General features: G+C 40.3%; 4 protein-coding genes across 4 annotated transcripts in view; 3 read left to right on the forward strand and 1 right to left on the reverse strand.

Moving 5' to 3' along the window:
- Positions 1-12,256: 12,256 nt before the first annotated feature.
- On the forward strand, positions 12,257-20,945 carry LOC149297946 (G protein-coupled receptor 157-like). Its single transcript, XM_089487826.1, has 5 exons — positions 12,257-12,289; positions 14,818-15,173; positions 18,844-19,057; positions 20,175-20,366; positions 20,724-20,945. The coding sequence occupies exons 1-5, from the start codon at positions 12,257-12,259 to the stop codon at positions 20,943-20,945; spliced, it is 1,017 nt and encodes a 338-aa protein (XP_089343952.1).
- A 7,405-nt stretch (positions 20,946-28,350) lies between these two features.
- LOC149297947 (solute carrier family 2, facilitated glucose transporter member 5-like) lies at positions 28,351-36,324 on the forward strand. Its single transcript, XM_089487827.1, has 12 exons — positions 28,351-28,395; positions 29,900-29,998; positions 30,942-31,102; positions 31,264-31,388; positions 31,462-31,614; positions 32,305-32,430; positions 32,794-32,981; positions 33,382-33,492; positions 34,311-34,412; positions 34,792-34,867; positions 35,290-35,417; positions 36,085-36,324. Exons 1-12 carry the CDS (start codon positions 28,351-28,353, stop codon positions 36,322-36,324), a joined length of 1,554 nt encoding a protein of 517 aa, XP_089343953.1.
- A 1,577-nt stretch (positions 36,325-37,901) lies between these two features.
- Positions 37,902-45,098, reverse strand: LOC149297948 (carbonic anhydrase 6-like). Its single transcript, XM_089487992.1, has 9 exons — positions 45,008-45,098; positions 42,589-42,771; positions 42,236-42,384; positions 42,066-42,161; positions 41,207-41,273; positions 40,450-40,607; positions 40,193-40,316; positions 39,273-39,380; positions 37,902-38,518 (listed from the first exon to the last, which is right to left on the reverse strand). Exons 1-9 carry the CDS (start codon positions 45,096-45,098, stop codon positions 37,902-37,904), a joined length of 1,593 nt encoding a protein of 530 aa, XP_089344118.1.
- Positions 45,099-64,404: 19,306 nt separating this feature from the next.
- The window catches only part of LOC149297949 (alpha-enolase-like), a 9,024-nt gene continuing 1,339 nt past the window's right edge, over positions 64,405-72,089 (forward strand). Inside the window, exons 1-8 of the mRNA XM_089487815.1 lie at positions 64,405-64,489; positions 65,348-65,443; positions 66,363-66,421; positions 67,350-67,419; positions 67,820-67,953; positions 68,048-68,270; positions 71,298-71,495; positions 71,858-72,059. Coding sequence (XP_089343941.1) covers positions 64,405-64,489; positions 65,348-65,443; positions 66,363-66,421; positions 67,350-67,419; positions 67,820-67,953; positions 68,048-68,270; positions 71,298-71,495; positions 71,858-72,059 — 1,067 coding nt within the window. The remainder of the gene's footprint in view (positions 64,490-65,347; positions 65,444-66,362; positions 66,422-67,349; positions 67,420-67,819; positions 67,954-68,047; positions 68,271-71,297; positions 71,496-71,857; positions 72,060-72,089) is intronic.

Consider the following 72,089-nt stretch of genomic DNA (forward strand, 5'->3'; position numbering starts at 1 on the left):
ATTTTATTTTCCCGTTTTAGGATCAGCTCATTGGAAGAAGAGGACTGGAAAAGGAAAGCATTCCGGATGCATATGGTGTCTGTGAGTGTTTCTTTGGCAGTGTCTTAGCTGGTTGTTGTGACACATCATTTAAGTAGCAATCAGCAAATATACTGCCCTAGAAGTTCTGCACATTGTTAGGCTCAGAAATACACCACGGAGCCGTGATTCCGGGAAACACAAGCGGAATATCACGCCACGATCTGCCTTCTGGTATTTTATTTCCTTTAATTAAACGAATATATTTAAGAGCTAACATACTGGACGAAGCTCTCTGCAATGGTCCTTGTAATGTTGTGATATTTTGGAGTTGTCATTATCATCTTTGAGTAAATCATCAATAACACACATTTTCATGAAGTTTGAGTAAAATGGCAAATTAAGTATTATGCCCCTGTAATCCAGATCTTGTATCGCTGTCTTGCTAATACCAACCATGGTCATCTTTAACAAGGACCAAAAATCGAAGCTACCCCAGGGGTAGATGTCTGTGCTGGTGGCTGCACCGCATTACGCCACCAAAAGCTTCTGGGAGACTGGCACTGCTTGCCCTGTACCCTACTATGGTTAAAGATGGCTCTGGTGCCAACGTCTCTTAGTGGAACTTTCTAAACTTGTGACTAAAGGCAAACTAGTTTTTTATTGTAATGTTGGGTGACCAAACCTCATGTTAACACGGGACACATACAACATGTCGTCATACTGCAGGGCGACCGTTATTTCATGTTCACTGCAACGTATCATTTCCCAAAGCTTACCCATTTAACGTGAACAGATCACCAAAAAGCATTGTCACCATCTTAAAATGGTGGGTTTAGAAAAAAGAATCAAAAGGTGATTCTGTCGCAAAGATTTATAAGTGATAATGGCAAGCAACCAAGTTATCCGGTCGTCATCAGCATTCCATTGGATGCTATTGCAATAAAACCAGTTTTCAAGCATTGCACCATAATCCCTTTTTAATCCTAACATTCTAGTCCTCTTTTATGGCAGTATATTAATGTTCCATGCTGCTCATGTGACGAATGCTTTAATGAAGAGATCTAATTGCTATGTTAACACCCTGCAATGAGTGATGTTTTTATAGGTGTTAAAATATTTATCTCAGAGAAGATGGAAGTTAGAGTCAGTGATACATAAAACAAAGCAAGAATTCAGCGACTACCAAAAAACCTATCTAAGGCATAAATATTGGGGATTCCGGCACACTATATGGCCGTATATTGCTTCGCCCGCCAAGTACCCTAAATTTGCCGAGTCCTGCCTTATTTTTTATGGATATATTGCTTACCAAGGAGCTGAATCAGTGGGACTGCACCGCATTTAAAGCCTTCTCTGGATTAATGGGTCGGTGGCGCTTAAGTTAGTGATACCTTAATACCGTATTTGCTCGATTATAAGACGACCCTGATTATAAGACGACCCCCCAAAATCTGAATATTAACGTAGGAAAAAAAGAAAAAGCCTGAATATAAGACGACCCCAAAGGAAAAAAGTTTTACCAGTAAATGTTAATTCATGTAAACTATTTTTTTTAATAAAAGCTATGATTGAGAAAAATATTTTTTTTGTTTTTATTTCTTGTATTTTCCAACCTGTCCCCCAGTTACGCACATCTGCCCCCAGGCTTGCCACACCAATATGGCACTGTGGCCCATGATATGCCTTTTAACCCTCTATATGCCACTGTGCCCCATGGTATGCCTTTTGACCCCCTATGTGCCACTCTGCCTCCAGAAATGCCTTATACCCCTATATCCCATTCTGGCATTTAGGGGGTTAAAATGCATATTATGGGGCAGAGTGGCATATAGGGAGGTATAAGGCATTTCAGGAGGCAGAATGGCATTAAGGGAGTTAAAAGGCATTGTATAGAGCACTCTGCCTCCAGAAATGCCTTATACCCCTATATGCCACTCTGGCATTTAGGGGGTTAAAAGGCATATTATGGGGCAGAGTGGCATATAGGGAGGTATAAGGCATTTCAGGAGGCAGAGTGCTCTATTAAATGCCCCCTTAACGCCACTCCAGAAATGCCCTATGCCCCCATTTAACACACACACACACCCTATACCCCCATTTAACTAACACACACACACACACACTCTCTCCCCCCTCTCTCCCCTCAGCCCTCTCTTACCGGTGCTTCCAGCCGGGTCAGCGGGTTGACGTCGCCTTCCGCTGCAGCCGGAAGGAGGTGGAGTTGGCAGCGGGGGTTTTTCTGCGTCCGTCGCGGATACCTTCCCCGGCTGTCAGAGATCAGAGTTCCCTGCACCGGTGTGGCACTGATCTCTGACAGTCGGGGAAGGTCTACGCGACGGATGCAGACAACCCCCGCTGCTAGCCACACCTCCTTCCGGCTGCAGCGGACGTTGTCTACGCGGATCGCGTAGACGTCAACCCGCTGCCCCGGCAATACAGCAGGAAGCACCGGTAAGTGTGTATGATGGGGGGGGGTGAGACAGGAGGATCCAGGTCCCCTGCAGCGGTGCGGGGGATCTGGATCTTAGTCTCATAATCAGACCTCTATTTGAGGTCTGATTAGAAGACGACCCCGATTAGAAGACGAGGGGTATTTTTCAGAGCATTTGCTCTGAAAAAAACCTCGTCTTATAATCGAGCAAATACGGTAAGTTGATTCTAAGGACTGGGATATATGCAGTTGCTAAAAGCAATGTACTGTGATGATTACATGTAATGACATTTAATGCTATCCATAAGACATAAGAGTCTGTAATGACTGGCTATACTATGTATTAAGAATGTGCAAACCTTTGTGTGTCACAAAGCCTACTATTAGAAAGGTTAAAGGTGCTGTTCCACCTACTATGTTGAGTTTACCACTTTTGTAACTAAGCGCAGAGTTAGAAACATCAGTCCTATTCCTGCTGAATACCCAAACCCTTCCCCAAAATAATATTTCTTAATTATGTAAAAATTTTCTGGGAAACTGTAAAGACCTCTTAAAAGTCTAATTGTTGCTTAATTAACCTTTAAATCAAACAATCGATAGAACAGCTGTGATTTATTTGCGTAACGTAAAAGGGTGCAATTTGTTTTTAGTGGGACAGCATCTTTAAAGGGAGGCTACGGCGGCAAATGATCCAACAGATGGCCCTGAAACGTTTGTACTTTGTGTGTCACTGCTAATTATGCGTCAAACAATAAAACATCTTTTAACTCTAAATGAGTCACTTGTTTGCTGTTCACCTGAACTCCGCTTCATTGTTTCAAATAAAAACGCATTAATGGAACAGAGCATCTGTTAATATTTTGATTTCTTTTTCATTTTTCCTTAATCAACCATAAACTGTTTTTGTGTGTCCCCCTGTGCATCAGCAGCACCTGTTGAAGATCCCTCTATGTCTATGGTGAATGTTTTTTCTAGGGTGAAAAATATCAAGAAAGACTCAATATGTAGAACTGAGGAAAGAAGAGAGTGGGCAGATGTGATGCAAACATCACGATACATAAAGAGAGTAGGGGCAGGAGGGGACACGTGTCATTAGAAGAGAGGTCCGAACCTAAAACTAGAGGTTTAGATATACTGAAGCTTTACTTTGGAGAGAGGGTAGAAGATAAGTGGAAAAGCCACCCAGCAGAAGAAGTAGCTCTCCTATCATCACCCCAGTGGAGCGGGCTAGTGAGGAGCGATCTCTGCCCAGCCAGAACCTCTGGGGTGAGGGCCCGAATACTGGCTCCTGCTGACACCCTGCTTTTCCTCTACAATCTTGTGGAAAGCCTTCCCAGAAGAGTGGAAGCTCTTATAGCTGCCGGGGGGGGGGGGTGATGTCATCAAAGTCCTTGTTGATGTAATGGTCAGGTGTCTCAATACTTTTGTCCATGTAGTGTACATTCAGATGCCCATTTCTATTCACTTCTCTCCAGATAAAATAAATGTATCTCCCATGAAAGGTGTTAATATCAAAGCACTGAAAGTCTGAAATTTAACTTGGAGAGCGTATAACATTCTCCGCATAGAGATTCTGGGAACTCACATGTCTCATACTTTGAGTGTATTTATTTTGGGAAATGTTACAAAACCCTGAAGATTTGTTGTACCGGAATGCAGGTAAACCTTAAACGCAGTGATTGCTGCTGCCGCACCCGCCATCAGCGGACGGCTCTTTGTCATATTCACATTCCAGGAAACAGATAATCCGGGGTGTTACGAAACTCATCGTTCTGGGCGATTGAGGACTTCTAATACAAAGTCCCCAAAATGACATCCTTATTGTCCTGCAGACAGAACTATTTGCAGCCATCATTTCTTTAAAGGAACGGTCACCCCAAAAAAATGATTCATTGGAGTTTTGTATGAAGATTTTCGATACAAACATCTCATTGATGACCAACTTTTATATATTAAACAGCCATTATTTCCACAAACCACATGCAGTTCTTTTGACAATGCTGTATAGCCATTGGTAGGTTGGTTAACCAATGGGATCCCTTTTCTAAATCCAGATATTGAGTCCCTTTGCCAGCTCCTGATCTATATATATATATATATATATATATATATATATATAGGTACGTTTTTATTTTCTCAACGGGCCATATTGTGCCCCTTACAAGCTTCCACACTACTTTCAAATGTTATTCGTTTTAATAAAATAGAATCCAAACCGCATAACATAGAAAAATAGAATTTGATGGCTGATAACAACCGTTGGGCTCATCTAGTCTGCCCATTTTGGTGACAAAGTGATTCAGATCTTAATCAGTCCTTGATCTTGATTCTGGAGCCATACGCCCATCCCATGCATGTTTAAATCCCTTCACTGTGTTAGCCTCTACCACTTCTGCTGGGAGGCTGTTTCATTTATTTACCGGTAAAATAAAACCCATTTTTCGGTAAAGCAGAACTTCCTGACATTACATCTAAATCTCTGACCATCTCGTTTTAGATTATTCTGCAATGAAAGAAAAATGAAATACAAAAATGCTTTATAGACATATGAAGAATTTTATTTCAAGAACAGAACACCAAATCCATAGAATTACATCCACACCTGACCCAAAAATACTACCTTTGCCTTCATATAAAATAATTTAAAATTGTTAAATGATAAATCTTTAACTGTACCAGGTTACGGAGAACATATTTCTCAAATACGGAACTAATTCACATAACTGAGGCGGATATTCACTAAACTAGGAGTTTGCGGGGGGAGGGCGCGACATTTCAACTCACTGAATTCACTGAGCTTTGTGGACGGCCAACCCTGGGGAGCTTCTCATGCAAGAAAAAAATCATTTTCAACTCATCTTCAGGCACCCAACATAATGAACCAACCGAGGGCAAGCTGTGTTTATGTTAAAGAACATAAACCATGTAGCCATGGTCTATGGTTGGGTGCCCTCTGTATAGGTGCAGTAGGGAAAAAGTCTCCTTTCCAAAAAAAAAATGGTTACATAATGATATAGTTTCCAAATGAAGATAATCAACTCAACCATAACCTCATGGTCAAGTATAACTTAAATCTACCTGTCCACAGACATTGCAAGAGGTCTACCATGTCGTTAACCACGAGGTTTCTTCTTACTGAAGTCCTTTTTGGGAGCCTTCTTATAACCCTGGATACTAATTATTATAAAACACATACAAGAACCTGAAATGTCTTATGTCAGAATTACCCAACCCAATTACTTTACATCATTAATAGAAAATATCTTTCCTCTGGCATGTGATTTGTCTCCATAAGCAGAAAGATTTATTTTATTTATTTTTTACTTTCTATTCCCTTTCTAAGCCATTGGCTACTGGATGAAGCGACAGTAAAACATTGCTTGAAAGAAAAAACAAATGCAATTCCAAGTAAGTAGAATGTCAGAAACACTATTAAACCTTTTAGGTGCAGCAATGTACGTGTAAAAGCTTTACGCTTTAGACTTTCATAGTTACTCAGTGGTCATAGCTTTCTTAGAGGTTCTTGGAACATGATCTGGGCAACTTTACCCCCCCCAAAAAGTGCAGAACTGCAGATTGTTGTTCAGGGTACCCATAACCAGTCTCCACTGGCATGTAGTGGCATAATAGGCATGGACCTAGAGGCCCCCCCCCTGAGTGCCCGTGGCCCCAATGCCATTATGGATGATGCAGCTCTACTAGGTATCTGTGAGATTAGCAATGCTGCTTCTACCTCGTTCGGACGAAGTTAGAGCCAGGTGCTTGTTAGGTAAGCAGATTTAATATGTGTGTGTATGTATGTATGTGTATGTGTGTGTGTAAGCATGCGTTGATTAAGGGCCCTGGATGGTCTTAATCTGGCACTGTAAAGAATATAAGGAAACCATGCTTTCTTCTGGTGATAGCGTGTAAATTCATGTTCACAAGCCTGACTGGGTTTTATGAAAACATTAGTATTTTCTCATGAAAAAGGCGTTTACTTCATCTTAAAAAAAAGAAGTCAAGGCCAAGGCTTCTACAAAAGCAAACTAAATGATTGCATGAAAAGATGAAGAATTTTAGCATTTACAGCTCATGGGGGAACACGGACGAAACAACAAGCGGAGACAGTCATCACTATGCGTTAACCAAATATACAATTTTTATGGAATGAGCAGAAGTTTTTCAGGCTTACTCATTAAGCCACAATATTTAAACTTGAGCTGCATCATTTCCCTATTAACCGAGGTTAAAAAGGTCAACTTTGTTTTGTACATTTTTTACCATTAATCGTTTCAAGACTCAGTAATGCAGGATGAATGTCATTCACCGAAACAACTTCCAAGATGACCCAACCACACAAAAGCCAACCACAAACTTAGGTTTAGATCACTCCGCATGATGACATGATTTAAATTGTTAGATCGGCGTCTCTGACGAGTAGTGTTTGGAGTCAGTACAAGAAACTGAGGATACTCAATAAGGAAGGGCTGATCGTTCACTCGAAACCCCACACGTGAATTCATAATGTGTAGGAGGTCAATATAATCTTTGCAACTATGAGTAGATGTAGCAGGAACTCCACCATTCAGCCAGTGTCAATCCTACGGCGACTTCTCAAGCGTCCCCTCACCTTACATGGCAGAGGTTCCAGGATATGACAAAATGCAACAAAGCTGGAAAGAAAAGACTAAGATATGTGTTTTCTCGTACTTTTAAGAAATAATGAATTTAAAGTAATGATTACATTTTATTTAGAGAGAAACAACAGATTTCATTGTGCTTTTACAATAGGGCAGAGGGACAATTACCAACAATATTAAAATTGGCAATGAGACTTAGATGTGTGAAGTCATTGCGGATCTGAAGCAGAAGAGGGCCTCTTCCTTGTGAGCTTACAATCTATATTGTAGGAAAAACACTATAGCATATTTAAGAAAATGCACACCTACGATATGAATATTAACAATTATCTAAAAAACAGAACAAACTACATATGAGCATTTTGGTTTGAAACTGAAGGGTGCCCTTTTTGATGGTTTTACCATATTTTGTTATTTCTTTTTGATGGTTCATGGTTCGATTTACTATGTTAACGCTGCAAGCCAATTAAATAGTGGGACTGTCAGGTTGGAAAAAGCAAAAACGAACATGTGATCTAATTGATGCGATGTACGCGATGTAGCTGTGGGCAAGGCAACTATGCTCTTGGGTTGTATGCTATATGGCTATTATTTGATAACCATATTAAACAGATATACGGTATGTTCCAGGTACTACCTGACCTGTGATACTCATAATCTGTAACATTGTGTGTTTCATAAGATGCCTTGGACATTTGTAACTGACTTTTTAAATACACGTAAAAGGAATACAAAATGTTTAAACATATAATTGCAGGGCTAATTCATGTCAATGAAGGGAATAAATGTTGTAGAATCTACATGTAATTATTTCACTATTTTAAACTTTTAAACCGCCAGATTGATCAAATTTGAGAAGAATCCCTTAATGAGGAGGAATAATGCAACTCCAAAGAAAAGTGAAAGGATTGCTTCTCCCACTAGTACACCTATAACGTGGGCTTTTGATATGTACGTGTGCGTGCTATAAATGCCATGAGTTTGGTATACATGAACATACTTTAAGCTGTCCATATTTTAAGTAACATTGTCTACAACAATTCTCCTTTAAAGAGAAAAATAGTCTTTAAACAAAGCGAATTTGCCATAAACACGGTGAAGACTTTCAATACGAAAAAAGTTTTTAAAAATCAAGCATTAGCCATCTGCTGTTCATAAGTGGAATAGCCTATCATGTTGAACTTTCATAGTGTTGGAAATAGCTAAAATGTTAACCTGTATTAAATAACTATAAAACATAGCTTCCATTTAAAGAAGAGACCCATGAGGCCCCAAATGCATATGTGACTTTACACCCTTTTTTATGCTGGCTCAATAAAAGGTATCAACCTCAACTAAAGACAGCATTGTCTCTTGGGCTGGTATAGAAATATCCATATTTCTAGTGACACCTAGTGGTAACAGCAAGGTATTACACCTAAAGGCTATCCAGGTTTAATTTTCCAGCAATCTTTTATTATCATTAATTATTATTATAATTTTTTTACTTATATGGCATTAACAATTTACACTGCACTTCCTACAATATATATATATATATATATATATATATATATATATATGGGAAGGGGTATGACAAAACTAGAATTGACAAACACAACCCGAAACATTAAGGAAAGAGGTGCCTGCTCACAAGCTTACAATCTTTAAATGCTATATAGTGTTCCGTTACCCAGTTTTAGGTGCTGCCGTCCTAATTGTTTGAAATAAAAGGGATCAATGCCTACAACATCCTCTTATTCTACGGCTACGCTGTAGTCTTGTGTTGTGGATGGCACTCACACACAGCAAGTGACTCAACAGAACTTTAAACAATGTTTTCTAAATTCTAGCTAACTGCACAAATCACTGCAAGATAGTGTTATATCACAGAAGGTTTCAATGTTATACACAGAGTGGATCATACCATAGGCTAATACCAAGGGGATGACACCAATTAGTGATCTCTTAAATATACTTCTGACTATTTTGTGGCAGAAATAAAAGTTCAGACAGTGTTAGTGGGGATAGTAATGCAGCTTGGTCTAATTGCTACAATTGTACTGTTAATCCTACAGTTTCCAGAATATGGCTCCCTGATCTCCTGCACTGACATTTCTTCATCATGATACACTGCATTTCTCTCCTTGCTATCCCATACCTAACATGACTTCTATGCTCGTTAAACCAGTTTCGCCAGAGCGACTGGCTTTCGGCATGTATATTATACTGGAAAATACTGCGACAAGCCCAGTTTACAGTGACAATGGCTTTGATCGCTTCAGACGCTTGTCATCAGAATCTATTAAGGCGAGGTGAATATGTCAAGTTTCAAGCCACTAATGTTCCCTGTAAAGGCGTTGTAGATGGTGTGTGTGTGAAATGTGTTAGCTGTATTGATTCATGAATAGAGACATGGTCTGCGCATGTCTGCCCCATTCCTAATTGTCAACGTATTTTTACTCATATGGTTTTTGCAGACCTCAGTTAGCTAATTACATCTTACATTGGCCTCCCCTTCTCGCGTAGATTAATTCTTCCAAGTATTGTAGCAGCTTCTTTAAAAAGCATCTCCTTCCCCCCTGCCCAAAATGAGTATAACTTAATAAAGGTTCTATCTCAAAACCCCTTTTAAATCTTTTATTTTACTTACCTAAGTTATCTACTTACCTACCTATGACCCTCTGGCACTCTTATACCCCAGCCAGAGGCGTTACCAGAAACCACGGGGCCCTGATGCAACCTACCCCCCGCGCCCCCCAATTTCAACAGCTAGTCTGTGCCATCATTGCCCCCACACAACTGGTCTGTGCCTTCTTTGCCCCCCCTCCAACATATGTAAACACACAAAATATACACACTGATACTCACACTCTCACGTCTCACCCCACTGACACATCCATGCTCACACACACAATTACACATGCATACTCACACACAATTATGCAACCCCCAATACGTTCCTGTCTCCCCATGCCAGTTCAAGATAGTTCAGAAAGGTCCCTTCCGGCCTGGATCGTGCGGTCTGTAGTTACAGCAGTCACCCCAACCTTCACATCCTGGAAGCCTCCTGGAGCTTTACTGCAGCGATGACATCTCATGCAACATGCCATGTGATGTCATTGTGTAAATATGGATACCCAACCTACCATTCAGAAGCTGTTTATTGACAAAAATAACATCACACGAGGCACCTGACATCAGCAGAGGATTTATCCACCCCGCGTGGTCCGAAGCCCAGGTGGGATAGGCCACACTGGACTGCTGTGAAGAAACGGTATACAGCGCCCTGTCACAGCCAGGGGAAACCAAAAGAAGTAAGGACACCAATGGAAAACATCCTTTATGTTTCTAGCTCACTAAGTCACTCATCACCACACACATTACTAACTATACCACCATTTAAAAAGAAAACCAAGTTCAACCTCACACTAGGAGACAAGGCTTAGAATTGGTATCTAAAGCACCTACAGACAATGGGCTACAGCACCCCGCTTTAGGTTTGCCAACTCTTAGCTTGCACCCTATTACCTCTGCCGCTCTCTCCTTCTGTGTTCCCCAAGACCCTTGTGTGCTCCTCCACCGCCTCATTTATAGATCCATGCTATAATTCCATATATTGTATAGCTCCCCCCCCTTTCCTTAGATATCAGTTGTGTGGGTTTCTATACATTTTTAGACAATAGGATCTCTGCGTCAGGCGCGTCACTCTCAGTGACTGAAGGCGTCATCTTTTATTGATTAATGGGATCACTTTCATCCAGAAAACACCGGACATGCAACATTCATAAGCGTCCTCCATAAAGGCCACAGGAAATACAAATTGTCTGAATCATCCGCTTGGGACGCAAGCGAAATATCTAATGAATACACCAGGTCAGAATCTTATTACATTAGAAACACGTCAACAGTCAAATATTGTTAAAGAACTATTATGGTTAACACAGGACATTTTTGTGCACAGTTTGCAAAATTGTCGTCTCCATAGCAACCAATGAAATGATCTTGCTGATTGGACCATTTTGCATTTTGTTGCTATAGTGATAAGAGCACTTTTGAAACTTTTCATCAGACTCACTTTTTATTCATAATTCCCACAAACTGATCGGATGGAATGAAGGAGGCCGGGTTAGAAAGGAAAGCTGTCTACAGACATATAGAAAAGACTGAAGTGTATTTTTGGAACGTTTGGGTTCATGATCGGCGTCTTTACTTCCTCTCTCCACTTTCTGTAAAGGAACTGAAACTCTGATCACCAAAAAACAGGCAGAAAAAGAGGCGGCTCCCATCTGTTCAGATAGAGAATGTATCACTGATACATGGAGAGTAGATAATAGATGCATGATATAGATATATAATAATAGCCATATAACAGATACTAGGATACATATATGAGATATAGATAATAGAACAGATAGATTATATATAGATAGGAGATGTATGATATATATATAATTATTAGGTAAGAGATGATACCTATAACAGATATATAACAGACACATGATAGATAATAGGATGGATACATCATAGATAGATAATAGAACAGATATATTATATATAGATAGGAGATGTATGATATATATAATTATTAGGTAAGAGATGATATATATATAATAGATAATAGAATAAATATGATACATATAGAGACAGTAGATATATATATATATAGATGGGAGATGTATTTAATTATATGAGATATATAACAGACTGATGATATATAATAGGATGAATTTATGAGATATAGATAATAGAACAGATATATTTAGATAAATGATACATATATATAGATGTATATAATTATTATGTAATAGATGATACATATAATGGATATATAACAGACAGATGATAGATAATGGTATATGAGATATAGATGATAGAACAGATATATATTATATATAGATATATGATACATATAGATAGGGTAGATATAATAGGCAGGCATATATATGGCTCCTTAGCCGGATCCCGTGGCTCTGGTGAGTGACCCCCGAGCTGCCCCTGGGATATATGGCCCGTGCCAGCCGCCTCTCCCCGGGCAGTTTCCTGCTGCTCCCGGATGTCTCAGGCCCAGGCTCCTCCCGCTGACAGCCGGCTGGGAGCTGCACGGAGCGGAGACGGACTGCGGGGTGAGTGAGGGGCTCCGGGGTTGGTTACTGTCAGCTGTCCCTGCAGAGGGGATTCCCGGCCGGGTCTCGTTGGACTAATGCCCCGCTGTGTGAGCGCTTCTCCCCAGCCTGTCATACCCCCGGCAGGCGGTTACTTTATCCCGGCTCCCGGACAGTGTTTGCCGCTCTCTGGCTGGGGAGTTCTCGGTTGTTATTCGCGTGTTATTTACTGTTCGTTCCACGCAGGACCGTGACAACCACGCGAGTATAATCAAATCATCTCGGGTAAATAAGGGGTTAAAGCAGCACAATTTAACCTCCCCAAAAAGAAATACATTTTAACCCATTTACACCATTTCTGGCAGTCGGTATCTCTACTCCGCGCTGTCCGGGAGATGGTTAATTCGTGGCAGGACTCAATGAGTTAATATTATATTTCTAACAGATTAATAACCCCTTATGGCCCTAAATCCATTGACCCTTTGTGTTATTTAATAAGCACATAGAACTCGCCTATTTGGTACTGAAGGGGTTACTCCTTTCCAACTTTAGATGGCTTAACCGTTTAGGTGCCAGTGGCCAATCTAAAACTTTGTATTGTATTCCAGAGGGGAGTGAATGGGGCTTACATGGTGACAATAACTGTGAACTTGGGCTTTCTGGAATTATCATTATTTTTATTTTAATTATTACATTTCATTTATGACCCAAACTGCAGATTCTGTACCAGGGTGGATTTGTTTTAAATCAAGTCGATTTAAAACCCTGGTCAGTAAGACTCGATTTAAGTCATGATTTTTAAGTGTAAAGACTCATTCTTGCTGGTTGTTATAATCTTTAATATTTGCAAGCAGATAAAGACTTCCTATTTACAAAAATAACTTGTCGGGTTAGTAAAACATCTAGATCAGAACCGATTTTACTTTAATGGGTTAATCATTCATATTTAGAGAACTACTTAAATAGTTATATTTAACGGAAACAATAACATTATATAGCGTAAACATTCTTCTATTTGTTTATTAACTGAAGGGGTTAAACAAAATATTGTAAAAAAAACCCCAAAACAACAACAAAGCCTAAAGCATCAGCTGGATCCCTGTGAAAAACATAAAACTCGTCTTTTTCTTCTTCACTCTCTTGTTTGTCTGTAATCTGGATGTGATCTCAGTTTGGATAACTTGGATTAATCTAATTAGTTTACTAAAAATGTAAATATTACATAAATATAAAGCCTTATTACTAAGATCTTTTTTTTATACTGGATAACCTTTGAACTATAATGATGTATCTTAAATAGGAAACTACCTTTTGTATAGACTTTTTCCCCAAAGGCATTTCATTAAAATACATTTTAATTAAAAGTCAAAGAAATCCAATTTAAATGAAAAAAAAATCCTATCTTTTTTTTTTTATTATTATAAAAAAATCATCAATTTTTAATCCACCCTGTTTTGCACAAACGGACAGTAACGCAATGGAGTGTGAGATCTGCTGGTATGGAAGGAGGTGAGGGCTCTGCACTCATGATTTTAAAATCATTTCTTCTCTTTATAGAGACACCAAATGATTTAACTATTAAACTGCCAACGCGAAGATGCTTCTCACGCAGTGGATGTAAAATAAGTTCCACCTGGGCTGTTATTCCAACCTGAAATCTGAGCTTCTTCTTCCGTCCTGAGAATTCTCATCAGACCGGCTTCCTAAGGTGAGTATATTCTGCGTCCATAAAAGTAGCAGAGTCCGGCACAACCAATATTTCTGGTGTTTTCCCTCAAACTGACCAGATACTCCCCTAAAAACTTCAGAAATTGTGTTTATCTAGATTTTCGCTGAGATAAGTGAGTAATTTTGTGTGATTTTATTGAGCTGGTACATGAATAGAGCCATTCATTCAACTGGAGATAAAACTACACGGCAGATAATGGAATGCAGAGTGTAGCCGACTGTGAAGGCAGGCCTATGAGCACTTAGAAATCCGGCGTAGAAATTGGTTAGGAACCGTTTGCCCATCTAGTCTGCCAATTTTTACCCTTTACCACTTCTGCTGAGAGGCTGTTCCATTGATTGACCACACTCTTGTGCACTGTGAACAATGCAATGTAAGATAAAGACACGCTGGTTTCACAAGTCAGACAAATCAGTTTTAGTAATAAATAAATAAATGAATTCTGAAGTAAAGTGGTAAAAATTGAGAAATTGGCAAAAAGATTCCAATGGTCACTATGAAAACTGCATCACCTTTACAGCCAGAATCTGGCGAGTTAGTGTCGCTAATAAATTGTAGCTAATTGTGTGCATTTCTGCAAAAATAACTGCTCGTGCAAAGGGGGTTTATCTAAGTCCGTATCCCTGTGATGCTGACCGTTAGAAAACATACTTTTTGCTCCAGAAAGATAACATACAATTCCGCAGAAACCGGCATGTGTATAAACATTACACTTTCTGTACGTAATAGATGTTGAATCATACTGTATATATGTTGCTTTATAAAGTAGATATTTTCTTGTTCACGTTGAGATTGGCGGTAAGTGAGCGGATAAGCAGTCCATACAGGCCATAGCCTTCGTAGTCAGTAACAATGAGCAAATTCTATTCCGTGTCCTCCTCCCAGGGCTGTCTGCGAGGTTCCATGGCTTGGCTAGAAAACCCAAAGGAGAAGCTGGATGTATCTGAGCAGGCGATTGTGCTGCTGTCCTGCGCCTTGTCCTTCCTGGGCTCTGCGCTCATCATCTTCACCCACATCCGCTGGCCGGAGCTCAGAAGTCGGCCCCGTCAGCTGCTCCTCTACCTGTCTGTGGCGGACTTGCTGTCTGCCGCTTCTTACTTCTATGGAGTCCTACGGGATTTTAGCGGCCCCAGATGGGACTGCATTGCCCAAGGCGCTGTCTCCACTTTCTCCAACACCAGCTCTTTCTTCTGGACGGTGTCCGTGGCCATCTACCTCTATATCACCATCGTGCAGTCTCAGCAAGCCTTAGCGGATCACATGATATACTGGTTCCATTTAATCAGGTAAGTTCACGCGCAGTATGGATCTATTGGTGTATTAGTATATATTATAATGTATATTATATATATATATATTCCCATGTAAATATTAGCAGGTTTCTTCTTGTCTGTGATAAATTCCCTACTTTACAGGTAACCTACTTCTTTGAAAAGTTTTAAGAACTTCTCCCTAAAATATTTAGAACGTCATCATGTCATTGAGTAAATATTGTGTTACTATTTGCAGGGTCGGAAGTAGAAATAGTCAACATTTTGCACACAAAACAAAAATTAAAGAATGTCACTTCCAACCTTTTTTAGGTCATTTTGTGGATATTTTTTGTGTTTTTACTTCCCGCTTTGGCTTTTGTTTTAGAGAGTTTAGTTTTAGAGAAGTTTTTAGAGTTCCGCCAGAACGTGACAGCTGCGTAGAAATTCACCTTCTACTGTTACATAGGAATTTTCTAAGAAAACCAATTTCTAGAAGTTCCCTTTACTAGTCAGAAATTTTGCATCAATATTGGTTCCAATATTGGAACTCTTATGCTTTAAAAAAAAATAAATAAAAAAAAAAAATTCTAAACGCGTGTTCACAGCAACATAAAAAAACCAAATCCTTACATTTTATTTTAAGCCATTCAGCAGCTATCCCACACGCATTGCAAAACGTCCTTGCCTTTTTCTATATGTAATAATATACATCCAAAGATATATAAATTCTAACGGAATGGTGTCTAGAAATGGAATTCCACTTAATTCCAGGAGCCGCGGCTTGGTTACAATATGTGGAGACTGGAAGCGTTAATGTGGGAACACGCCAACCACAAAATGACTCCCCTTATTCATACATAACATTAATTACACGTTGTTAATCTTGTGATTTTAAGGTTAAGATCTGAGGATTCTTTTATTTCGGATAGTTGCCTGAGGCTTGTTTCAGAATTCAGCAGCAGTGTTTGAGTCACGAGAAACGAAAAAGGGGGTGCATTTAATATTGGGGGTGGGAGCTAATAGTCTGAATTTTCATTATATATGTGTGTGTGTGTGTCTGTAAATTGTCTGACTCCAGTTAACAAGATCCAGTGACAGAGAACCCAGACTACCTATCAGGCTAGTATTTATTATTATTATTTATTATTATTTATTGTTTTATATAGCACCATCAAATTCCGTAGCGCTGTACAATGGGTAGACAGGACATAACGAGTAGTATATAACATAACAAATTGACTTACAGAGACAGCAGGTGAGGAGGGCCCGGCTCAAACGAGCTTACAATCTATTGAATTTAAACAAGTATGGGATGTGGTTTTGTGATCAAATATTACGTAGATATAATTTTGCCTTTATAATTGCTATTGTGATTACATTATTGTATTTTTACATTTTTTTTTTAGGAATGTATGCCTATTTAAAAATCTTTGAAAAAGGCCATTGAATATTTAGCATACTAAAATTGCATTCTAGAAATTATCTAGCTAATCGAATATATATATTTTTTTAATTCTCAAAGTTTATTGGGGATACACAATAGCAAATTAAGTATGCCATAACTAATACAGTTGTAGGCAAGAGAGTTCCTTTAAATATTTTTTCTTTATATGTAAAAAAAAAAAGTAATCAAAGAAAGCTTGACTTAATTGCAGAATGCAGACTGATGCCAGATTTACTACAATAGTTCCATAGTATCGGGATACGGGCTGATTCTTTGTTGATTGACCCAGTTTTGTTTGGTAGGAAGGTTTGCAGCAAATAACAAAGTGTGCCTTCTACAGAAAAGCAAATTAATCAAGATTATTGTGCCGATTGTCAAATGTGTAGTTAAGTGCGCTGTCAACGTGTCAGTTTGTTCTAGGTAAACACTCCAGAATGATGTCATATTTCCAGAATACTTAGCGCAATACTGCCCCATCTGGCGAGTTTAGTCATTGCATGTAGGACTGGAAAAGTGAGTGACTCTAATGCCAAAAAAATTTCTTTTTAAAGGTGTTGCAACATTAAATGAAAACATAATTAAGAACTAGATCTTGGGTTTTCTCATGAAATTGCAGAGTACTGGAGAACTTTCCTGCAATAACAGTTGGAATGCGGTGGAATGTACAGATGGATCTGGGGTTCTGGGGTAGATCATTGATCTCTTAATGCTGGGTTCTGTCCCACTAACCCTGCCTCCCTCTCCCATCACGCACGTAGAGGAATAGTGGAGGTTTTTATGTAGTCCTTTGCTCTTCTACCGCAGGTGCTGATGCTTTTACAGTATGTTTTCATGCTGTTTGCATGGATATTTTTCATAAGGTTCATGGAGGAATAAACCAGTTACTACTCAACCTTCTCCATGTCAAACAGAGCGAGCGGGCTTGGCGCTCATTTCACTTTCTGCTTATTCGAGATGCTGTGTGCCACCAAGTTATGATGTCATATCCGTGTCTTCTTGTGCTGCGTGTTCTAATGGAGCTTCCAATGGTTTCTTGGTATAGCTTTGAGTGTAAATTTACTGGGGGGGGGGGGTTAGTGTTTATAGTTAAGAATTCCACAAAAGCAGCCATCGGGAACAAGACAGGTAGCAAGTCGTGTGTGTTTTAACGTGCCACAACAAAATAATGAAACAATTTACAGCTCATAAAAACCAGAATAAAATATTTTTGTATGCTCGTATACCAGTCCCTGTCGTTCTAACCCAGAGGATGCTGTAAATCCAGGAATTACTGGAAAAAAACCTGAATGGGTGTTGACAAGGAAGCAGTCCGAGTCCAAGGAATTGGACAGGAGCGAGAGAAGCGCCCCCCGCTACACCATGCCCAAGCAGGAAAGCATAGGTTGACGACCCCATGAAAATGGTGGATCTGGGGAAAAAGGAACTGATGACAAATTTATTTTTTTTTACCTTCTGACTGATGTAGGGTTGTGGAACTTGCTCCAATTCCTCACTTTAATTACTCTGTCTCATTTTTAAGGCAAAGTAAACAAACATACAAGTTAAGGAAAATTAAATAGAAAATAACCCAAAACAGCTGAAACAATTAATATATAAATGTAAATGCTTACGTTGTGAAACAATGGAACCGTCCTTAATTTTATCAACGCAGAAAAATAATGGCTGACGATCTTCATCCTACGGCATGAGCGCAATAGGTGGCAGTGCTCAGAAAAATGTGAAAATCCCCCCTATTCGCTTGTCTCATTTGTACGAGATAAATCGGTGTATAACATGCCTATTAGAATAAGCTTTTTTTATTATTTAATAAGAATGGTATACAAAATGATGAGTTTATGGTGATCAGTAGGAAACGTGTATGGTGAACAGGGTCCCGCAGCTTGTATTAACTCAAGATTTAACCCTTTAAGGACAATGGGCGATCCCTAAACCCATTGAAAACAAAGCATTTTGAGCCCGTACATGTACGGGCTTTGTCATTAAGGGGTTAAAGTAATATAAGCTTTCTGGACCTCAGACGACTCTTCAGATTTGCGGAACGTTTATGATTCTTGACGTATTTCTCTCTGTTGGCCCAACGAGAACTGTTGTTGCCTTTGACAAGAAGAAAGCCACAAATGAAGCTGATTTTGGGTGACGGCCCGTTCTATGTGCTGTGCGTAAAATTATTGCCCAATCTTAGAGAAACAAAGCCATCCCGTAGCATTGTGGGTTTTTAAAAACATTAAACTAATCATCTCCCTGCCTTTTCCTTCTCAGTTGGGGCGTCCCATTGGTGATCACAGTGGCCGCTGTCTCTCTGCAGAAGATCGGCTATGATGCTTCCTACGTGTCCGTGGGCTGGTGCTGGATAAATATCGATGCCGAGGACCGGCTTCTGTGGATGTTATTGGCCGGGAAGCTGTGGGAGATCCTGGCGTATCTCATTCTGCCTGTACTCTACATCCTCATGAAGAAACACATCGGGAGAGCGGTACCGCGCCACCACTTTGGGTCTTTTTCATACAGTTGTTTCCATGTCGGGCACCGCTTTGCGTATGAGGAGTACCCATTGTGCTCGTACACAACGTGTGCCTTTTTTGAATAGTGGCGATAATATTGGTTTGCAGGATAAAAATTAAATGGAGCCCGAGCCTAAGGATTCTCAATATGTATGGCCTGGCGGAAAGAAGAGAAATGAGATAGAAACATGTAAATACTAAAGAGATTTAACAAAGTAGAGAATTTAAGTTTTTTATTTCAAAGGAGGAGACAGAGAGGTCGTAATCTAAAACTAGAGGGTCACAGGTTTAGATGTAATCAGAAGAAGTTTTACTTTACTCAGAGGGTGATAGATAAGTAGAACAGCCTCTCAGGAGAAGAGGTAGATGATAATACAGTGAGGGAATTGAAACATGCATGAGATAGGCATAAAGCTATCCCGTATTTAAGAGAAGCCCAAGGACTGATTAAGGTCCGAGTCTTTACATCCGCAAAGTTTGGCAGACTAAATGTGCTGAAGTGTTCTTATCTGCCTTCAAAGTCTACTGTTTTATGTTAAGTCTTTCTTTAAGCATTTATTTGGCCATGAAGACACGAGATAAGCTGCAGCATAGAGGCTCTGTGGTTTCTGAATAAAGCCAGTGTGTATAGTTGTGTGTGTGTGTGTGTGTGTGTGTGTGTGTGTGTATATGTGTGTGTGTGTGTGTGAGAATTTGTGCGGTACTGTCCAAACTTTTAGGCAGGTGTGAAAAAAATGCTGTAAGAGTAAGAATGCTTTCAAAAATAGACATGTCAATAGTTTTATTTTTTATCAATTAGCTCAATGAGTGAGCAGAAGAAAAATCTAAATGAAATCATTATTTAGTGTGACCACCCTTTCAAAACAGCATCAGTTCTTGTAGCTACGTCCGCACACAGCTTATAGAACTCGGCAGGTAGGGTGTTCCAAACATCTTGGGGAACTAAACCTTCTGTAGATTTAGGCAGCCTTGGTTGCGTCTGTCTCTTCATATAACCCCGGACAGACTCTGCTGAAGAAAGCAATGACACAAAAGAGATAAGTGACTGTTTTTGTAAGGACTAACATCAATTTTGTTTTCTTTCTCCAGCACGCAGCTCTGTCCGAGTACCGCTCGATTCTATCGGCTGCTCCTGTGTACCAACCCAGGACCATTGCTGATAAGAAGCTAATCTTCATCCCAATTATTTTCATCTTCCTTCGCATCTGGAGCACCATACGATTCATCCTGACCCTCTGCGGTTCCTCAGCGGTGCATAACGTCATTCTGGTCATTCTTCACGTAAGCAAAACCTTGTGGTGTTTTTATATTTTTTTGTTAAGCACTCCCGATGGTTTTCTTGCCGAGAGTGACTCTTCATTTGTGCAAACCTTTTTATATATAAAATGTATAATGTATAGTAATATATAATGTATAGTAACTACAGCTATAGATTTTACTCTTGCCTTCTTGGTGTGCGTGTTTACGTGCTGGAGAATTCCGACACATGTTACTTGTGTGTTTATACTAATGTGTATATATTGTTACTTGCAAAAGCCCTTAAATTCTTAAGTTAGTCGACAAAAACCATTGATGTGTGAAACCCATTGATTTCCGCTAACCTTGCCATATCCGCTAACCAACTGATTTTGTTTTCAGGGCGTTGGAAACACGTTCCAGGGAGGCGCCAATTGCATCATGTTTGTGCTGTGCACGCGTGTTATCAGGTCACGTCTCCTGGCGTCACTGAGATGCCGCTGTTGCAAGCCTTGCGCTTCTGACTGCACACAGAACGGCGTGTCTGGAGCGCAGGCGTCCGGCTACGGCTCCACCGCAGAGACCGAGAGAGAGAAGTGGTCAACCCACCTGCCAAGCACTTGATCTTGTTTCTGTGTCCCGAAATCTGCTTTGTTAGAATATCTCTGGGTATTTTGTGCACATTTTGTCGTCTTATTCCTACTCAAAAGGATTTTAAGACTTCCTAAACTACAGGATATTAACGTCCATGCCAAAGTGGAGTGGAGCTCCTTTAGTGTGAGCGGACATTCGGTTTACCTTGTGTCAAGACAAGAAACTAATATTTCTCTGTGTTTTGAAGCACATCCTTCAGGGAAATGCAATGAGATACCTTTTTCTATTCCATATGGGTTTGGACGGATTATACTCAATAATGGTGGTCCGTTCAGAAGTATCTTTCTAGTTTACAATCCATGGGGTTCTGCTATCACTGGCAGAACATGAACATAGCAACTAACGTTGATCTTTTATTGTGTTTTCACAAAGTGACCTTGCTGATGACACCTCCTTTCCTAATAATAATGCGTACATATAATTATGTTCCTGAGAGCAACGTTTTTGTTTAAAATGTAGCGTTCATCCCTTTTTAATGTCTGTCCTCTCAATCTGTTGCCATATTTATAATATCGCACTGTGCTCATAGGATGAGGCTTTGCACATTTATACTGTTGGTGAGCCGTGAAGACCAACGCTAAAACCCGTTTACTATAAGACTACCGGCGGGTCATGGTAGGTCTACAAACTCTCCATGAGGCCGAGCCATCCCAAAATAATCTTTGGTTATTTTTAGGAGCCTTTTGATCATAAACAGTTGAGGAGAGCTACCTATTATTCTGCTCTACAGCATCTTATAGAAGAATACGATGCCCCCAGATACTTCCACAGTGCTGTGTAACCATTATCTAGAATTAACGTCTGACATAACATTGTTACAAAATGTTGGTGAAAGGTAAAAAATGAATGTGAACGCTTATTTCTGCAGCTAGCAATAAAGATCAGTCTTAGGTAGATGAGATACTTTCACTTAAATATTGATGATCTATCGGGATGTTTTGACTTCATTTATGGGGATTTTTTCTAGGCTGTTTTTGAGGTTAGAAATGTACGCGTAATGTTTGATAGCACACGCTAGGTATGTCCTTTGGTACTTTCTACTATCTTTAAATGCATTGTAATCGTGTTAAATATAGGGCTGTGAATATAAGTCCGTATGGTTTGTTGTTACATAATAATAAAAACAGTGTTAAAGTGGTTGATTAAACCAGAAAATTCTGAGAATTAAGATCAATCTGTGACTTTTTTGAATAATCTGGGGCATGTGTCTATGATACCGTAGTAGCTGTCCTTTTTAATGGCTATTTAACCAGCCCGAGATCGATGGGAGCTATACGCTAAGAACCTGATCTATATGCTGTCATAGCAGAATGTGTTGGCGCATCTATAGATTCTGCTGGATATGTATCTGAAATGTTACGTCAAGCTTCTCCAATAGCGGTTCTCATGGTGAATAGCGCTTCCGTTTTTAATGGAGAAAAGCTAATGAAGTGCCTCTTTTGCTAAACAAACAAACAAAAATAAAAACAACCCAAAATGCTGAACCTGTGCTGATCCATTGGACTGTTTTACCAAAAACATTAAATAAAAACATTTTGTACTCGGTTATGTTTCATGTTGTGAATCGAGGTGTGTGTGTGTGTGGGGGGGGTGCGTTACATTCCAAGATCTTCTGCATCACACAATCCTAGATAAATACAGTTTACCTCGTACATGACTTCAGTTACTATCAGTGACATAATCTCTTTTAGGAGTACTATTTGTAATTATGGGGTATAATCATTTCACACACCCTTACTCCTCCTCTGCTGATTAGAATATGTTTGATAACTATGAACTTTGGAAGAGACAATGAGGAAATCAGAATTTAATTGCAGAATGTGCTTCTGTGTCATGCGGCAACGCAGAACACGCTGCCACCGCATGCAGAAACCAGGGGCGATTACAGGCACGTGGCGCCCAGGCCCTCGCCCCACACATGTATCTGAGACGCACATACACCACCTGATCTCTGTACTCTTATCTTCCATGGGTATGTGTTACCGTGCTACTAGTGCGTGGGTCGCATAAAGTTGTTTTACGTGACCCGCTGAGCACTCGACCCCCATAGCAGGATGGCCATAGCGTATAAATCATTATGAGAAAGTGTAAGGCCTCTAATACCCCCACCCCTGCCGGTAACAGAGAGTGCAATCCAAACCTCATGAAATAACACAGGTTAATGCAAGGGAGAGTTGTGTTACTCCCTTCAGAATTGTTATAAATTACAGATGTTCTAGCGCAAAACAAGTAGATTTCCAGACAATGACAATTAAAGAGCATGAATCAATTTCCTGTCTTGAAGTTTCCTGCCTTCCTGTCATCTACCAATATGAAGGCCGTCTGAACCAATCAACAACAAACCGCAACCTAACAGAGCAGAGATACATCAATGGAAAGGAGTAGTAACATTGTAACTATCACTATGGCATAACATTAAGACCACCTTCCTAATACTGTCCCCCTTTTGCCACCAAAACAGCCCTGATCTTTGAAGGTGTGATGTGGTATCCGGCACGGCAAGTTCGGCCTCCATGGATGTGTCCGGGTGCCATGTGTTCTCCAGGTAAGTATCCACGTGATGTAAAAAACTAAAAAAATGGCCTCAGACCAGGTCACCTTCTTCCATTGCCCCGTGGTCCAGTTCTTATGCTCACATGCCCATTGTTGGCGCCTTCGGCACCCTGGCTGGTCTGCGGCTACCCAGCCCCATACGCAACAACCTGCGATGCACTGTGTGTTCTGACACCTTTCTATCAGAACCAGCATTAACTTTTTCAGCAATTTGAGCTACAGTAGCTCGTCTGTTGAATTTGATCACACGGGACAGCCTTTGCCCCCCACATGCATCAATGAGCCTTGGCCGCCCATGACCCTGTCGCCGGTTCACCGCTTTTCCTTCCTTGGACCACTTTTGATACCGACCACCGCAGACCGGGAACACCCCACAAGAGCTGCAGATTTGGAGATGCTCTGACCCAGTCATCTTACCATCACCCTTTTCAAAGTCACTCAGATCCTTACTCTTGCCTAAGTATTTACTTGCTCCCTAATATATTTCACGCACTGACAGGTACTATGATAACAAGATTATCAGTGTTATTCACCTGTCAGTGGTAATAATGTTATGGCTGATCGGTGTAATTGAAATAAATAGGTTTATTTAGTGTAGAGAACTGTAAAATATATATATTACGTTCTTTCAGCCTCATTAACTATATTAAGTATGGGTTCTTCTGCATGTTTGTTATTACGGTGTTTTATCTTTTATCAATAAATGCAAAATTGCTGACAGTCTTAAACAAAATGATAATCACTTCTGTCAATCAATAATTACTGTTACTGATTATGTTAACATAAAACAAAACTTTTGCAGACAGACCTTGTTGGCTGCTTTCCTAGTTTCATAGATCGTACACAGGTGATCTGTGTGAGTTGATCCTGGTTTTAATCATCTTCATTCAGTTTATTTAAAGGAAACCATTATTTGATGTGTCTCCAGAAAACAGACCCACAAGTTGGAGATTGTAAAGGTGCTGTTTCCATGCTTCATTCCTAATTTTTTGCAGGAGACATTATATTGATATCATAGAACTAAAAAATGCTCCTTAAAAGTTGTGGTGTTTTTATAGGATTAAACCCATAGGGAAAATAATAAAATGTCTGATCTGCTAAGGTTTATTTGGTGGAACAGCACCTTTAGAACAGACACACTCCAGTCATCGTCAGTAGAAGATATCTTTTTTGCACCGGAAAAAATTTGAGAGAGAAGTTTAGGTTGGAGTTCAGAGCGTTCTGACCATTCAAAGATCTGAAAAGTATCAAATAAATGAATAAAATAAATGTAACACATGAGAGGAAATCAATCGACAAGCAAGAAGCTGGTTCAGGTGACAACCATACAGGGAACTAATTCAGCTTTAAGTCACATCTAACTGAAACCTGCTTGCCATTCCTTAACCAGCTTCCACCGTTGTGTACTCAATGAGTCTGGAGCCGCGTCCACCTTGGTACATGTACGGGCTTCAACTTATAACTGGGGGATCAACTTCTAAACAAGAACACTCGCCTTCCTAAATGTATCTAGTGTGCAGCCAATGGCTATCCTAAACTGTGCGGCCAGTGAGTAGCCATCCTCTGTGTGCATGTGTACCCATTCACAATAAATTAATTAATACACTCGTTTAAGGCTGGCGTCCAATGAGGACAAATGCTTCCTGGATTGTCCTTTACACGCAAACAATATAGGCATTGAATATTTATACCAAAGAAGCCATCGTAGTGATGTCATTGATACCAAATATGTGTGTGCAGTGTTTACTCCGAAATATATAGTAGTTTCAAATTAATAATAAGATAAATATATATAATTGTTAGGTCCTGAAAGAGGTGGGTCCTGTAGCTTTCCTCTTCTGTACTACGGGTTATATAATATGCATGATTATTAACGTCACTCTATGAGACACGAAAAACAATATTATTATATATGAAGTGAAAGAATCCCGAGGCAGGGAAAACATTAACATCATTCCCCGTATCTGCATTATCATCATATACCAGGAGCCTAAAGTTAAAATAAGACCATAGCTGGGTCGGGAAATGTATGCAGGATAAAAATCAGGACAGACTAAGGCGAGATGCGAGATAAGTGGAGCTTGGAGATGAGAAGTGAGGAGATGTGGTATGGTATGGTAGCATCTAAGACAAGACCAAGGGCCGATTAAGGTTTGAGTCTTTACATCAGGAAAAATAAACAGACGGATGGGCCAAATGGTTCTTATCTGCCATCAAGTCTTGTGTTTTTTATGCCCATGATAACATGCACGTCTTGCTCTGTCAAAATAGAAAAAATTGACGAGTGCTCTAGTGGGTTTAAGGTCACTATTTTATTTTTCTGAGGCTTCACTCACCATAAGAGGACACGTGGTCTCTTCCTTCCCATCGGGAAGAGGGGATCATCGGGGGGGCCAGATCGTGTACAGTCTCCTTCCGAAGGGGTAGTGGTGGCCAAAAGGCTCAAATTTAAGGAGAGAATTACAGGTGTTTATATTGATAATTGGAATGTGTTTCTTTAAATCTCTCTCTCTTCCATGTCATGGTATTTTGTGTGCCAAGTAAAGGAAACGAACCCAAAGAAACAGGATTTACTCAATGAACCATGTCCTGCAATGACATCACTAACATTTATTTAAATGGAGATTCATCCACTGTCCATCTTTTGTTCACCTGTCTTAGGGAGATTCTGTTTAGTAAGGAAAATGTTGCTTGGATGCTGTAGAGAATCATCCGTTCTCTTTAAATGTCTCTAAGCGTCATAGGGTTTGACAGATGCCTCTTGTTATTGCCACGTACCTCCTATCTCTCTACGGCTTTGGCTGAATAGACCAAATCTAACCTAATCTTTACAGTGGCACCTATATAGAATTAAACAGCTTAGAATGTTTTTAGTTTATGTCTGTATTTTTTTGACATGTGTAAATGTCTTGTTAGAGAGTTAAACAAGCAATTGATATGATTAAAATTAGACCATTAAGTTTCCACTAGTTGTCTTTTTCTTGACAGATAAGTGAAGAACTCGTAGTTCGTTCTATAGCAGTCATCATACAAATTTGGTATAAAAAATATTGTATATTTAAACCAAATATTCAGAAATGAAAATCTCTGGTTAGAAGCACAAGCTATAGGAAGCATACATACTGTGTAAAAATAATCAATTATAGGTCATCTTCATGTAACCCACCCTGTTATATGGAGCATACCAATATGATCATTGCTGTACAGTAATGTCTATAACACTGCTTAAACCTGAAAGAATATCAGCTCAGGTGAACCTGGACGCTGAGGACATGCTGGCAGGGTGTGTACATTCTGTTGGCAAAGGGAAGATGTTTTATTAAACTCAGAGCCTCAGAGTTTGTCGGAAATCAAGGCATCCCAGGAGGAATCACAAAGGTAAATACAAACATCACACATAAATAATCAACTAACACACCATTGCCAGCCGCTCACACACTCTGAATGTAAGGAACCTACAACGTTTGTGTAGGATTTTAAGAAATGGAGCAAGCGTTGCTGGTTGTAAGGACCTTACTGACTTATCTTAACATGTTTTCATTTTCATTACTTGTTGGAAGATCCTAAGGGGGATTATAATGTACCACCTTGAGCTTGTGATCTTTGGGGTCAGCTGGTGAATGTGTCTTTGATTTAGATTACCATGGTTTTCTTGTAACACTGTTAAAAGGCAACTGTCCCCCTGTTGTTAAGTGTTAAGGATTTACTAACAAAATGAATTTGCAAAGTTGTGAAAGAGAACTCAGTCTAAGTAAGAGTGGACCCCTGGACATAAATCGTTTAGTTGCATAATGTTTGCATAATTTCTGCTTTTAAGAGACATGTTTCATGGCAGTAAGTAACATAAGTGTACAAATACATTAATCAGCCCTCGTAGCGCTGCAGATCCATATGGCACTTGAAGCATATGTTACTTTACATATTTGATTGTAAGCTTGCAGAAACGGGGCAGCTGCTTTTCTTCCAATATGCCTTAACGTGTGTTAATGTTATTGTCCATGTTATGAATAAATGTAAAGTGCATTGGCTCAGTAAAAGGTATCAACCTTGACCAGAACCAGAAATGGCACAAATCACACTGTTCGTTGACACTAGGTTTAGAGCATGTGTGGATTTTGGATTTTCATCACTCAAAATGCTACAGGGAAGACTCTGTTTTTTGGTGGGAGATGTGGGTTGGCCTTTTGGTTCACACATCTCCTTGAAGACCCTCTCCTTGACCAAGAAGGTCCATCCCTTCCCAGACATCCCAAACTGAAAAAAATGAATACCGATATACAGAGCAGTGATCTATGTATACTTAACACTCCAGTACTGGACGGTGTGGCGGTAAGAGGGGCACTTTCATCCTGCCCGCTAGACAGTGTCATCAAAAGTTCCATGAGTCTTTTGCTTTTGATTTTGCCTTTACCCCTACCTGAAAAAAATATCCCCAGATGCCCATATATTAGTAGAATGGTGGAAAATGGTTTTACTTTTTAGCACGTCCAAGAAAAAGTCACACACTGCTTCCTCCGCTTCTCCCTTTGACAATTCCTGAAAGTAAAAGTGTTAAAAATATACCAACTTCTTTAATGTTTAATTGACTTAAGATACTGTATACTTTATGCTGCCAACGCATTAAAATGTTTCCAGTAGTTACCAAATAATTGTTTATCCTGCGTACATTTACTATAGAGATTGGTTGTGATCCAAGGGTGCAAAAAACAACTAATGTCCCTTGAATTGATAACACGACCAAAGTGCAGAACAAAGTCTCTCTTGCTCTTTCTCACTTTTCCTGCAGTTTTGATCAGCAGCATCTGATTGCTCCCCGAGTCCAATGGATCCGCAAGAACATGTAGAGGAGCCTGAAGAGAGGAAGGGGGTAAGTTCATGGGAATTCAGCCCCCAAATATAAGCCAGGAGTACCCCCATTATGTATAAAGAGCAGTTCAGATGGAACATAGTAAGTATTGCAATTACCATAGCAACCAATAGAATGTCCCTGTTGATTGCTCCACGTTTATCTAGAATTTTTCTTTATATATATTAGGTCCCCCTAACTGTTCACCTATATAACATTAGCGAATCCTTAACATTTTTATACCATTATAACAGCATTTGTACAAGACATGCAAACATAGACATTTAGAACGGTCCTGGACCAGTCTTGACCCCAGGTTTTCACATTGCTCCCTGGGATACCATGTGAAATAATTAATTACAAGTAACACTGAGAACACCCATTTCACCCCAGGGCACCCAGCTCTATGTTTCTATTAATGGGTTAGAGCTACAGTATATGATAGAGTTAATAATACGGTTTTATTGCAATCCTAGTAATTAATAAGTAATATATATGTCATCATGTTTGGAAAGAAGTAACGAATGACACTCATTACCATTTTTTACTGTGTTGCTTGTTAGCCTTTTGTATAAAGAACTTTCAAGTAAATGGTGCAGTGGCAACAAAATGTGCAGCCACAATTCACTGGGGCCAGCAGAACAAATGAAGAAGTCATGTGATCGGTGTAATTGTCATTAAATTGTGACTTTACAGGAAAGATGAAAATGTCATCTCACTGACTTCTCTATACATTATACAGGGCTGATCCCAACTAACTCAGCTCTCCTTGTAGGAGAAGCTCATTGGGGTTGAAATGGAATTGGTGTAAATGGTCGATCGCTCGCAATCTCTCCGTTTCTAAATACGTCTGTATCTCTGCTGTCACTGTTCTTGGTGTCTTGCAGGAGGCCGTGGGAGATCTGTGTCTCCGTGGCACTCTTTCTTCCTTCCTGCTCCCTCACGGGGCACTCTCTCTGTCAATGGTGTCATGTCCCAGCATCAACACCGACGGACTGAGCTTCCCATAAGGGAGCAGGGAAAAGAGCTCTTTGACATTACAAACACAGGTGCCCTGATCTGACTCTCTCCCATAGAATGTATATAAATGGACAGGAGGGGATATTGCATGGGGTCGGTACAGACTGGTGCTTCTTAATAATCCTGCTTTGTGGAAGACAGTCCCAATGTTGCCGCTCTATCCCGCTGTCCTACCGAGCTCTACCTCCGAGAATGCATACTGCCAATGCTCATAATTTTGCGCATGCACAGTAGAGCTGCCAGTCTGAGTGACACTCTACCTCCCAAGCTCAGCTTCCCCCCCTCCGGTGTCCCGATCCACCTGGGGTAGAAGCTGGGTTGTATGCAGCTATTGTGATTTTATCTTGAAGGGTCCTATATGCTACCATGCGACAAAAAGTGGCAGAAATTGGTAACATTTTGTATCCATCCTACAATCTGTATTTATAGCCATAGCTAATAGTTTTTATTACCTAACACTATATATATATATATATGTGTAACAGTCTGCTGTTCTTTGCCGCAGAAGCTTACAGCGACGCTTTTCCTGGTAACTTTGATCTCTACCGTTGGGTCATCTTTCCAGTATGGATACAACGTGGCTTCCGTGAACTCCCCTAGTAATGTAAGTTTTGTTCCCAAACCACACCTGTCTTTAAAGGTTGCTCTAGTTTTGAACGAGTCAGTCGAGTTATATAGATAGATCTTCTACGCGAGAAAAACGTAAGGTCATACCATACACTTATATGACCCTATCACTGTTTCTTGTGCTGAACCTTATCTTCTGTGTCTAATCATTTTCCAGAATCCATCTGCCAGCCTTACCTATGAAGAAGAAGCAGTTTCTCAGTAACGTTAGTTATTGAGATTAAGTAACAGCTTCTTTACTTGTTTAAACAGTTTAAATCACAGGGAGATTAGCCACAAGGTGATGTACGCCCGGCCATAGGCCACAACAAGCCACATACTCACTTATACATACAGCTCCCTAATATCTAGGGGTCTACATTGTCTAATAATGCGTAAGCTCGTTTGAGCCGGGCTCCCCCCTCACCTGTTGTCTCTGTTAGTGAATTTGTTATGTTACATACATACTTGTTATGTCCTGTCTACCCATTGTACAGCGCTACGGAACTTGATGGCGCTATATAAAACAATAAATAATAATAATAATATTCATTCCTTGATTCAGTTAATGTATAGAAGACCAAAATCTGATTAGGGTCTGAATCTTTACATCTGGAGCAACAGGCAGACTAGATGAGCCGAATGGTTCTCATGTGCTGTCAAATTTTATGCTTCTAGGTTTGTATTTGCCATACCTGCCTAACAATAACCAAGCATTTAACGTGCATAACAACCAATACTTATCACCCTTTAATAAGATCAGTTCTGGCAAATCCTTACTTTATGGTCAATAAAGCAAGAACTATGAGTGCTTTCCATTAACGCTGCCCAGTTTTGTTCTCTTGTTCATGTTGTCCTGTTATAAGTTCCTCCCAAGCACCTTTCTATCGGTTTATGCTTCTTAACTCACACACCGTGAAATGCATTTTTTGTCTTTGCAGTTAATGAAAACCTTTTATAATGAAACCTACACTGATCGTTATGGCTCCAGTCTAAGTGATAGCCTCTCATCTTTGCTCTGGTCTCTCACTGTTTCTTTGTACCCTCTCGGGGGCTTCTTTGGGTCCTTGATGGTAGGTCCTCTTGTCAACTCAATTGGCAGGTACGTATATGCTAAAACAGAGCATTTTTCTGTATTTGTTAGCACGTCTCTGCCAGTTGTGATTGAGCAGTTTATTATCTAGATCCCTCTTTTTTCCCTCTAAATAAAGTCATCGAGTTTAGAAGTCAACATTCCAAGCCTTGTCCATATCGCTTTTATAGGAAAGGGACCTTGCTCCTCAACAACATTTTCTCCATCGTCCCAGCTGTCTTAATGGGGACCAGCGTTGTGGCCAACACCTTTGAAGTAATTATTGCCTCGCGGCTGGTGATAGGAATCTGTGCAGGTAGGTCACAGCATTCTGAAAAGGGTATCACTTTTCTACCACAAGTACCACTAAATTACTATATGCTTCATAGGCCTCTCTTCAAATGTCGTTCCCATGTACTTGGGTGAAATGTCTCCTAAAAATCTCCGTGGAGGTATTGGAGTGATCCCACAGTTGTTGATCACAATTGGTATCTTGATGGCGCAGATCTTTGGAATTCGCTTTATCCTCGGGAACACAAAAGGTGAGAGGTTTATGGTTGTAAGGCTACTTGATGTTTTCCCATAAATGCATATTTGTGAAATGTACAGTTATTGGTCTTTTACCATAAGATCCATAACAACAACTAATATACTCGTGCCTTTAGTTTTGTTCAACTATATTATTGTTGTTCTGTTGAGTGACAATGTGGTAATAACCTTTTTATTATAACCTTTAATAAACTGGAGTAAAAATTGATATTACTGTATTGGTCCCAGAGAAGATAGCGCTTGATGAATTTTGTGATAAAATTTAGTGGACAAAGATTTACAAGATTAAGGAGGAAAGGAGATCTTTATCTGAGTCTTTCAAGACCAATGAGCACTTTTGGGGATTTGGTCCAGCACTCCACTTTAGTCTTGGGCTTAACACAATTTCACAATCTTAATGCTCTATAAGCTAGCGGCATATATTGCTCTAGGTTGACTACACCTAGGCTGGCAGGAACAGTAGGTGACAGCTGAATTATTAGGTCCAGACCAGGCTATTTTGGCCATGTATACTATGGAGGTCTGTGCTTGGATGACACCATCTCTCAAACTCGGTTTGCACGTCCTTCTGGGATGGAGCCCCACCTAAATACCCCACTGCCATAAGCAAGTACTTCTTGCTTCCCACCTCACTTGAATGGGATTAATCAAACTGTGTTGTCTTGTGCCAAAATCCATTTTAGGTTGGCCAATATTGTTGGCGCTCACTGGGATCCCCGCTGTGCTAGAGTTGATTGTGCTGCCCTTCTTTCCGGAGAGTCCACGGTACACTTTACTCAATAAAAGGGATGAAGACAAAGCCAAGCGAGGTTAGTGACAGAAAAGGTAAAGCCGAGACATTCGGCAGAGGGCAATAAAGAAAGTCACCAAATGTTATTTACTATTTAAAGGAAGGACTGTAACTATTAGGATTTAAATCCATTCCCTGCCTATTCCACCCCTAACAAACACTCTTTACCTTCATTCCTCTCCCGCAGTCCATATGCTAAAATGTCCTGGTCTGTTTACAAAGGATAACGTCTTAAAGAGAAACTTTGTCGGAGTGTGCAGAATGTGCCTGGGAAGTGAATCCACGCGGACTGTTTGCGATGTTTTCTGTCAGCATTATAATGTATAATATATTATATGTATCTGGTGATTAACACTAAATCCTGTATTCATTTTGCACGAAGCACTGCAGCGTTTGAGAGGATGGGAAGATGTTGATGGTGAACTAAAGGAGATATATCAAGAAGACCAGTCAGAGAGAGCAGAAGGACGTCTGTCTGTAAAGAACCTGTGTACTTTCCGGCCTCTGCGCTGGCAGTTAATCGTTATTATTGTCTTGAACATGGGTCAACAACTCTCCGGGATCAATGCGGTGAGACCAAAAAATCCCTGAATTAGATTGTCCTTAAAAAAAATATGTAAATTCTTCAAAATTGTTTTAAAGAAAAATACAGTCATATAACCTTAATAGGACCCTGTGCCATCCTCATATCACTCCTCTATCTTTATCTGCTATGGTAGCCCCACCCCTGAGGAACAGATTAAATAAGTGGTTGAGTTAGCAATGGTCGGGTTTAGCTTAGTTCCTGATATATTTATTTTCTGTCCTTCTAAATCATGAATATTCACTTTATATAAATAAATAACATTCCATTCCATCATGTAGATTATTTAATTACAAATATTATACTGCAATCATTATAAATGCTTGAGGTTTTCTTCAGGGGTGGGTTCTAAGTGTTGCTGTGTCACAAATTCTGTGTTGTCCATAGGTTTATTACTACGCAGATAGCATATATGCAAAGGCCGGGGTTCCTGAGGACACCATCCAATATGTAACTGTAGGAACAGGATCAGTCAATGTACTGATGACTTTGGCTGCAGTAAGTACTTTTTGTGTATCAAGTTACATTTGACTTTTTGGGGTAAATACACGTGTACAAGTAAAAACATGTGTCAACGAGTAGGAATGTATTATTCTAAATCCCAGACAACAACTTAGCCAACAGTCATGCACATTACTGACTAGAGGTCTATCGTTGATCTCGGCATACTGATGCTAAACTTGTTGGGGCTGATCAATGGCAGAGCTAGAACTTTAAATAATAACAAGCGCTAGCTTCTAAAAACTAATGTAGTGGCCAACTATTGAACAACCCAGACTTTGCATCAAAGCAGGGCTGTCCCTTCTCTGTACTGTTTACTTATAGAAAGCTGCAAACACACATAGTATGTGAAGACAGACACATTTCTAATGCATTTGGTATTTTAGCAAGTAAAATATGAAACAAAAATGCTGCCATCTAGCGGAGATATGAGAGAATACAACCAAAAGAAGCATTTCTGGTTTGCTCTTTTTACCCATTGTAATAAAACTGTGAGAATAAGTGTCAAGTTATTTTGTTTAAACAGTAAATGGATTTTGAATCCTTACAAAAACAGACTCATTTTGTCTGTTTTAATTATTTTCCTTACTTAAACGTTTCCCATTTAAAATGCATGGAGGTGGCATACTGCGGGCACAGGCTCCTGCCTACACTACCTCAGACTTTAGGGTGAACTTTGAGATGTGTTTCATTTAAAGTTACTAAAATAATTTGCGGAGACAAAACCATTAAATATGTTTCTGGCGCCTCTGTGCGATTGTTCTAACGGTATCAGTTCTTTATCAATCACGTTCTCCCTTCTCCACTGTCTGTAGGTCTTCATTGTGGACTCCTGGGGAAGGAGGATTTTGCTGCTTGTTGGCTTTGGGACGTGTTGTGCATCTTGTGTTGTTCTCACCATCGCTCTCGTTTACCAGGTAAACTCTTTTGTAAGTTCAAAAAAATATTGTAGGGAACCAACACAATCCATTACCTATATACTGTGAATTATTGTTATTGCCACTAAATCCCACCCAGTACTGTAAGTTTATTGCACTTATTTAATACTTTTGTCTGTTTTAATATCTATGTTCCATACAGACCATTTTATGCCTAAAATGACTTGATTAATTTACTTAATAATTTAAACAGAAGCTGTCTTAAATTTTATAATTATAATACAAATCGGGTTTGTAGGATAAGTTTATTAATTAATTTGTCCTTTGAACACTGGAATAGTTTGAGTTGCTCTAGTAAAGCCTGGAAATAGTTTGTGAGCATGGTCTTCATAAAAAAAACTGTTCAATATCTCAACAGTCAACTGTGTCATGGATGCCATACCTAAGCATTGTCTGCGTCATTCTCTATGTTGTTGGACATGCCATCGGACCCAGTAAGTAGTATCAACCGTTGTGACCGGGTCTCTGTTTTTTAGGTATTTTAGTTCCTTTGTAGGACCCTTTGTTCTAACTTTTTTTTCTCCATTTCTCCCACTTTTGTGGGTCTGCAAGCATTAGCGTGTATAACAGTGTACACAGCAATAAATCATTTGAGTAGAATAACTCCAGATTCTGACAAATCGAATTATGCAGTAGAAATTGCTGTGCTGTGTTTTATGGCACACATTTCATTTGCATTACTTGTGACTCTATTACATTTATTTTTTATTTTATTTTGGCACAAATGGTGTATTTTTTTTTAATTATTTACACCTCTGTCAAAATGTCAAATGTTTATGTGTCTGTCTTACCCCTCTTATGCTATTTGGCTATTTTTTTCATTTCTATGGGAACAACCTATGAGTTATCCTTTCAGGCCCTATCCCCTATGTGATCACAACCGAGATGTTCCGCCAGGCCTCGCGCCCGCCAGCGTTCATGGTGGCCGGTAGTGTACACTGGCTGTCAAACTTTGTAGTTGGACTCATTTTTGAATTTCTCATGGTGAGTGCATGTTCTTAACATTTTTGACCTCTCCCCTTTAGCCTTTCTCTATGTTTGTGTCGAAAAAAAAGGGTTAAATCATTTTTAGATGCACAAAGTAGAGGTAGGAGAGAAACACAACTGAAGCTTTAAATGAGAGTAGCTTCTGCTTTACTTAGAAAAACTCATTATTGTTACTGTTACATTATGGCACCTCCAGGAAAATGATCTTAACCCAATGTTCTCATTAGGTTACCTCTCCATTATAGTTACCATGTTGTTGTTGATTGCTTCCATCAGCCTCTGTTAGGAGGAATAAAGCGAATGGCGATAACCTCTGTATAGGAAATTGATTAGATAATGCTCGTTCTGCCACAAGCTTCCGGCAATCTCAGGTTCTATGACAATCAACTACCTCCAACAGACAAGCCGCCAAAACAGTTTGTGTTCCCCTTAAGCAGGTCAATCTACGCTTCCGTGTCATATATTGCTCGCAACTATAAAACTTTGTACACATCAAATATACCGTAACAGACAGTCCCCAAAAGAAAATATTAAACCAGCGGTTGTTTTGAAATCTTCAGACTCACATCCTGATCACTTGACTCAACTCATCTTTTTCTGACTATTGACTCCTACAGAATTTAATGGTTTCTTTTTCTTTCCCTTTTTTGTTATCCCCTGCCAGAAAGGATTGGGCTCCTACTGTTTCGTCCTCTTTGCTGCCATTTGCCTGGCTACATTTATTTTTATTTATTTTTTCATTCCTGAAACCAAAGGCAAATCATTTCTGGAGATTAGCCAAATAATGGCAAAAAGGAACGGAATTGGTGAGAAAACAGACTCCAAGGAACTTAGGGACCTACATCCATTCTGTGACGAAATGGCATTGGAAAAGAAAGATAACGCTACTGTTACACAATTGTGAGAGATTAGATGGTCCGCTATCTTCTTCACTGCCATGGGTGGACCAAAAGAGGGGCTATAAAGACTGTTATGGACCATTAACACTGTACTGACCATTTGTAAAACTTTTCTCAAGAAATAAGAGCAAAATAGTAGCCAAAATTATCTCTCATTGCAGAGAGGTGGGAAAAGGAGAGCCTGGGAGCAATTTCTTTTATTTGAACGTTTAAAAATGACCACAGAGACTGTGAATCTGGGTGCTGGGGGGAGTCCTATGTGTGCAATCTTTGTACCATCGCTGGCTTTTGGGGTATACAACCTGTGATCTATGCCTGCAATCTATAGCTTCCATGCATTATTTCTTTGATCTATACATTAAATGCTGAGTTTGCTTGTGATTCTGCAGTTGGTCTATACATGCAATGCTGGGTTTCCATGTGTTATTTATTTACCCCTTCACTGCAAATACATAGTTTGTATATCTTATTCAGTCGATCTATATCTGCAAGGCTATGTTTCCTTGTGTTTATTTGATCTATACCTAATCTACATGGAGAGGAAAAGAGAGATATGATACAGTGAAGCAGGGGAAGAAGGGACTCTGGGGGTGATGGCAAGAAAACATGGGCCTCTCCATGTCTACGGGTTCAAATCTTTTGATATAGAACACATAACACATAATATTGTCTGGTAAAGCATTAAACATGAATAGTTATGTAGGGAGCTAAAAACCTACTATGTATCTGTTGGACTTTTTCTTAATTACCACCAGCCCTGATAATGAGTGCATCTTATCAAATAGTGTGCTAATGCATTGTCAACATCATCATTTGATTATCACATTAACCAGTGACTGCTCCAAACAATATTACTGGCCTAACATAATGCAAAGATTTTTGTAAGTAAAGTCAAATGGATTCTCATTAATCACATTATTTATTTGCTTGATAAACCAAAAAGCAGCAACATTTTCATGTTTAATTAACAATCCAGTGTCATCGTGATCCCATATAATTGACATTTAACATTTGTCTGATAACGCAGACAAAAATATGTATCTGAATCTGCTTATAAATTGACTTTCATGCAGAATGAAGATTATGACGTTTTAGAGGAAATTGTGTAGGTAAATAAATATGTTACACCGGAAACATCACTAGGTGTCCCCAGAGACAGACATATAATATTAAAGCACAATATTGAAGTGTTAATGAAATCCCAAGTTAGATACATACTGTATGTATAGGTAATTTTACCCATGAAGTGTCAATCGGTTTGTTAAGAAAGGCGCTACTTCACGAACGAGTAATAGTTGGGGACAAGACGTCTCCGTGTTGTGCTAAGACTGGTAACCTGGTACTTGCAGGATCTCAAAACTGATATAATTTGGGGTCTGGGTTACAACAGCAGCTCATCTAATTGGGCTACTCAAATGACTGACTCATATAAGGGCCCATATCTCCCTATTCGCAATTCTGATGAGGATATGTATTTTGTGGCGAGGTTAGACAAAGGAAAAATATTTTGTTGTCTATGAAAGTAATCGGACATTAGAGACAGGTACACAAACAAAGATTTAAGAAGAAAGTGAAATTTAAATCATCGGCACCCATGGTCAGGCTCAAGTATGACTCCACCAGCCACTATTACTGGGGTCTCCCCCCAAGCTATGACATCTCCCCTAAGACCTGATGTTTGACACTGACTCAATGACCTGATCTCTTGAGCATTTAGCAAATGACTCCAAAGATTGAGGTGGCTAATCCATCCAATGAAACCATTAGAGAACAAACCCAAGAGATCAGCACGATCTTTGCCAAGAAGAACTACACCTCCAGCTTCAATCTGATATCCACGCCGGATGTTCCTTTCTTTTCCTGGAAGTCCACTGACCCAAAGGTCCGCATTTCCAGTCCCGGAGTGCCATTGGACACAGTAATGAACCCAGTCCTCAGATGTGTGGAACAGGTTGAAACTCTGGAAATGTCCTCCCACCCAGAGCCCAATGTCAGAACCCAAACTGAGAACAAGTTCATTGTCACTATTGTAGGTACTGTAGGAGAAAAGTTTCTGACTGCCCTCGTTTCTGGTTTTCACCCAGGCACAGAGAGTGAATTGGGCTAGCTGCATGGCCTTTAAGGGACGTACTTCAACGTGGGCAGCTGGGTGATCCCTGGAGAAGACGTAAGACGGGTAAGTCGGGAGTGGAGGGGGACCTGTTGGAGACAGGATACATAGGGGTAAAACTAGGTTTGTGGAGGTTTGGACAAGGACAAAGTAAATACAGTTGAAATAAACAATTTATGACAAAGTGTCATTTAAATTAATTTATATTTACTAAGTATGCAAAAAGAACATTAAATATAGAATGCATACTCTTGACCAACTTTGCATGGATATATCATAGCTGTATGTAGGTGAAACACTCAATCCCATGCATTCCCAACCCTATGCGGTGCTCAAAAGCCATGACTAAAACTGCAGACACCAGGACAAGGAATTGAAAAGCGACTTTGTGTCTTTGTGTGCATGTCTTAGACATGTTCATATTGACATAAGTGTATTTTAGTTTATATTAATTTATATCAGAGTAAAAGGTAGTGTCATGCTTCAGGGTCCTACGGCCTCAAGTTACGGTATATAATCAGATGTACTCAACTCCTTATTTTCTATTATTATTATTATCATTATTATTATTAACATGACTCTTAAAGCACATTGTTTAACTTTAACTATACAGTAATGTCTTATGGCTCAATTTTTATAATAAACACAAAATCATTCTTTTTTTAGTTTTGACAGGAATTTCTACTTTGAAACCTTTTCACCATTTCTCCTGACTACATCCCATTTAGTCACGCTTATTCTTTGTATATAATTTCCTCCTTGTTGGTTTTCTGATAATTATACGGTATAATCGACAATTTCAGTTCATTGCACACAAGAAGAAATCTGTAAGGTTCCTCTTACCTTGAAGACCAATTCTTGGAGTTTTCTCGGCTCCAACCTGCTTCTTCACATCTTGAATGTCGATTTCAATTTGACTTAGCTTGTCCGCAAGGTCGGTTTGGCAGGGGCCTGAAAGGTGTTAAGATACAATTACTGCCATTTGAATATGAAAACTTCATGGAGTACACAGGCGAAACAAGAGGGTGGAAATTAAACTTTCTCTGCTGATCCCTCTTTTTCTCCCAAACGCTCTAATTACCTCCCTCTGTCCCCTTTTCCTCCTCTCAATCCACCCCAAGCTCCCCCACGCATTTTCCTTATCAGTATTCTTCACCTTTTTTGCCTCTTGCCCCACCTTCCCCACAATCAAGGGGAAGACTCTGACCCGCGTCTACCTTTTCCCAAAACAACACCATTTATTCCACTATCTTCTCAATTCCTACTTTATATCCTAACGGCTTTCTTCGTCTTCCCCAGGTTAACGTTTCCCACTGCTTGCTCTCGCTTCTTTAAATCGGAAATGTGGGGGTTTATGCGCCATCATATTCTATGACCTCAAACCTTTTGTTGGCCCTTGGCCTTATGTTTAGTGAGGTACACATTGTAATTTAAAAGTGGTTGATCCTTGGTTTATTTTGACTACTTATGGAATCATGAAAGATTTCCCCCTATGGTCAGAACTGTTTATCGACCAGGGTTAGTGTGTTTAGGGATATCTGGGATATCAATGGACAACGTTACCAACCATGATAGGTGTGTAACTGCCATTTGTATGTGCTTACCTTTCATTTGGAATGAAATATATATGATGCTTTTATAACTCTAACATCCATATGCTGAACGGTTACACCTATGTAAGTGTACACAGCGATATCATGTATGGAAGCGGCACATCCCATTTATTCTACAGCACATATTTACATTATTGATTGAAAGCTCACTTTTGGACAGATGGGGACGAAAAGAAGATTGTACAACGCGGTCATTCAGGGGCTGGGCATGGCGGTAATCATTGCGTAGCGTGTTGTTATGCCAGTCCAATAAAGTGTTCTCCAGCAGCTTTATCTACAAGAAACATAATACTTATATTATAAACAGCCATATTTACAGAGCCGCTCACCTAGGCCTGACTAGCACAAACCCATACTTACACACACAAACTCTGCTGTGAGTAGGCAAGTCCTTTTTGAAATATTACCTGTGTATGCGAAAGAATGATTGGAGAATCAAAAACCGTCCATAGCACGTTTTCTGTGCAGGGGGGAGTGGTGAGGGAACCATTATAACGGAAGAAATTATCCAAATTCTCAGGCAACATCGCAAGGACATCGAGTGTTTTTAATTCGGTCTCCTGTCCTGCAAAACAAAAGACAACAAAAAATGAGAAATACACATTAATACTTCATTTTAAAGAAGCAGAATGAAAACACTATAAATTTATATAGAGGCACGAAGATGATTTGATGCTGAACAAGTTATGTTTTAAATTACTAATTTCATTGACCGTGATTGTGTCATTGTTGAAGCCAAACTACTGCCATGGCTGAACTGGGGAAGAAAAGCGGAGCTGGTACTTTAAGCCCAGGGGCAGCTAAATATGTGACTGCCTGATGGATGTGGGCAATTGGCCCACCAGGCCACCAGCCCACCAGGCATGGTGGACAGTCCGGGATTAACTACTACCTACATGTGAACTATTTTAGCAAATGGTCGGAATGGCCATTTTTTATTATCATACTTTTTTTTTTAACCTATAAGTGATAAACAATTGTTTATTGGTGTAAGGCTTTTGTACACTATAGTTATTATAACGTATATCCCTATTTGCTGACGGGGCAAACCGTTAAATGCAATTTCCATTAAAACTTTCACTTTATATGAATAATAAATACAACTTTTATGAAATGTTTAACTTGTGCTCAAGGTGTGTTTGATACAGCGGACCGGACTTCTACCTGCATAGCGGATCTTGCTGAGCTTGGAAATAAACTCGCTATAATATGTATTTTCAAAATTCCCATCCTGTAAAGGAGACCCAAAAAATCTCAAATCAGTAATTTATAATAAAAACAAAAACAGCATACGACATTACATTTGTATTTCTCTCTGTATGGTATATTTGAGGGCTGGTTCTAGCTTCTCACAGGACTTCCAAATAAATGACTATTGATTCATTTACTGTCCTTTTCTCTTCTCAAGACATCTACCATTAAAAAATACGGGGAAAAAATCTAAATCATGTCGATGACGATACATTAGTGGAGAAAAATGTCTTGTAATGCCACCAGCTAAATTTCCAATACTCCGCGAGGTTCATTCTTATGACCAGGAAAAACAGAGGTTTGGTAAATATTGTGCACATTTTAACAGAGGAACGACCAGTGCAGGATTTCCCAATTAACACAATATTTACCAAACAAGTATATATTTTTTTTACAGTTATAAACCTTTAACCTGAGTATCTAAATGTTTCTAGAACGACACATTCCAGTAGAATTCTTGGCAAACCTAATGTGCAGGACAAGAAGTAAAGTGCCTCTCTCTTAGTAAATATAGTTTAATTATAACTTAGATTAGGTAAAGGGATGGTCCGCCTAGCCGTTACCAAAATAAATAAAGGCACTGGTAATTATTGAAATACATTAATTATCTCGCAGCAGATTTGGATCCACTTGTCTTTACTGGGTTCTTCTACAGGTTCCTTTAAGTTCTGCTGACATTCAGACCAGAATAAAAAGTGATGGAATGCTAGAAATATATATTATATATCATATAATATATATTACTTATTATTTCCTCAGTCCTTTTACTTACAGTGTAGAGGAAAGCAAGTACCGCTAGCCCGTCCGGCTTGTCTTTAGCCTCATCGAACGTCTTGTATAAATCTGAGTTGTAATGGACGACGTGCAGCTGTGAAGACCAAGATGGACAGGTTACAAATACGACGGGAGAACAAGAGGAGCCGTAGGAGCCGCATCACTCACCTCCGCGAGGTACCTCATGCCATCAATGGTGTGCTCAGATCCACTGGTTTCCAGATCAAGTCCTCCCCAGTGCAAATGCATCTGCACCGCAGTGTACGTGCTGAATAACCCTTTTTTGATTTTCATGGTGGATGGAAGTTCTATTTGCACTGGAAGATAAAATAACGGAAAATAGGGAACAATTTCAGGTGGGGCTTTAAAACACAGATATAAATACGGATTCTAGCACACCGTCTTTGCACCCTAAGTTTAGAAGAGGGTAGAACAGCGAGAAACTAGTTATACAGTTGCAGGGGCTAGAGGTCTATTAGCTTGGTAGTTTAGTAGAGTTGGTTGTTATTGCTTCTGTTTACCTGAATGGCCATTGTTTGTCATCCTGAAATGACCTTGTAACGGCCCATCAAAGCCAGTGAGTTCTAGGTGCGCCAGCTCAGGATTGTGAGCTACTTTCTTCCTCTGGATATCTATCGGCGACTGATGCTTGGAATTGCAAAGTGGATACTTTTTCCCCCAATTAGCTTCATCGAGCTCTCCCTCTATGGCAAAATATATACAATAACATATTAAAAATGGCAAAGTAGTATTTTTTTATGTGTTACAAGAACCAATAACTCACTGGTTTGGATTTAGGAAAAGATTTCAAGTATTTAGTAAGAAATTCCAGCTAGCCAATCAGATTTCACCTAACAAGTGGAACAATTAAGAGGGGAGAAATATGCCTATGCCTTGGAAGTTTCTGAATGAGCTGACCCTGAGACTCATGAAACCCATATTAACCCTTTAATAGCTCACTGTGGAGATTCTATGTAGTGACTGACCAAATGTGTTCATTCTCAAATGGCTCTAATGCCGGTTCCCAAGGAAACATTGACACTTAACTGAGTCACCTGAATTCAAGCAGGGATATCAACCATGACATACTGGTAGCCAGAACACCTATTTGGGAGTCTTATATATGATCACAGCCGGGTAGATGAGGAAAAAACCCTGAGACTCAGGGGTCAAACCCTGGGAGTTCCGGGGTGTGCTTATGCCACTTGCATATGGATAATAAATACATACATCGGTAACTTGTATGTGAACCTACCATGTAAGAGGAAGCCACTAAAAAACATAATTTTCATCCATTAAACCTGCTTTACAATGTTATTTACTATACTAAGCTATGAAGTAATGCATTTAAGGAAAGAGATTGGGCGAACATTTATGGCATTCAATTTATTTAAAATTGGTTTTGTAAATTGTTGTTGAAATGAGTTGCAGGAAGGTTTATCGGGAAACATTCAACATCAGTAAATGCACATCAATCAGGGGCCATTAAACGGAATATATTCTATAAAGCACAGCTCACATTAATAAATTCATTTATTATCATTTTAACTACTTCATGCCCTGTCAAAATGTTGCATGTTGCATTTTAAAACTGCTTTATGTCAATACAGTCCTCTGAATCATGCAAACCATCATCGTGAACACATAAAGTGAGTTTTATTACATAGATTTAGATAGCTTTTTCTAATCTCTAAACACCGTTGCGATTTTTATTTAGTGTGCAGAACTGTAAAACATATTATTTGTGAAAAGACAACCAAAGACGTAACATACAAAAATAAACCCTGTGTGTTTTGTAACAAAGACGTATCAACAAAATATTTCATAACTATTAATTTTCAAAGTTAGGTCAATGTAATAACAGTTATACTCAAGTGCTATGTACAACTTACAATACCATAATAATAATATTAATATAACAAATATAAATAAATACTAATGGAAATATACTAATATATATATATATATATATATATATATATATATATATACATATATATATATATAAATATATATATATAAATATATATGTATACACATATATACCTAAATATATATGTATATTCCCTGAAAGACTTTTCAGAAAATAATATAGGAAACATACATTTTTAAGAAGTTATTTTTTTGTTTTAAAAGAAAATGTTCATTTAGTACAAATATCATATCCTGCATTTACTCATAATAAATCGGTGTACAGATGCGTAAAACAATAAATCATTTCATAGAAAAATGCTAGCTCCCTCAGGGTGTAGATAATTAGAGGTACCTACAATTACACAAAGCCCTATTTCAAAGCTCGTAAAAACGTAGTCTAGGGACGCCTATTAAAACTAACGCACCATAGTGCTAAGTAACAATAAATATGCGTTTTACTGTGAAGGATAGATTTTCCATAAGAATTCCCAGTTTTAATTGTTTTCCGCCTGAAATCTATGCTTTACCCCTGTGATAATAATTCCATTAATAAAACACAGCTGCGTAGAGCTACAATCTCAGCATGCTCAGCCAAATTGTATCACGAATGTTCAGTCTGAAAACACACGGATAATTTCATGAGAAGAAAAATAATAATAAAAAACTAGGCAAGGGGCATGACCATAAAGCAGATTAATCTAACGAGAACACCATGGCTATTAATGGACATTAAAATAGGAAAAACTGCACTAAACCGTCTCCGATGTCCCAAAGCCAAAAAGTCTTAGTGATCTAAAGCATGATAATTTGGAGAGTTTCACTCAACTGAGTGATTTCACTGTTTTTTTTCTTGAAAATTATAATTCTACCAAAAAGTTTAAAGAACGGCACAGAATCTGGAGAAATTCTTTCACGTCGGAAAAATGTTCCCTACGCAGGTGGACAACCTGTACGGCTGTTGTTGAACTCTGATATAAAGCTGTAGTTTTCTGGAGTGTTCCGACCTCTTTCATGGGGTGTCCTTACCTTGATAAGTCCACTCAACCACATGAGCGCTGGATAAGTGGAAGCAGAAAGACAGGAGAAGGTACAGACCAAGTTCCAGATGTTTTCCCATCGCTGCTGCTGCTGAATGAGCGAGAGGACCTCTGCTTTGCGCTTTAATCTACAGCTCGCAATGTGTAAATAATAATTTAAAGTCTGTTTGACAGAAGCTGACTCTCCCTCCAATTACACAAAGGCCTGCCCCCCCCACCCACTCCTAGCTTTTATCTTTCACTAAAGGAAACACGAAGCTCCCATGAACTCCAGCACCGCTTTAAAAGGACTTTATTGATTAACAACACTGAAGCTTGTCAAACGTTATCAACCTAGCTGGCAGATTCTGTCATTTCTCTGCGCTGGGTTAATCATTCAGATACATTGTAGTATCTCCTACTCACTCGTACCCTTCTCTGTATAATTCATACCAGCCTATATAAAGAAATACATAAAGTACGAGCACTACTATTAAAGCAGAACCTCAAGAGAAGCTTACTGACTGGTGTTCACGAAACGTTTTAAATGATTCCATAAATTGTTTTATCCGTTCGATATAAAACCATTTCATTCATTTTGTGACAACTGGGGAAATGCAGGATCATTTCTAAGGACCATTACAAATACGGTGACCTGTTGTGCAGGTCGGAACGTGGACAGAGAGGAGTACACTCAAAGGCTTTCACTAAACTGGAGAACAGCAAAATGTATAGGGGCAGGTACAGAAAGCCATGTATATCGGATATTACGCGTGGTGCCGATGGTCCTAGTTGCAATTATGTGTAGGTGACCACTATTGTCACAATGCCAGCACCAGGAGCACACACCGCAGGAGTTACTCACCCTGGATAACCTACTGAAGGGTTGAGCTCAAAGACTGGAAACCACGGACTTCAATAATCTCAATGGTGTGGAGGCTCAGGTAGAGGCAAATACTGCAGAAACTGAGTATAGGTTGAAAATCACTTGCCCGAGGGCCAGATACCTGTCCATACGAGATGCCACAGGTAGTTGCCCAGGACAGATAGCCCTAGGAAGCCATCATGATAGCCAGGTATGGTACACAGAGCGCCCCCCCTTAACAGCAGCTCCGGCAGCCAGATCAGAAGCCTGACCCAGCTAGCTGGAGCTTGGCTTGGTGGTAGCAGGTTTCTAATACGTTACAACTATAGGCCCAATTTTCTAGCATTTATATATGTCAAGAACGTATCGGAGTCAGGTTACATCCCATGATCCCAAGGCTGCTCGCACCGGACAGGAAGCCGCAGGAGCGGTGTGAGGTGGGATGTATGTGAGCATGGGTGTGTGTGTGAGCATGGATGTGTAAGTAAGGTGAGATGGAGTGTGTGTTAGAATGAATGAGCGTGTGTAAGTTGTATAAATGTGTTTACATATGTGTACCAGAGACTATGTTGGAAGGGGGCAAGAGACAAAGAAGGCACAGACAAGTTGTTTGGGGCAATGATGGCACAGACCGGCTGTTGAAGTTGGGGGGCCCCAGGGGGAATTTTCGCACCAAGTCCCTGTGGTTTCTCGTTACGCCCCTGGTGATAAATGTTGAATGAATTATCTCAATCTTATTGACAACACTTCCTGAAACCTTTATCACAAACTAATAGGTCAAATAAATGAAACACAAGGCAGGAGGCGATTCAATCAACATATCTATAAATTATTTCCTCCGTTTAACTATAAGAGTTAAAACAATGCCACAATTGCAAGTCTGCAATAGTGGTTGCTTGTTGTGCGAATCATTTATTATCTGTTTTTTTATTTCATGTGAAGAATAAACATGCTGAGATTATCAGGTGTTGATGTTAACAGTTTGCTGCATCTGAACAAATGTATGCAGAATTGGGAAGGTCTCAACATGCCCCTTTTAAACGTGTCCATTTCTGCAAGTTATGAACCGCACGTGTATCCACTTATACAAACAGTCCTTGGGAAAAGATCAGCAGTTGTTCCCTTATGTTTACAGACAGCACACATGCCCCTGCCAACTTCCCTTTAAACCAGATATATCAAATAGAAGATACTTAACAGGTAAGCCTCTAAAATTAACAAATAGAAGTTTTACGAATATGGAACAGCGCAGGGATAAACAAGTACAAATCACTTTGGTGGACTTTGGCTTCCTAAAAAATACAGATAAGCACAGATTCTTATCCTCTGACTGCCAAGAGGGCTGACCTGAGCATGGGGTTTATTTATGAAACTTGTAGTTGGTGTGCAAATAGCTGGTTTTATACAGAAAAAAAAGATGCACCTCATTAAGGTCAATTCAAAGGCAAAGCAGATCCAAGAATTAATTTGAAAACTAGTCATGGTAACCCCAGTTAAGCTTGAGTAATAAAGCTGATTTGAAGTTTACGGTGCTCACCTTGTCAGATTAATGTTAGGGCTACTTAATAGAAATATGAATTCCGAGGTGGAACCCTGGCTTCCTAGATAGACTCATGCTACAAACCAGGAAGCTTTTAAGTTTTGCTTTTAACCTCAGTGTTAGAGGATGGACTAAAATGCTGGTCATGGCGTTGTAAATAGCGTAAACAAAAGTAAACAAAATGTTTTAATATTTAGCCTAGTTCCTACCTCATCAATTCATGTTATTGAAGTTTTGGGAAATGATTCCATCAAGTTCAGAGATGCAATTCCCCTTTTGCTGTTGTCTTCTTTAGATTATTCAGATATGGTATAGTAATGCCTCCAATAGAAAATAATTTATTTTAAAATTATTACTGTATTATAATCTAAGCTTTTTGCCAATTGGGGTCCCTAGTTTTGAGCCACTCCATTGCATTCACAATGTAGCAGGATGGGGGAAAGGGTTTTGGGGCCCAGATTTTCACAATTCACTCATCTGCATTTATATGTGGAATAGTTTACAAAACATGTTGGTTTAGTCCAATGTCATCCATCTATAGATGTCCCAACAAGACATGACAGGCAGAACAACTACTTAATAGATAATAATGCAACCTGCTGGCGTGATAAATATGTGTCTATGGGTACAGGACATACTTGGAGTCTTCAGTGCAGAGAGGAAAGACATGATTAGTAGCACAGCCCATTGGGACTGCAACCAGTACCTTTGTATAGGGCCAGGCTTCCCTATATAATGAGCCCCCTCCATGGCCTACACGGCCCGCTACTCTGGACTGGGCCCATGCAGCATCTTACCCAGGTCTTGGTCATTGCAGGTTTTGGGGTCCAGATAGCCTTTTTTCTGGGGATTGGGGCCCAGTGGTCCCTTTCCAGACTTTGGTGAAGAGCAGTGGAGGCAGGCTAGTGGGAGGAGCATGAGGCAGGCTAGTGGGAGGAGCATGGGGCTGGATAGTGCAACCACGTGACCATGCAACGCGCATACACCAATGACATAAACAGCTTTAAAGTGACTGCGTGACTTCCTCTTGACCCCATTTCCTGGCAGACTTATTTAAACCTGGGGCCTGCATTTCCTCCTTGACTTTGTGATGTTTAATGCTGACCTTGTCCAGTGGAGGTTTATATTGATATTTTGGTTCCTGACTTGGCTTGTTCTTGGCCGTGGTTCTTGTGACAGCCCATCTGTTTGTCCCATATGTTATTTTTGCTCCATTCCTGTTTTTATGTATTGCACATCTATCCCTGTGTTTTACCCCCTCAGCCAAAGAAGTATATTTACCGTCTTTCCCAAGGATTATGGGTTCACGGACCCTGTGTTCCCCTTGTCCTGGTCAGATTCCACTTTCCCCCTGCTTGGCACCTGACCGGAACCTAGCGAATTCATGGAACTGTACAGAGGCTAGGAACTGTGGCAATCCTCGCCGACAATTGGAATTACTTCGCTACGGACACTTGTTGTCCCACCATGTCACTCTTTTGGGGTTACACTATGCTCATGGTGGGCAACACTCAGAGGTGGTTACGGAGAGGCAGCCCTGGTTTTATTATCCATCTTCAGGACCAGGTCCTGTCTTTGCCTGGCAGTTTCCTGGCTTCCGCTCCTGGGTTCCGGCATTCTCCGTGACACCCACATAGTTCTTGAGAATTATCTGTGGCTACTTTTTGGATCAAACATCCTGAGAACTGTAGTGCTCAATATTTGCACACATTTTATTACATAAACAAAGAAATATTTGCATTAGATATTTAAAACCTAATATTTACTAATCTATCAAAGTGCATAAAACACATCATAATGTTATTAAAATGTCCTATATATAATTATGCGGTATGGTAAAAATAGAATATATATCTTGGGTGGAAGTGTACTTTGATGCATTGGCCTCTTTTACACATTTGTACCATTTCACCAAAATAGGGATTTCCAAATCTGTTATTAGTGCATCCCTATAATTTACAAATATATTTTATTTATAAATTCTGTTTTATACAAATGTGTTTATTTAAATCACCGTTCTACTAGGAATGCCAAGAGAGTAAAAAAATATACCTTTAGCATTACCCTTCACCCTTTTTCAACAATTAGGAGGGGTGTCCACATACTTTTGGTCATATAGTGTATGTTTACATAGGTATATTCAGATTGCTTTTTTTCATAATGTGCATATTTATATGTTGAACGCCAATGTAAATCACCTTTGAACTGTTGGCGCTTGAAATGACTCTATCCTTTAGGTCAGTTACCTGTCCTGTTTTTCTATATGAATAACACACTGCTTAAACAAGTAATATGCTCATGCTGTGTGTCTGATCACTTGCTCAAAGTAGGGCATTGCAGATCACTTTCTGACAAATTTTTTCAGTGTCTCCATCACAAAGATGCTTGTAATGGAGCCACTAGGCCCCAGTCACCGCAAAGGGGCCATATGGACCCCAAAGCCCACAAGACTAAAGTCCTAAGTATAGGGCCATGGCGACTCAGTCTCAGGCAGTGGGCTGCAAAAGCCAATGAGGGTGCCATGACAGATCAGGATGGTCAGGCCCCCCTTTTGCCTGGGCCACGTACACAGGTACTGGTTGTATATCTCCCTGATGGTGGCCCTGGGTAGGTATTTCTGAATTAAGTCACTAGTATTCAAGCAGTGATTTCAAATGTGAAAGTTAGAATAGGAAGTGAGAATTTAATCCCTGAAACCAAATGTATCAAAATTAAATATCCGTACATTGAAACATAGCTTTCATTAATAAACATCAAAACACGTGACTAAAAACAAAAAATAACAGCTACAAAAATCCACAAAAAGCGAGCAAATAGGATGTCACATTTCAGTTATTATTAGGCAAAAAGTAGGTTTAGAGCGGGCTAAAATTACAAGAGGGATAAAAATAAAGATGAATGCCCTAAGATACTCATTATGGCACAGATGTATTTACGTATGGTGCGGCCCTTGGCCTGACCGAGCACCCCCTCTGCGGCTGCCGTTCTCACTGCTAAGCACCGGCATATGTGGCAGGAACTGCATCCTATTAAGGCTGTGTCGATACAACACAATCCTCCGTAGTGTAAATGGGCTGGTTGGGGAGATCAGAGATCTCCTTGTTCTTACTGCACTAATGAACACCGGCACACCAGGGGACTTGGTCGTCCAATAGGACAACTTGTACCCCATTTTGCAGCAGAGGGATTGTGGACTCCTTGACCTGCCCCCTAGGCTAGAACATGTCATGTCATAGACCTTATATACCATCATGTGAAAGAAAATGCCAACTTCATCAGGGATATAATTAAAACAGGGCGGAATATGAAGTAGTGGCAGGCTAACCAATATATAGCCATATAGTGTGATAGAATCCCCAATATTTATGCCTTAGGTGTTTTTGAATGGTATTTGTTGGGTGTGCGCTGAATTCTTGCTTTGTTTTGTCTATTTATGGGTCATTATTATTCTAGCAGCAACCCAGGAATCTGAATATGTATGCCTTTTACGCTTTTTAGGTTGTGTGCTTCCCATTTTGTTGTATATATTTTTTGCAGTGAAATATGAATTCATCAACTCGTCTGTACACCCTGAAACCCGAGGATTGGTGTTAAATACCATGATGGTTCTCAGGTACGATAATGCATCACACAACATTTGAATGAGCACTCATGTAATGAGACGTAGATTTAACACTAGGATTATGTGATTCTGAAGCTTAAGAAGGTTGTCTTCATTTTCGGCATTTCAGTCTTTAATACTAAGAAAGAAATGATCAGTTAAAGTATATGATGAATATAAAAGAGCTTGGTAAGAACATGTCAACAGTTTCACTCGCAAAACTCTCAACAGATCCTGATCACTAGGTCGCTTTATTGCCGAGAAGCTCCACTCCGTTCTGTTGTTGGGTATAATTCCATTTCTTCCTCTGTTGATGTTTATCCGTATGCTGTACAAAATTAATTATATTAATTATATAAATGAATGACGACAATGCGGTAAATGCTCTGTCTATGAAAATAAAAGTTTACTCAATAACAATCATATGATACACCTTGGAAAATAAGAGCTGAGGCAATATTTTGTGATGGCAACAAGTCTGTATAGCGTGGGGCAGCTTGTGTTTCCTTGTACTTGATACAAGGGCAAAATAACTCTTTTTTGTTTAGAAGAGGAAGTTGGACACCTAGTGGTAAGCTCACCTTCACGCATGTCTTATCACGTCTCTTTTTTTTCTGATATCTTGTGGTGCAAACTGTGTTTTCTTCACATAAGGAGGGCCGAAGCTCAGGTGAGTACAGAGTGAAAAGGTTTATGAGATTATTGGGCAGGGTGAGAGTGGGGAAAGGTGCAGGTTAAAGAAATGCTTACCAAGATTCCAGGGTCCCACACCTGGGGCACTTAAGAGCTTCTAGTGCCATGCATGCACTGGCGGAACGACTCTTCCTGTCTCCTCATACCATTTAAAATTGTTAAGAAAGGGCCCTTCCGACCTGGACCGCACAAGGCTGCTTGTACTGGACAGGAAGCTGCAGTGAGAGGTAAGCGGGGTGCGAGGGAGATAGGATGAATGTATGTGTGTGTATGTGAGCATGGGTGCGTGATGGAAAGCAGCAGGAGCGGTGGGATGTATGTACAAAAGTGAGAACTCCCCTCACATTTTTGTAAATATTTTATCTTTTCGTGTGACAACACTGAAGAAATGACACTCGGCTACAATGTAAAGCAGTGAGTGTACAGCCTGTATAACGGTGTAACTTTACTGTCCCCTCAAGTATAACTCAACACAAAGCCATTAATGTCTAAACCTTGGCAACAAAAGTGAGCATGGATGTGTAAGTGGGGTGAGATGGAGTGTGTGTTAGTATGAGCAAGTGTGTGTAATTTGTGTGGATGGAGGGGGAGGGGGAGGGGGGAAGATAGCACAGATTAGCTGTTGAAGTTGGGGGTCCCGGGGGGGGGAATTTTCGCATCAGGGCCGGGGGGGTGGGTTCTAGTTACGCCCTTGCATGCATGGATTCACCAATGTTATGTTATGGGGCGCTGCATTTAAGGAATGCCCCGTCTCCTCCCAATATTCACACGCACAGTGCGTGCTTTAGGTTGATGTATGGAGCCAATTTGGTGCCTGATTGGTTATTTCCCTCCTTATCTCCCTACACAAAAGAATGGTCATGGTTGACAAAACATGTTTTATGTATTTCATGTGCAGCACAAAACGTGTCTGAATGGGGCCTCTAAAATACTTTTTTACTAAACAAACAAAAGTTAAAATTGAACCTCTAAAACTATTTTTAAAGGAACTATTTTACATCTCTTCCTTTACAGCTAATTAACATATTTCCATCTGCTTCTTATATGTGGATCTAATAATAAAAGTTTAAAAGGGATTTTTTTTGATGTCTCAAAAATCATCATCATTATTCTGACTTTTCTCTGCTGCATACTAAATCTGAGCTGACACTGAAGTCTAATTACTGATCACCCAATTACATCCTGGACGTATCCCAACACAGTTCCAAATCTGTGCCTGAGGAATAAAGCTCATCCTGTTAAAACCTGGTAAGAGCCAGGACAGGTGTGTGTTACATGAGCATTCATAAATCGTAGCACATTAAACGCATTCTCTGGTTGATTTGGGTGATCTACAAAGTGTAGTACAGATGTTGACTTGGTTCTAAGTGCCAGATGGGAATTACACACGTTGCACCATATATTCACCGCCTGCCCCTACTAGACTTCTTTTAACCCCAAACCCTACTCAGGTTTGGTGAAAGACAGAGAGGCATATGTGATTGTCCACATTTATCACCAACACATGGCAGGGATTGTCTAAGTCATGTATGGTTCACCCTTCATGTCAAATGATGAGTCTAGGCAGATGGTTGACCACACTCATGGGAACAAAAATAAAAATCTAGCAGTTTCACTTATTTCAAGAGACTAATCAACATGCAAATAAAATTATATTTCAGGAGAACTTCTAGAAGTGTATAACCGCTTACCACTAAGCCAGGCAGGGCACACAGAAGCCCGGAAATTCTAAGCTGGAACACTCAAATATCAATAGAAGGGACATTGTAGCAACATTATCCCACCAACAAAGTTTATCGGAAAGAAGAAAGCTCCACACGTATCATGTGTCTACTTAATGTGTCTACTTACTGGTGAAAAGTATGACTGCAATCCAGAGCAATGAACTGGTTAGCCACCTTCAGGTGTTCTCTTAAGTATCAGGCAAGAGACCCAAGGGAGACTTTCTAGGTCATTTGCTGGGGTTTCCCTCTTATCGCGAAATCTTCAGTTTGCAATACAATCCATCATCTTATAAGACATTACCATAACTGCCTGTGAGTTATTTTGCAAGATGAAGATGACTTGTTACAATCCTACACAATCTAATACTTAACTACAATGCATTATCATATTCAGACTAATAAGTTTGTTTGACAATTTCTATCCAAGAGTGAAAGTTGCTGCAACCAAATGACATACTGTATAAGCAGCAAGGAATAAAACATAATTCCTCCTGTTCTGTGCAATACATGGAACAGGACTATCTGGCTGTTGTCCAGGACGGAAGGGCCCTTTTTAAACAATTTTGAACTGGCACGGGGAAACAGGAAGAAGGGTTCGCAGGGGTCACACCGGGCCCCCCAGAGGTTGTAGTTACCTCAGTGGATGGAGACTCAGTTTGCAGTGGATTCATGCATTTCAAAGAGAATAATGCTACAAGGAGTTCCTTCACTAGAACTCAGGCTGAGTATTTCCTTCTCTCACAGATGCTACACTTGATCTTAGCCCAAAGGTCAAGAACCAATAGTAAAGGCTAAATTACGTTCATTAGAATTAGAATGTCTGTCCAGTACTAGCCATAAGGCAAAGCATGTGGGCTACAGGGCCTGGGTTTTTTATTTGCAGAGCACATATAAGCTAGAGGGTTAGGTCAATTGCAGTCCCAGTGATTCACCTCCTTGGTAATCAATATAGCCATGAAAAATGAGATAGGATTCGCCAAATTTTTGGTACTTTGACGTAGCAGCAGGCTAACCAATATATGGCCATATAGTGTGGCGGAATCCCCAATATTTATGCCTTAGATATGTGTTTTTGGAATGGCATTTGCTGGGTATGCACTCAATTCTTGCTTTTTTTGTGGAGTGCTTTAAATGCCTGGGACAATTTTTCTTTAAGCACTGCCATGCTTTCACCAGCAGGGGGAGACATTTCAATAGACATGTTATTTCCATCAGAGTAATATCTTTACTCAAAGTGTCTTTGATAGATAAAATTCATTTATCTTGGTTTCCATGGTGACTGCGCAGAATTGCCTCAATACAGTGTTGAGCAAGAAACCGTTTTAGAATAACAAAAAGATTAGCAGTAGAACAACACTTATAAGCATGGAACAACCAACGACTGATAGGAGAGGAAAAACCTAGGAAGCATCTTTGATTAAAACATGCTTATGTCATTATTAATCCAGTGCTCCCAGCGATGTATATGCTACTGCGTACTCGCTCATATCAAATTGCCTGTTCAGATGTCACTTGTTTCACTCTACTTGGCTACAACAGAGGCGCTGTTGTCATATGATCCCCTAACAGAAAAAGGAACAACTAGGAGTTGGAGACACCATCAGGGAACTAATGGGGTGTTATTATGACCTTGGGCAGGTCGGTGCTATCTCTGTGCTTCTAAAATTAGACTCAGCCATCCAGGACTGAAATGAATTGTACATATTACTGTACAATCTTCTTCTACAGCTCATACATCAAGAACTGATGGCAGAATTCTGCTGCAATTAGATCACCTCTGTGGGAATTCCAATGCAGTCTGTTTTTAAGAGTGTGTTTTGGACATGTGTTGGCAGCGAGTGTTTTGGGCACTTCCATTACTGGGTCAATTGGGTGGGCTTCTCTCCTGGGCTGATAGCCTCTGTTCCAATTCAAACACCGCTAAAGTAATTACCAAAGCCCAGACAACCGAGGTAAAACGATCAACACAATCTCCCTAGTGCTACTTTGCCTTGCTTCTACCATAATACAACCCTAAACCTCTGGTCCACCATATGTATAAAGTAAAACCAAAGTCCGAAGCATTGTTTTAGTATTTTTGTATTGGTTATTTATTTTCTCAAGTATATAAAGACATAAAAAATAAATGTACATTGATAACTTTGCTGGGAATTCAGAAAGCAAAATATTCAGATCAAAATATTTGCTCTCTAGAGTATGCAGAACCTTTACATTATAGCAGCAAAGGTTCCACCTATACTGTCACTTTAAATGTCGGCTGTGTGCTTTGGGGTAACAAAGGCACATTTCACAGATGGCCGAGTCCATGCTCCAAGTGTCAGCCGTGTCTCTGTAATCTGTTATAATGCAAAGCAATATGAATCCCTACATATATAGACGGATAACTCTATTACAATTTACAAGCAATAGTTATATTTCACTGCCCTACTGCTTGTCACAGGAAAGTAACATCACCAAGATGGAGAAGACTATATCACCATAGATGGTTATTGTTCTGAATGACTCAGACGCCTTCGGGTTATGTAAGACCTATGTGGTCTCTCTGCAAAATTATTCAGTAGGTTAGAACAACACAACAGAACAGCAGAAAACAATGTGGCACCTCACACGTTTCCTCTGAAACTACCGGTATATAGGAATGGATTAGTGTCTTGAGGATTCTTTCCTTTAATTTTAATATGATCGCTAAAGATCCTGAGTTACAGGAAAGGAACGTTGATTAAATAAAGCCTAATAAAATAGGAACTACTTCGCGCCCACATGCAAATATCCAGACACTTCCATGTTCTCCGCATCTACTTAACTACATACATACCCATTTAGTTGCTGTTTTAATAGATGCTTCCGCTTAATTAGCTAAATTTTCCTTTACTTTGCAGCACTTTTCTGTAACGTACAGCAGGGTGGTGTACCGTACCAACCCGTACCCTCAAACATTTCATATGTCATCAACAGCTGATAATTTATGCATTTCCTTTTTTTAATAATAATGGTTAATACACAAATCCTATGAACCTGGTAGCCATAGCTTCTAAAATCCTATGCCTAGGACCTAATGGTGTTTTGTCTTTCATTGATTTCCACATATGGGACCCTTCCTGGCACTTAAAGGATCAAGCCTGTTTCTAAAACGTTCTATCTTCATAGACCTATTCAGCCTTGAGGATCTATAATAAATCATAGTTAGTGAGTAAACAAAAATAGCAATAGAACAGGTATCTGTTGTGATATGATGGTTACAAAAATACCAAAAATGTGCTTTTATGACAGATTTGAGAGAAAAGTTCACTGTACCAAACAAACAGGTATGACGAGACGTTTGTATATAGAAAGGCACCAAACGTTATATATCCCCTTAATGACAAAGCCTGTACATGTATGGGCTCAAAATGCATTATTTTCAATGGGTTTAGGGACCGCCCATTGTCTTTAAGGGGATATAGAAAAGAATCTCTTGTCTGTTTTAGGGGAGTGCTTCCCACCCAATGCACACAAGGGTCTGAGTGGCCGCAGCATTCGCAATATCATCTTCAAAAAAGAAAAACTACAAACAGGAATATTGATCCCAAAAAATGCTTTTAGCTTCAGCAATGGCTTTAACTATTTACAAATCTCAAGACAATCATGCAGAGTTCATCTCTCCAGCTATTTAAAGGGACGGTCAGGCTGCAGCTGAAAGGGGCACTGGATGCAGACGGCTTCACTGATCCCGGGTTCCATGGAGTCGAAGCAGCCGTTCATTATCCTTACCCGTAAGCTGCCTCCTGACATCAGTTAAGCCGGAAGTGCCGGATATCGGCACATGCAGGGACACAGTGTGTTCAGGTACTCCGGGCAAAGCCTTCAAACACATCATATCAATATTGTACATTATTAAGGATTGATATAGTTCCATTTTGTGGGCCGTCAGCTGCTTAACAACACATTTATTTCATTGTATTGGGTTTGTTATATTTTTCATATAGCATTACGCGAGAAGAACATGATGTGATAATGCTGCCATCTATGAGCATGATCTCAAAACACCATACCGACAGGCTGGCGCAGAATGTTGGCGACTACGCATCCCATTCTCATCAGTGGTTTTCTCTAAAATACAACGCTTCTTGATGTGTACTACGTTATATGTATTTCTCTTATACTAAGGTATCCTCGATATTCTGTTGTGTTAACGCACCACATGTTTTAGAACACATTTTAGAAGTTACCAAGAATAATTGAATATACTTTTACTGCAGACTTTGGGTAGCTGCAACCGTTACATATATATATATATATATATATATATATATATACACACATACATACATATATATATATATATATATATATACATACAATACAGACATACGCAAGGACAGCAAGGCGTTTTTTTGAGACACTGCAAAAAGCCGTAAGTAGCTCTCTTGAGCGCCCGCCCCCTCCTCTATTGACAATTTCAGTGATCCCAACCCTTGCGAGATGGACCAAGAAGATCCGGGCCCCCCCTGGGGACAGAAGGAAGGGGTCGCATATGCCTTGTAGAGTACGACCCCCAAAGAAACGAAGAAGGGGACCTGGTGTCCACCCTGGCATTATAGCACCTTTTTTGGTTTTCTTCACAGCGGAGCCTCTGATAATAGAAAAAATAGGTTTTAATAGAAAAAGTGTGATGCTAGAGTTAATTTAAACAGTAGAATATACATTCTGCTTCTGTGTTCCGGTTTGAACCACTGACCTCTGAGCAGGTGCTTGCACCCAGATTACCGAGTGACTGACGCGTAACCCTAGGGAACAGGCAAAAGGAGACAATCAAGAACGAAGTAAAAGTAACCTCAAGAACGAAGGTAATCCAATACTGAAGGTCAATCTACTTTCTAATTTTGTGGCTACAAAACAAAAACGAAGCAAAGTTCTCCATACCACAAAAAGAAGAAAGATGGATTATTATAGAATCATCTTCATTAATAATGCATTTCCTGATGCAGGACTTCAAAATTGGGAAAAATATATCTAAATATAGACATATGGCCATTTCTTAAACTCTGCACCACAACCGATCTTTATAATTAACTCCGACCGTAACCTACAGAAAAATCCCCTTCATATGATAAGTTTTACCAAAATGTCCAGATTTTGATGGTTATAGAATCAGAAAATGACCCAGGCCAAAATATTTCTTCTCTTTTATTATCTTAAGCTCTAGTTTTTCAAGATAGCCTTAAATTAAAATACTTTTTGATTAAACTTCTGACTTTCACTAAATTAAAGCTCTGTTCATCCTCTTGAGCTTTAAATGATTTGTCAGCTGAATCATGAAGGATAGGATGTTCCGTAGCTCAGGAATGTATCCTAAACAGGAATGTGTTTTTAGTGAATACATGTACGCTGGCCAACTGTCTAGAGTTTTTAGGCCCTGTCTCCTCTCATCAACCTCAAAGTGCTTTAGATGCACAAATGGGACACCACCGTGTTTGTGCATGAAGGCAACTGGCAAATTATTTAAGCATCTTGCATGGTTCATGTCTATGCCGATATACTTGGCACATTACAGCCATGTACCAGGTGGTGGCTGCCCGTGGATGGGTTCATAATGTTTAATACAGTTGTGGTGCTGCTCCCTATACTCTGAATTTAATATATAAAATAAACACAGAATTGGAAACATCATCCCGGGAACAGTTCCGTGTCCAAAACTTTACAAGAAATGATTTTCCAATACATAAAATTTTGTTTAATAAATAAAATCCGGCACAAAAGCCAAAACAAAAACTGAAAGGGGTCTTAACGGTTTCTTGTGTTATTTTTCTGTGATTAAACCATAATTCAGGACAGAATAAAAGGACAGATCTCCTAAAGGTTTAGTGGATTAATGTTCCAGCACCCGTTGCTGTATGAAGCCACGAAACATGAACTACATACATGGAGCGTGACATGGAGGTCTTCCAACATGATTCCAATACCAATAGCTACCACCACAACATTACTGGATGGCCTTAACCAGCAGAACCATAGAGTTCTGGACTGTTCCTGCTCAGGTTTCATGGAATGGGGTTACCCTCACTTTACAGCATTAGAGAATAGTAACTGACGGTCCACAATTACCCAGGGCGCGCTGGGGTATACTCACTAAAGGAGAGCTGACGTGAGAGTTTGCAGGGGAGCGGTGCTTTCAACTCATTGACTCCACTATATATTGTGAAGGTTCAACCCCACAGAGCTTTAGCCACCAGATTTTGTCAGTCTCCTCAACTGTTGAATTATGCATCGTACTGGGCCAGCTTAGCGCTTCCTTTTGGTGAAGCTTGCTAGTGTTGGCCCTGTGTAATGAATAGTTAGAAGTCTGCCGCTGACTCTCCTTCCAAAGCTCCCTTTGGAAATGCGCGGTAGATGCATTAATATTCTCCATTGACATTAACCTGTTTTAGTAAGTCCGAGTACATCACGTGTGACGAGGCTGGCTATTCATATACCCAACACGCAACACGCAACATCTGAAAGTCCATTTGGTTTGGAGGGCAAACTATTGAGGAAGTTTTACCGCACCCAGCTTCTGTTTATGTGACTCGTTTTGGACAGCAGGTCTATTATAAAACGTATTCCTATGCTCCCTGCAACTAAAACATTATGGCGGATGCATGCAGGGCACAGAATCCCTAAAACTGGAAGCGCCAGCCCTTATACTCCTGGAGCGGGTGCAGTAATACCCTTCACATGCCACACGTGTATACTTAGTTTTAAAAAAAACAAAACACATTTGCCACCTCAAACAGCTTGTTTGTGCATCAATTCGGCTTTTTAACATAACTGGCAATAAAAGTTCAACACTAAATAATCAGCCCCTGACACTGTGTTTCACATTTATTCCAGTTTCATCCATTTCACTTCCCTAATCATCTCCAACGTACACTGTGCTGTATCAATGTATGTACGCTGTATATTCATTATATACATATAATACACTGTATATATATATATATATGTATGTATGTATATGCTGTATGTATATATATATATATGCTGTATATACAGTTTATATATATATATATAGCTACACTGTATATATTGTATTATATATATATATGTACACTGTATTTGCTAGCTATATATATAGCTACACTGTATATATTGTATATACATACAATATATACATATGTATACATAATATACAGACGTTGCTCTGTGCAGCCGCGGTGTCGGTATGACTCACACACGGTACACGCCATGTTCTCTGGCTGTGTGCGGCGGCACCGCCCTCCCTCCTGTCTCAGTGCGGCCGGGCACGTACCGCTCACCTGCCTCTCTAGTGTCTCGGAAACGTCGCATGAGGTGCGGTTTAGCCAATCGCGATAAGAGCTACTGCGGGTGACGCCCTTTAAGGGGCGTGCCGCGGTTATAGGAGGACGGCGGGTTTGCTATATAAATGCTGCGGAAGCGCTGTTAGTCTTCTGCGTTTATTCCAACTGGGAGAGAACACGCTTGATTGACAGGTAAGGATAAACAGGAGCTGTCAGTGCGCAGGCCAGCTGCCGCAGGTACAATGAGTTTATCTTTCTGTATACGTTATTTTTTGGGGCGCGTTGTATTATTATTGCTCCCTCAGCATCTCTCTGGACAGGATGCCATGTCTTAAGATAGCCACAGCCCTTGCTGCTGTTCGCCCGGTTGGCTCAGACTGCAGCATGCCATCTCGTCTTTAAGAGCCGTATTATCCCTCTTATGCTTATTAGCACTGTTGCTATGATACGCCCCCCCGGTAGCATTGCCCTCCTGTTGCTCTGTTATGTGATGATCATAACTGCATGTGACAGGTGATTGCATCTGAAGATCAGGGCCGTGTCTCAGGGGGCTTGCCTAGCATGCCCTGGGCACAAAGGTGTCCTGATCTGGGGCAGAAATGTGCCGCCTTGGGCTGCTCTGTAGGGCTGTGACAGATGCTGGGCCCTCAGCTGCCGCCTGCCAGAAATAGAAAGTCACTTACATGGGCTTCTCTCTACTTGCTAAGACGTATTAGCTTTAACCTCTTCCTAACTGGATGGAGCCTGCATGCCCACTGCAGTGGAAACACCCCCTCAAGTGCTATCCTCCATGCAGCTTTCTGAGCTGAAATGACAGAAGAGGCCTCGGCTTTCAAAGAGTTAAAGCCGTTCAGTTTTATGTAAGTTTTAAATCATTCACCCAAATGCTGGTGCCAAAGCCAATTAACATTTCAGTAGGAGCAGTTGGGGTAAACGGGTGGTATTCTGTGGGGGCAGGAAACGCTCTATCAGGGTAGATGCTTCAGCTCCGGAATAAATACATGGTAAGGAAATGAATCAGCGGTTGCTATGGGTGCTTCACAGTGGAAAATTCTGTTTTCTTCCCCAAGGGATTCTCTGATGTTGTATTCTAGAAGCAAATGTCTGATCCCCCGGCAGTCACTGCTGTTTAGTGCATGTTGGCTTATAAACCGGTTGGTGTTGGTTTGTTAGCCGCTAATATGGCAACAGTAACTGGCCTTGCATGCTCTTTCTTGCCGTTACCTGTGAACAGGTTAACTGGGTGGGGTGGATGGCGTCTGGTGCTGGAGCTTTTATTGATTCAGCGTCTAGTATCGGGTAACGTTGGCTGTGTATGTAGGACATGGTACGGCTGCAGTAGAATGATGCCCCCGCTAGCCCCCTCTGGCATTGGACACCTTAACAATTGCTTGTGGCCTTTTTATTTATTTTGCTTGGAGACATAAATTCTTTATAACGAATACTTTGTACGACCAGCTTGGCAGTTTCTCAAGGCTCTTGGCCTTCTGTCAAGCAGTTTCCTCTTGCCCAATATCAGTTTACAGGATCATTGCATAACTATAATTATATCTCTGGCTTTCTCCTGTAGCTCAGATGGCTGTAGGAGGCTGTTGGGGGTAGAGTTCCCAATGCAGCCCCAGTTGTCTGTGTGTCTGAGTTTTAATATCTCCAGTAAATAGTGTATCGCAGATGAGTGTCACGGGGTGGTCTGATGTGAAGATATAAAGTAGCCGCATCTCCAGAGTATCCCGTAACTGTTCAGTGTGTAGCGTGTTAATGCTGCAAACCTGTCCTGACTTCAGGTGTGATTGTATCACAGCTTCCTATCTACCTGGTTGGAAGAAGACTGTAAGGCGTAATAGCGTATTAAGTGAGGTGTGAAGCGTTGGCTTGGCTGCCCAATGACTTCGCTCCTGTGAGTTGGCAGCATCTGGAGAAAGCCGTGAGGAGCGGCACGTTCTCCAGCAGCCCCCATCTCTGAATGACTGTGGGTTTTCCAGTTTGCTGCAGTCTGGGGCCTGTGCGAGCAAGAAAGGAAGTGCGTTTCATGACTATTCCCACTCCCACGGAAATTACACCGCACAGAACCCCCCTGTTCTTTGGCTGCTGCGATGATATAATTCAGTTGTGGCCTTCCATCCGTTACGTGTAATCAGAGAAGCTCTCGATGAAATCCAAACGTGCCGTTCTCTGAAGATTAGTAATTGTGGCACAGTATGAAATGCCTCTCGGGCGCTGATAATTTGGCAGCTCTGCCAGGCAAAGAATTTGTCTCAGAAAAGTCGCTATGTAACGTGCCACTTCTGACCAAGTAATTGATTATTTTGAAGGGCAAAACATATTGGATTTAAATCCCTGCACTATGCCTGAATGCATCCATTGCAAGGTCACAGGATATTTGAAGCTATAGATCAGCAACTGCTGCAGCTATGTAGGGTTAATGTGCCAATTAGCATGTTACATGTCTAACTACATGCAGTTGCGCATGAGGCCGATGACTTTTGAGGTCTCTAGGTTCGCACCCCACTGCTTTCTGCTGGTGATCGCACATTTTTCCTTCACCATCTATCACTGTGATGCTGCGGTGAATGGGCCGTGTGAGCTGGTACTTTGCAGGGATGCTTAATCTTTCCCGGTCTGGATGGGTGCAATGGAACACAAATGGCTTCCTTATATCAAAGTGCTTGATTAATGTTAATTTTGCTAATCCATTAAACCTTTTTTGGCAGATAAAACATGTCTGCCAGATGCATGATTTAGAGGGAGGTAGTTGGTATTATGGATGCAGTGATGGCGAGCACGTCCTGCTGCGTTCAGCTACGTGTAGGCATGGATGTGCTGAATGGCAGAAATGTCTGACTGCTAACCGCCTGCTATTGGGTAAATCCGTGGCTTTTATTAGGGCGGCTTTGATCTTCACCATTGGTTTGCCGTCTAAAAAAAGTGAGCCTGTGACAGACGGGGTTAACTGTTCTGGGAAATGCTGCATTGCTGTGACGTGCAGGAGGAGGTCCTGCATGCAAGGGAGAGCAAGCGAAGGTCGGGCACAAGGACATTTTGCTTACTGTACAGCGTCTGCAGCAGCAAAGCTGGATGTAAAGAGCCCGACCTGCTAACCTGATGTAAATGTTCTGTGTGTTGGTGACGGTGCCGGCTCAGCTCCTCGCTTCCTCTCGTTCTAGTACGAGCAGTTTCTTAGCAAACGTTTGCCTATGTTTTAAGCAAAATGTCGCCTGTTGGAACATTGACCTACTTCCCTGTCTGGTGTCGGTCTACATATTTATAACGTGGGATTGGATGTCAGGATTTGATGTCAGATGTAATTTCTGTGTTCATCTGGCCCACCTGGTTCTAGGTGGAAAGTTCTTTTTTTTTTGCTTCTGTCCTTATTTCCTAGTATAAAGGCCACCCTGTGCCGAGATGTGACATTTCACACTTCACAATTCGTTCATTTCGGAAACTTTATTTTCCGGCTGTATTTTCTCTGCCTTTTAATAAGCAAATGTAAACTTTCACAAAGATCCTTGAGTGAGTCGGATTTTTTTTTTTATTTCATAACATGGATAAGGAATTAACACTTTTTTGGGGTCAAAAAATTGACATGTAAAAGTAGTAGTTTTTTTGATTACTAAAATGACTTTCAATTGTGTTCCTATGATAATGATTTGTGTAACAGGCTACCTCTAATTTGATATTTAATTCCTCACCCTTCACAGAACATCACCATGTCTATCCTGAAGGTCCATGCCCGTGAAATCTTTGACTCCCGTGGGAACCCAACAGTAGAGGTTGATCTGTATACAGGCAAAGGTTTGTAATGTGCTGTTACAGAAGAAAGTGGTCGACATCCATGCCAAATTCTAAAGGGCTATCCATTGAAAGCGTCAAATAGTCATACAAGCCACGACAATCATGTTTAACACGCTGCTGGAAATGACAAATTCAGAACCCCAGCAGTATCAGAAAGCTTGTGATTTTGCGTCCTTTTTCAGTATTGCCCAATGAAGGGCATCTGTTTCTGACTCAACAATCCGTAGTATATGTAGATGCACACATAGCCGTCTCCTAAAGACAAAATGTATGCATCCTGTATGCTCGTTTCCTAAAGATACAAGAGCTGCATTTAAGGAGTCTGATATATTCCATGCCTCTCAGCCACTATTCAAGAAAACACAGCAGGTCTGTCACTTCCATTATTTCAATGAAACTGTTAAATACCCAACAATCAAAGGACTACTGTCCATAAAGCTATGGAAACTTCCATTGTGTGTAAAATATTGCCTAAAAGCAGCTCTAGCCTTCTGCGGACTTGTCTCTGGGCCAGACTAGCCCTTCTGGAATATTAAAAGTATCCTCTGCCCTATTGGTGTTATGTTTAGGAATTTGTCCGCTTTCATTAGCTTTGCGATTTCAGCCACTAATGCGATCGGGCATGCGTTATGGTAACCCAACAAGTCTCGTTGTGGCCAAATGGTCACCAACAAAGCTTTAGTTGAACTGTGCTCTTTGTGTAGATCTGAAGAGGAATTTCTAATGAGGTCTGCATAGTATATAGCACGCTTGGGCTGAAAATGAGATACAACTGGGTAGAGCCCAGATTTCATTGGGAGTTTTGGCTTTAAATGTTTAACTGTTTCTGAGCTCAGACCCTCCTTTTTTGTCTCCCAGGTCTGTTCCGGGCAGCTGTTCCTAGTGGTGCATCCACCGGTATTTATGAAGCCCTTGAGCTCAGGGACAATGACAAAACTCGCTATCTCGGCAAAGGTAAAAACCATTTTTCTAGTCTTCCCTCCTGTCGGCTACAATATAGTACATTGTGCACTATGGGTATTCTATGTATTCACTAATAAAATCTTGTGATCACTTGTGCAGCCTCTGGCTATTGTAAGCATATAACAGGTTGGGGGCTTAAACAAGGAATATTCTCTGCTAGAGAATGTTTTGACAACTCTGGGGTTTAAGGAGTACCAGACATACAAACTCCCTGCAGAAGCCAATCGTCAAATGGATAGGCAACAAGCGAAAGCTCCTGGCACAAATGAGACGGGAATACAGAGCTGGCTGTCAGATGCCCAAACTGGCTCTGTATTAGACCGCTTGTGTCCAGCAGGTGAAACTCTAGATGCCTGGGTGCAGTTCCTGGTTGCCATGGTAACTTGTTGTTCTGGTTTTACTTCTTAATATTTTTCCATGTATGAAAAAGGGGGACTGGGATGGCCAGTTGGGTTTCTGATCACAAGAATGATGCATAAATAGTCAGTCGGTCTGATTAAACCAGCCTTAATCATGTGATCTAATTGGCATATTAAGGGTGTCTTATCATGTTTCCTGTTTGCTCTCAGGTGTGAAAAGAGCTGTGAAATATGTAAACGAGTTTCTGGGACCCGCTTTATGCACCCAGGTAATGGGAGTCTGTGCCTACTCAGACTTCCCAGTGCATGGGTTTGACACTAACTTCTCCAAGATGGCATTCCTAGACGGCCTACTACCCAGTATTGCATACACTGGGACAGAGTGGGGACATAGGGGAGACACTTTGCAATGGTCTTAACTTAAAGGCATTGAAACTATGATTAAATGACAAAAATACAAAGGAGCTGCATGTGGAGATGTTGGTCTAGGAATGCCTCTGGAGCATGCCGGTGTGATCAGCGCAGTGATTGAATGTGCTTGTCCCTTCCAGGTGTCTCTAAAGCAGTTGATCACATCAATAATACCATTGCACCAGCACTGGTTGGAAAGGTATGGGTTCCTGTTCTACTAATTCTCCTAATGCTGCCCTCCTGGGCAGTAGGGCAAAGCTCTGCATTTGGTACATGTACTTGAGTATTAACTGCATTTAGTGTGAATGTCTGTGTTTAGGACAGGCTTTGGGAAGGGCTTGGTGGGTTGTTGTGCATATGTAAGCAGTGTTACACAATCTGTATAAAGAGCATTTGTGGAGCAAGAGATCTATATAAGCCATCGCCCTGTGAATAGCATATCTCCATTTAGCTCTATGCACCTGCACCGTACAAATACTATTGACTCATCACAGCCAGGTGAGTTTTTATTGAAAGGTTGCTGACACTGAAGCACTTGTCCAAAGATATATACTAACCAACCAGTGTCTGCTATACTGCAAAAACTATAAAAACTAGCATGTGCAGCAACTTGCTGGTTATAGATATACAGCGGCAGGTGTGACTGAAGCAGCTTGACGAGACCGTCTGGAGTCTGCAGATTAGAGCAGTAAGGAGTGGGCCGCTTTTATAGCTGGTAACAGACACCATGCGGCCCAGGGGCTCAGAAGTGTCTTCTTCCTTAGCATCTAGATTTGCTGCCAGTTATCTTTAGAACAGATTACCAGTGTAGAACTAAGGCAATGAATCTTAAATCCTTTCTAAGGTGCAACACTTCTTACAAGAGCCTTGCATACAAAGCATTTTTGATGGCAGTCTGGCCCTGCTGGTTTTTTTTGTTTTTTGTTTTTCCTTCCTGGGTTTTAAGGCTCTGTTCATTTTGTCAACATCCACCATACATACACACCGACCACCTACAACAAAATCTCTGAACCCACCCGTGGACAAGAGAAAAATGTATCTATGCATGTTTGCTGTGTTTTTTTTTTTTTTTTAAATCTAGACATGATCTTGTTTTTCATAGCATATTTCTAATCTTATTTTAATAGAGTGTAACAGTTGTTGAACAGGAAAAAATCGACAAACTTATGCTGGAAATGGATGGAACTGAGAACAAATGTAAGTATCCTGGGTACAGCTGTCTATTCAACAAAACACAGCAAGTTGGTCGCTTCATTTCAATTAAACTGTTAAATACCCTACAATGTGTCCCTAAGGCTATGAACATTTTGATTCTTTGTGAATGATTGTATCTGTTCTAGCGCTCAGGAGATGTACTTAGGTGCAATGTTCATTGAGTCAGGTTTGTATCATGTCTTTCATTCCAAAAACATGGAACTTAACTGAAATGGTTCACCATTGGAGCATTTGGCCAAAAAAATGCCCACATAGACCTTATAATGCACTTTATACTTGCAAAGTAAAGGCCAAATGGCAGACTACACCTGTATTTAAATAAAAGGTGAATGATCAAAGTGTTACATGTGTTCATTGCTGTTTGATGCATTTTACCTCTTAGCCAAGTTTGGTGCCAATGCGATCTTGGGAGTATCTCTAGCAGTGTGCAAAGCAGGAGCAGCCGAGAAAGGTGTTCCTCTGTACCGTCACATTGCAGACCTAGCTGGAAACCCTGAGGTCATACTCCCTGTTCCGGTAGGTGTCCATCTGTGTTCTTCTCTTCTTGCCTTTACATTGAAACTGCTACTAAATACCTTGGAAAGCTTAAAATGTGCCAACTGTTTCCCAGGCCTTCAATGTAATAAACGGTGGTTCCCATGCTGGAAACAAGCTGGCCATGCAGGAGTTCATGATCCTGCCTGTGGGTGCAAGCACTTTTAAAGAGGCCATGCGTATTGGAGCAGAGGTTTACCACAACTTGAAGAATGTCATCAAGGACAAGTATGGAAAAGATGCCACCAATGTGGGTGATGAGGGTGGCTTTGCTCCCAACATCCTGGAGAACAAGGAAGGTAAGCAATGGCTTGTTTAACCCCTTAACGACAATTGCCGGTCCTGGCACGACACGGAAAAGCATGTGCTTTACGACAATTGACGTGCCAGGACCGGCACGTCTTTAAACGGGTGCAGAAAGCGATCTGTTTTCGCTTTCTGCACCCAAAAAACGTTGCTGAATGCCTCGACCTCGAGGCATTCAGCAACGCCGCGATCGGAACGAAGGGGCCATCTCTGGCCCCTCCCCGGGGCGTCAAAAAGCGTTTTAAAAGCGTTTTAAAAGCGTTTAGGAGGCGATCGACTTAAATGGTGTCGCTGGAATGCCTCGATCAGGAGGCATCCAGCGACACCAAACACTTACCTTTCGATGGGCTGTGACCGCTCCGGAGAGCGGTCACAGCCGCAGCTGCCGATGATCTTCGCCATCAAGCAAGATGGCCGCTGCCCTGTAACAGGAACCAACAAATTTTAAAAGTTCGCTAGATGGTCCAGACCATCTAGAGAACTTTGGCTCCACTTGCAGGTTGAATACAGGTACTGCATTCACCATGCAAGTCAATGGAACCCAGCTTTCTAATCACAGTGTGATTAGTAAAAATAAACTAAAAAATAAAATAAAATTAATAATAATTAGAAAAAAAATAGTAAAATGTAAAAATCATTTCCCACTGATGTCACTATCAGGGGAACCTCCAAGTTGAAAAAAGTTACATTTTTTTTTTTTTAAAAGACAAAAAAAAAATAAAATATATATATATATATAACATTTTTGTGAGCAAGTCCTAAAATTAGCATATTAGCTTAAAACAATTCTCGCATGGAAAGAGTTAAAATACTGGCATATTAAATGCCCATGGGGTGTCTACTTTTAAAAAAGGTATGATTTGATGGGGTAAATTGAATTGGCCAGGTTCAACAACGTCCCAATTAACACCGGGGGAAGGATGGCCACACATCTAATTTCCAGTTAGAAAAATGCACACGTACCAAATGTGGCCTTTTAGTTCCCACAAAAATGACAAACCCATGCACGTGCGGTATCACTGCACTCAGGAGATGTTGCTGAACACATTATGGGGTGTCGTGTGACAGCGGCATATACCAGGAGCTGTAAATTCATACATAAAGTAGGTGTGTGGGGGGAAAAATACACACACAAAAATACTGCTGCAAACTTTGAAAACATGCTGGTGGTAAAATGTGTGCATGCAAAGAGTTAAAATACCCTGTGGTGTCTAGTTTTGAAAAATATATGGGTTTATTGGGCACACTGAAATGGCCCGACTCAAAAATGTACCAAATAGGGCATAGGCAGTGGATCCCCAAATGCCAAAGTTCAACATTGAAAAATGCGCATGCCCCAAATGTGGCCCTTTTGCCCCCAAACAGCCAGGCAAAATCATTCATGTGGGGTATCGCTGCGCTCAGGAGATGTTGCTGAACACATATTGGGGTGTTTTGTGATAGTGACATAAACGAGAACCTTTTAATTCATACCTGAAGTAAAATGTGTGTGACAAAACAAATGCAAAAAAATGACTACTACAAAGTTTGACAAAAACTGGTGGTAGATATGGTGCATGGAAATAGTTAAAATACTAGCATTTGGAATACCCTGGGCTGTCTAGTTTTCAAAAATATATGATTTGATGGGGTAAATTGCATTGGCCGGGTTCAAAGATACCCGAAATGGCACATGGGGGGAAGAATTACCAGATTTGGAAAAAATGGCTTTGAAATAGCAAAACGCTACCTGTACTTATTGCCCCATAATGTGTAGAAAAAAGCAAAAAAACATAAAAACATTGGGTATTTCTAAACTCAGGACAAATAGTAGAATCTATTTAGCAGGTTTTTTCATTACCTTTTATAGATGAGTAAAAGATTTTTCAACTAAAAGTTAGAAACAGTCATTTGTTTTCTACATTTTTCACCATATTTTATACTTTTTTTTAGTAGTAAATAATATGATACAATCAAAACAATGTCATCTAAAGAAAGCCCTTGTCCTGAAAAAAACAATATCTAATGTGTGTGGGTTCAGTAAACGGGAAAGAAGAAAATTACAGCTAAACACAAGCAGCGCAGAAATGTTAAAAAGGCCATTGTCACGAAGGGGTTAATATTGTATGTATCTCAATGTCCATTTGCAGATTCTGTAGCTTTATTCCAATAGTAGAAGCCCCTACTCTAGCAAGCTTGGTTTGTAAAGTTAATGATTGCCACTTCAACTCCATAGACCCAGGAAAACACAATGAAGTAGTAACTACACTGTTGCCATACTTTGCACTGCTTAATGCCCGTGTGTGTGTGTGTGTGTGTGTGTATATACCCCCCACAATTAAAACCAATTTTTGTATAGTGAGTGTAATATTGGTATGTGGGTCAGCTGTTACAGTACTGTAACTGTATGCTGGCAGGAAGACTTGAATTTGTGTAATAGAGATGATGACCTGATCTAAACTTAGCTCTAGGTTACTCCAAGCTTTGGGCATGCCAAATAGAACTGTTGGCATTTGGAAATGACCCCACCAGAAATCCTAGCTTTACCTTTAACTTTAGTCAAGGTTTGAACTCTGTAAAGCCTGTACGCAATTATCTATTGTGTATCCAACTTTCCCCAGTCTGATCGCTGCTTAACAATGAACTAGCCATGAAGGCCAAACAGCGGGGTAGTGATCCACTTGCAGGCTTGGTAAAGCAGAACGTTGTCAGGCATTTAGTGTGGCAGAGTAACAAGTCCTGCCTTCTGACAAAATGGCCAAAGCTTTTCTACCGATCTTCAGTCATGTAGTAACCAGCAAAATACTCCTATGTGCATGATATTTTGACTGGCTTTTGACCTCTGCTCCAATGTTGCTGACTATTTACCCTTAAGAGGAAATCTTACACTTGTATCCCTTTCACTGAAGAATAGAGCTTTCCGTTTCATCTGATTCACTAGAGTACCCCTCCAGCACAACTTGTTGGTCCCTTATCCCGTCCCATGCATACTGTATAGTCCTAATCCAGTTACATATGTAATATTTTGTGTATATACACAGCTCTGGAGCTCCTGAAGACTTCAATCAACAAAGCTGGTTACTCTGATAAGATTGTCATCGGAATGGATGTTGCAGCTTCAGAGTTCTACAGGGATGGGAAGTATGATCTGGACTTCAAGTCACCAGACGACCCAAGCAGATACATCTCCCCTGATCAGCTGGCTGATCTGTACAAGAGCTTTGTGAAGGATTACCCAGGTGTGTTTGGCACAAGTATCTTAAATAAAGCAGTTTGTTTTCAAACAAAAGGTGTCTGGGGATTCAACTAACTAAACATACTTCCCTATGTTGTGTGACTGCAATAAGGGAATGTGATGCAGAATAATCTAAAAGGTACTACTTAATTCTGGTACCTGGCTACCAGACACTGACTTAGTTTGACAAGTTTGGCAGATCTAGTAGTCTCTGTATTTTAGTCCATCTTCTCCATGTAACAGTAGATGGTGTATTTTGGGGTACCAAGATAAGTGCTGGACACTCCCTGGCTTATTGGGCTTTGGTTTTAGCTCCCTTTTAGGTTGTTTAAGGACTTTTTAGTAATGTTCTTTTTCCTGCCCTAGTTGTTTCCATTGAAGATCCATTTGACCAGGATGACTGGGCAGCCTGGTCAAAGTTTACAGGCAGCGTTGGAATCCAGGTAGTTGGTGATGACCTGACTGTGACCAATCCCAAGCGTATTGCCAAGGCAGTGGAAGATAAGGCATGTAACTGCCTGCTTCTTAAGGTCAACCAGATCGGCAGCGTCACAGAATCCTTGCAGGCGTAAGTAAAGGCCCATTAGGCTGTAGATTA

This window comes from Sceloporus occidentalis, unplaced genomic scaffold (assembly GCF_023333645.1).
Source record: "Sceloporus occidentalis isolate IW3139 unplaced genomic scaffold, rSceOcc1.0.p SCAF_35, whole genome shotgun sequence".
Taxonomy (NCBI): domain Eukaryota; kingdom Metazoa; phylum Chordata; class Lepidosauria; order Squamata; family Phrynosomatidae; genus Sceloporus; species Sceloporus occidentalis.

What these genes read in the sequence shown, in the direction of transcription:
- LOC149297946 (XM_089487826.1), top strand. Translation starts at nt 12,257, where the DNA reads ATGCCCCGCTGTGTGAGCGCTTCTCCCCAGCCT. An exon ending in TGAGCGCTTCTCCCCAGCCT is followed by an intron (nt 12,290 to 14,817) that starts GTCATACCCCCG and finishes AACCCAAAGGAG; the next exon opens with AAGCTGGATGTATCTGAGCA. An exon ending in AGAAACACATCGGGAGAGCG is followed by an intron (nt 19,058 to 20,174) that starts GTACCGCGCCAC and finishes TTCTTTCTCCAG; the next exon opens with CACGCAGCTCTGTCCGAGTA.
- LOC149297947 (XM_089487827.1), top strand. Translation starts at nt 28,351, where the DNA reads ATGGATCCGCAAGAACATGTAGAGGAGCCTGAAGAGAGGAAGGGG. An exon ending in CTTGTCAACTCAATTGGCAG is followed by an intron (nt 31,103 to 31,263) that starts GTACGTATATGC and finishes TCGCTTTTATAG; the next exon opens with GAAAGGGACCTTGCTCCTCA. An exon ending in TATCCTCGGGAACACAAAAG is followed by an intron (nt 31,615 to 32,304) that starts GTGAGAGGTTTA and finishes AATCCATTTTAG; the next exon opens with GTTGGCCAATATTGTTGGCG.
- LOC149297948 (XM_089487992.1), bottom strand. Translation starts at nt 45,098, where the DNA reads ATGGGAAAACATCTGGAACTTGGTCTGTACCTTCTCCTGTCTTTCTGC. An exon ending in TACTTGCTTTCCTCTACACT is followed by an intron (nt 41,274 to 42,065) that starts GTAAGTAAAAGG and finishes TCTCCTTTACAG; the next exon opens with GATGGGAATTTTGAAAATAC. An exon ending in TCATTCTTTCGCATACACAG is followed by an intron (nt 40,317 to 40,449) that starts GTAATATTTCAA and finishes TGTTTCTTGTAG; the next exon opens with ATAAAGCTGCTGGAGAACAC.